The sequence below is a fragment of the Myotis yumanensis genome, unplaced genomic scaffold (genome assembly GCF_028538775.1).
Source record: "Myotis yumanensis isolate MYYU_CA2020_CCGP unplaced genomic scaffold, mMyoYum1.0.hap1 SCAF_4, whole genome shotgun sequence".
NCBI classification, from domain to species: Eukaryota; Metazoa; Chordata; class Mammalia; order Chiroptera; family Vespertilionidae; genus Myotis; species Myotis yumanensis.
The window spans coordinates 87,032,052-87,103,731 of record NW_027223755.1 but is presented as its reverse complement, the minus strand read 5'-3'; the positions used below and the strand labels follow the sequence as shown (position 1 = coordinate 87,103,731).

Sequence of the window (71,680 nt, the reverse complement as noted above, 5' to 3'; positions counted from 1 at the left end):
CAGAACTTCTGCTATTGGCCAAGGTGGCATCCAGAGTTTGAATCAGCTCTGATGTACCAGTGATAATGATATAATCCTGGTAACGTCTCAGTTTACCGGCACTGTTCTAAATGCTGGGCACGTACTGACAGCGACGCTCTGAAGTGGGCACCAATCTATCCGGTACGGAGAGGGGGAAACTGAAGCCCAGAACAGTTATGTATCTTTTGCCCTCGCCGGGGGTGGCAGAGCCAGGACTGCCGTCCGGCAGTGTGAAGGCAGCCCGCGTACACTCTGAACCCATGTTCCGCCAGGACCTCTGCTGGCTCTGCTATTCTGAACGTCTGCTGCAAGGACAGGCAAGGAGGCACCGAGGGACCCATCAGGCTCAAGTTACCTGCATTTCCCTCCCATCGCTCGGGGCAGGACCGAAGGTCCCATCCCCAAAACTTCTTTGGAGAGCACCTCCGACACACCTGTTATCACTGGCCTTCTAGGAGGTCACTAGCTGCCCCTCTGCCCCCAGGAGCCAAGGGCAGAGAGATGGGATAGAGACATCTGTTTTGAAAGAGGGCATAGGCCAGGGCATGGGACAGATGGGGGAGGGGTGCAGAACACCTTTGAAGCAGTATGAGCACTCAGAGTGCCAAGGATTTGGAAGAGAGTGTGCCACGGTGGAGGTGTGGGTGGTACTTCTCTGGCATCTTTCCCCTGGAGTGGGGTTTAAATGGCCACTGGGGACATGTCCTCCTCTGTCCCTCTGTTAGCCACCTGACCATGACCACGTTATATAACCTCTCAAAGCCTCAGGATTGCCCCTCTATCGATTTGATAAAATTTGCCAAGTGCATACACAGCACAGTGCCTGCCACTCGATAAGGACTCAGTAAATTCTAGGTATTACTAAGGGAGCAGCCGAGGCCTGCGTGGGCCAGGGTGTGCCTTCGCTTGGTTCCTGTGTGCACCATGGGGCCTCCGCCACCCTCAGGCCCAGGCTGTGAGCTGACCCCTCAGTGCCCAGCAGCCTTGGCCACCCTGCAGCAGCTGCCTCCGCCCCCTCAGCCTTTTGAACTGGGCCTGCCCCTTATTCTCTCTGCCCCAGCAAACCTTGATCTCTATCAAAACATGGGGTCCCGCCCTAACCGGTTTGGCTCAGTGGATAGAGCGTCGGCCTGCGGACTGAAAGGTCCCAGGTTCGATTCCGGTCAAGGGCATGTACCTTGGTTGCGGGCACATCCCCAGTAGGAGATGTGCAGGAGGCAGCTGATGGATGTTTCTCTCTCACCGATGTTTCTAACTCTCTATCCCTCCCCCTTCCTCTCTGTAAAAAAAAATCCATAAAAAATATATATTAAAAAAATTAAAGAAGTAAAAAAAACCCATGGGGTCCCAGGCCTAACTATTGGGGCCAGAGGGCCAGGGCAAGCCAGTAAGGATGGGGAGCCAGCCTGCCCCTCAGCCAGAGGCACCACCTCTCCCAGCAGGTCCCTGGACTCCCTGCCTGGGTTGTTAGTAATAACAACTACTTAACAAGTGGGGCTGCCGCCAAACCAATTAGTGCAAACCCACAGGACAGCCTGGGGCAAGCAGAGGTCACCTGGCACCCTGGTCTCCTGAAAGCAGCCTTTTCTGCTTTGGGGCCAAGCTCCCACCCCACTGGCAGGCTTAAAAGGACCCCAGGAAAGTGTCAGAATGAGGTGCCACAGCCTGGGCACCGGGAAAGCCCAATGTGGTGGAGAGGGAACTGCTAAGGCAGCGAACATCTGGGCCAGAATGATCCCGTTAGGGCAAGGGGCAGGGGCACTGGGTTGGGCTGAGATGTTACTGTGAGTACACTCTGCCACCACTTACTGAGCACCTACTGTTACCTGGCCCTGTCTAGGCGCTCTATATGTGCTGTCGCACCCTCCTACGAGGGGGGCACTGTCACTCCTATTTTATAAACGAGAAGAGAGGTTCCGGGAGGTCCAGTGACTGTTCAGAAACCAAGTCTGTTGGGCTCCAAAGTCCAGGCCCTGCCCCCAGCCCTCCACCGGGACCTCGAGGCTGGCAGGGCAGGCATTCTTATCCCATTTATTCAGATGCACAAACAGGTCCAGAGGAGGAAGTGAGTTGCCAGCTAATGAGGGCCAGGAGGGACTGAAACGCAGACCGCCTGCTTCCCAGGTCCCAGGACATCAAGCAAACAGTCCCTTTTACCTGAAGGGTTCCAAGCAATGACCTCATAAATCTAGTACCTTACAGAGGGAGGCAGACGACTATCATTCCCCCCATTTGCCAGATAAATCAGCGGGGGCACAGGAAAGGAGCTGTGCCTCAGACTCCTGCCACTCTGGTCAGGAAGACAAGCCAGGAGTCCTCTGGCTCTAGGGCAGGGAGGAAGCTTCAGGGCACTGGGGCCATTGGGGCCACTGGGGCCACTGGGGCCGCAGGGCAAGGTCCCCTACTGCCTGGCTCTTTCCACCGCCTGTCATGTGGATTCTGCCACTCGGGGACACCTGCTTCGGCAGCAGGTGGGGTCAGGGCCGCCTTCCCGAGCAGTGTGCTTCGGTGGGTTTGCCACACAGACTCTGGGAAGGGGTGCGGGAGGGGCGCAGGTCTCTGCCAGGCTCTGGCAGGTGCCCGCTGCCTGGAGCCGGTCAGGACCATCACCAGGAGGGCGGCCAGCGGCCGGTGTGGCACCAGGAGATGCCGCGCGCAGGTCGCAGGGCGCCCCTCCCCCTCGCCCGGAGTCTGGCAGGACCCGCGTCCCCGAGGTGCCACTCACCTCCGATGCCATGTTGGGTGGTTCCTCGTCGTCCGGGAGCCTCGATCCTCCGGGTCTGGAAGACAAGACGCGACTGACGACCTCCTCGGCCCCGGGCGGGGTCCCCAGGGAGGAGCTGCCCCGGGCTCCCGCACAGCGCTTGGCGGAGCGCGGCACGTGGGGCGGCGGACGCGAGCAGCGCCTCGGTCCTGGGCGTCCCCGCTGCCGCCCGTCCCGCCCGCCCCGCCCCACGTCCGGCCGCCACGCACTCACCACCGCCTGGCCGCGCCGTCTGTCCCCCGCCTGCCAGCCCGCGGGGCTTTTCTGGCGGAGACGGCGTCAGCAGCAGCCGGGACCTGTCCCCGCCTCCTGGCGGCGGTGGCACCAATCCCCGAAGGACCGATGTGGGCGGGGCGGGGCGGCCCCAGGGTGTGGGCAGGGGTCGGTGCCTGCGCCGCGGAGGCGCTCCGGGCAGCAAGTCCTCCCGGCGCTGGGGACAGGAGCTGGGGGTCGAGGCGAAGACGCGGGCGGGGCCTGGTGGACGATACATATAATGTGAAACGGCCTGCCGATCATTTATTCATTCAACAAACACGTGCTGGGAACCTCCTGTGTGGCAGGTACAGAGTTAGACACGGAAGAAAGAGCATAAGAAATGACGCCTGCCTCCAGAAGCTTTAACAAAGCATGGGCAAAGGTGTGCGGAGGGCGGGGGCGTGTCGCCAGTCACAGGGAATATTTCCTTGGCATGATTAAATGATTATTCAACAAAAATAACGGGCTGGTGTCTAAGGGGTAGCCCGGGACTCCTACTCCTACTGGAAGGGCTTCTAGTGGAGATGTCTCCTGAGTCCGGTTTTGGAAGAGGAGAGGGAGTGAGCTCAGTGAAGATTAGGACATTCCCTGCAGAGGGAGCAGCCTGGGCAAAGGCCTGGAGGCCAACGAGAATGGCCCGTGTGGAGAACAGGAAACCATCAGAGTGGCTGTAATAAAGGGTCGGGGTTTGAGGGTGGGGGTGGGAGGAGAGAGGGGAAGGAAGGTGGGGCAAGATTGTGAAGGGCTTTGCATTCAAGGGAGAGAGTTTGGTGTTGGATGCCTTGTGGGTTGAAGGTTTTTAGCCCTCACTCAGGAGTGGACTTCCAGTAATGTATCGGGCTTTTTCGAGCTGCCTTAAATGCTCTTCCCTATGCCTGGATGTCCTTCCCTCACTGTGTGTCTTGCTACCTCCCATTCGTCCATCAGTGTTCTAGCCAGGCTTCATCGATGTCGGGGAGACTCTGGATGCTGGATCCAGGTGCTCCCCAGGGATCCTGAGACTAGGCACATCTGGCAGTCTTTCCCTGAACCCGAAGCGCTGTAGTTGTGGCTTCTGGGTCTTCTCCCCCACGCAGATGTGAGCTCCTTGGAAGCAAGGCCTCACCCATCTTACCTCTCTGACCCCAGTAGGCCAGGGGTCCTGAAAACTGAGAGAGCATGTGGCAAGTCCCTAGGATCTACCTGCTAGTGTCTGAGGCCTGACATCCCTTCCTGGGAGGCCAAATGTGAAAGCCAGTGGCACTCTGCAAAATGAGGTCACATTCCTGAATATCCATCAGCATACAGGAGCCAAACCCCTCGGCAAATGAATTGAGGCTGGAAAGGGAGTTGGGAAAAATGTTGGAGGGCAGGGCTGTAACCACAATACCTAACTTGGGCAACTCATCAGCTTCCAGATTCTGTACTAGAGACTTCACATGATTAATCTCATTTCATTTTCACAACAGTCCTGTTAACAGGTGAATAAACTAAAGCTGCAAGGGCTTCGGGCTTATAGGATGTGCCCATGGGCACCCAGTCAGTGGGGGACAGTCTGGCTGCCCACACTGTACCACATGACATAAGAGAGGCCATCATCTTAGGTTTGCTTGCTGCACATAGCAAATGTGGCCTGTGTGGAGGCCACTGCAGGGTTGGGAAAAGGAACTCAGGAGAAGGAGAAAGACAAGGAGGCAGCATAAAGGCTTGTGGATAAATACCCAGTCAATGGAGTCGGCAGCTAAGGCCCTGACAGTACACACTAAAGTGGACATGACCTTAATCCTGAAGAGATGTCCTTAGCATCCATAAAAGACTCATGAGCAGCCAAGTTCCCTCTGAAAAAGCTGAGACCCCTGAGCAAAACCTCTGGGAGGCTAAGAGAGGCTCAGGGAAGTGTAAGTGTCAGGGGCCAGTCTGTTACTAGAGCAGGGAAGAGGACAGGAGGGACAGGTCATCTCTAACCACCAGGAGGCCACCCTCTGCTGTCTGCAGTCCATAAAGAGATCAAAGAAAGGGCTCTGAGGAATGACATTCTTAGGCCTTGAAGAGACAACACTCAGCCCGTACAATAGCCTCACTGCTCCTGCTCTAAGTGGGAGGTTTAGGTGGACCCTAAGTTTGTTGCGGGAACATGACTGGAAGGAAGACTGGGCTGTGGGAAGCCATTGCAGGTGTCTCATTCTCTGGGACCTCTTTGATCACCATCAGACCCAGCTCCTTTTCAGACTGCCAGGATGAGGTTGCTGGGGTTTGAGGATTGGGGTGAGTCTATTCCAGTGATGGCGAACCTATGACACGCGTGTCAGAGGTGACACACGAACTCATTTTTTTGGTTGATTTTTCTTTGTTAAATGGCATTTAAATATATAAAATAAATATCAAAAATATACATCTTTGTTTTACTATGGTTGCAAATATAAAAAAATTTTTATATGTGACACAGTACCAGAGTTAAGTTAGGGTTTTTCAAAATGCTGACACGCCGAGCTCAAAAGGTTCGCCATCACCCAGGGAATTTCTAGTATTGTCTGAATCCTATAATGCAACAGACATGGTAGCAAGCCTTATTAAATGACAGGTACCCAATTTCATTGCCAGGAGACCCAGACTTTAAGAAAAGCTAAGGAAGTTTTTAAGCTGAAGGGAAATGACATCAAGTGGAAGCTTGAGTCTACAGAAGGAATAAAGAGCACCAGACAAGGCAACTATACATAGAAGACTTTTTAAAATCCTTAAAAAAATTTAAATACAAATAACTATTTAAAAATAATAATATATTGTTAGTTTTATAACAAGTGGAGAGGGATACCAATGGAATTATACTGTTGTAAGATTCTTACATTATACTAGTACATGAAGAGGTATAATTTTAATTCAGGGAACATTGGGATAAGTTAGGGATTCATATTGTAATCCTTAGAGCAACCACCAAAAAATGTGGATATAAAAACCCAATAGAGGAGATAAAATGGACTTTTAAAATATCCTCAATCCAAAAGAAGTCAGAAATAAATGACATAAGTACAGATAGAAAAAATAACAAGATGATAGACAAACAACTACAGTTCACCTTTGAACAATGTGGAAATTAGAGGCGTCCAACCCCACACAGCTGAAAATCCATGTATAACTTTTGACTCCCAAAAACTTAACTGCTATTGACTGGGAGCCTTACTGATAACATAAACAGCCAATTAACACTTATTTTGCATGTTATATGTCAGAATATTTAGAGAACATGCCACCCAACAACTGCAAAATAAATTATTGGTGCCCTTTGCAAGCAGCAGGTAATGATAATAATTTTGTATTTTAAAATGACCCATAAAAATAAATTACAGTATAAATATATACCATGGAATATAACTCAACAATAAAAATAAATGAACAATTTATACATGCCACAACTTGGCTGAATCTCCTGGAAATTTTATGCTTTGTGAAAAAAAAAAAAAAAAAAAAAAAAAAGCCGATCCCAAAGGAATACATCAATATTGATTCTACAAATACAACATTTTTGAAATGACAAAATTTTAGACATGGAGGACAGAATAGTGGTTGCCAGGGATTAGGGATGGGGGGGCAGTTATTATAAATAAACATTATGCACAAGTCTTTCTATGGACATATGCTTTCATTTCTCTTAGGTAAATACCTAGAAGTAGAATGGCTGGATCATATGTTTAATTTTTTTAGGACATTAACAAATAGTATTACAAAGTGGTACAATTTTACTTTTCCCACCAGAAGTCTATGAGTTCCGGTTCTGTCCATCCTAGTCAACACTTAGAATGGTCAGTCTTTTTAACTTATTCACTCTTATAGGTGCATAATGGCATCTCATTATCATTTTAATTTGCATTTCCCTAGTGACTAATGCTGAGCATTTTCCCATGTGGTTATTTGCCATCCATAAGCCTTTTTTAGTGAAGTGTCTGTTCAGATTTTTTGCCCTTTTTAAATTGGGTTGTTTGCTTATTGTTGGGTTTTAAGAATTCTTTTCAAAAAAAATATATATATATTTTTTAAAAAATATATATTTTATTGATTTTTTACAGAGAAGAAGGGAGAGGAATAGAGAGTTAGAAACATCGATGAGAGAGATTGACCAGCTGCCTCCTGCATGCCCCCCAAGTGGGGATGTGCCCGCAACCAAGGTACATGCCCTTGACTGGAATCGAACCTGGGACCCTTGAGTCCGCAGGCCGACGCTCTATCCACTGAGCCAAACCGTTTCGGCTAAAAATATATTTTTATTGATTTCAGAGAGAAAGGGAGAGGGAGAGAGAGAGATAGAAACATCAATGATGAGAGAGAATCATCGATTGGCCACTCCTGCATGCCTCCAGTGGGGATCAAGCCCGAAACCCGGGCATGTGCCCTGACCGGGAATCCAACCGTGACCTCCTGGTTCATAGGTCGGTGCTCACTGAGCCATGCCAGCTGGGCATGGTTGCTTCTTGTATGTGCCCTGATAGGGATGGAACCTGCAACCTTGGCATATCCAGACAATGCTCTAAGCAACTAAGCTATGTGGCCAGGTCTCATTTATACCATTTTATTTATTTACTAGAGGCCCGATGCACTAAATTTGTGCAAGGGCCTTGGCCTGGCCCTGCCTGCTGCGGCAGGGGGCCTCTGCCGCTTCTGCCTCAGCCACACCAGCTTGCTGCGGCTTTGTCCGGAAGATACGTCCAGTCTAATTAGCATGTTACACTTTTATTATTATAGATTTATCCATTGAGTTTTAGAGAGAGTGGAAGAGGGGGAGGGAGTGGGCAGGGAGAGGGAGAGAAACACCCTAGGATATTTTTCCATTGAGAGTGGTAAGGAGGTGGGGAGGGGAGAGAGAGAGGAGAAAGAGAGAGAAACATTGGTTGCCTCCCATTTGTGCCCAGATACAGGCTGGGGATCAAACCTGCAACCCAGGTACGTGCCCTTGACTGATAATCGAACTCGAGACCCTATATGAGGGCCTATGCTGTAACCACTGAGCCATGCTGGCCAGGGCTGTCTGTTTTATTTTTTAATGTCTTCCAAATAACGAGAACACTGAAATAATACAATAAGTATTTGTGAAATGAAAAAAGAAATGAATCAATGATAAAAAATACCTAGCTTGTATGATTTGTTCTGAGAATTTGAGTTAATAATACAGATATAAAATTTCAAGATGGTCTGGCAGCTACATAATCAGCCTCATTAAGTGTCCTGCCATTGCCATTATTTTTCGTAACAAATGTGCTCTCAGGAAAAGGGGGAGACAGGGACAAAAGGAAGAGGCTCTCACCTGATTATACCTCCTGAGCATCATCCTGGGAAATCCCACGCTCTGGCGCCTGCCTGAGAAAAGGAGAAAAGGTGAAGGAAGAGATTTAGAGGTGGGCTGAGGTGTTCTCTCTCTATCAATAGGACAATAAATAAAACGACAATAATAGCTATTAACAATTTCTTTAAAAAAAATTTTTTTTTTATTGATTTCAGAGAGGAAGGAAGAGGGAGAGAGAGATAGAAACATCAATGATGAGAGAGAATCATTGATCAGCTGCCTCCTGCACACCCCCTCCTGGGGATGGAGCCCACAACCCGGGCATGTGCCCTTGGCCGGAATGGAACCTGGGACCCTTCAGTCCACAGGCCGATGCTCTATCCACTGAGCCAAACCGGCTAGGGCGCTATTAACAACTTCAACAACAATTTCTTGAGCTCTAACTGTGCCAGGCACTATGCCAAACATCTTATACTGTATACAAGGTGATTATCTCCTTAAATCCTCACAACTACCCCTTGTGGCCAATACTATCATTTCTCCCATTCTATTGATGAGAATACTGAGTCTGGGAGAGATTAAGTGACTCGCCAAACAACACCCAGCTAGAAAGTGACCAAACTGGGAGCTGAACCCCAGCAGTCTGGCCACAAAGCTGTCCTTCTGTGCAGGGCAGCAATAGTGTCCATGTTGGGAGCATGCCAAGAGGTTGATTTATCAGAAATGAATTACCTGAGGGTTCGAGTTAAGAACAACTGGCTAATATGATCCTTACTGACTCTCACATGACAACTGTCCTTCCAGTCGTTGTGGTGAAAACAAAAGTTGGTCAACGAATCTCGAGGCCTGTGGGCTGCTGTACTCTTCAAATGCTGAATTAGGATCGACCCTACATAGTGTCGAGAGTGCAGAACCTGAATGACTGCTGCAGAGGATGGCGAGAGCCCCATCCTGTGTGTGATTAATGGAGACAGTTGGTGACCCAGCGTGGGCAGTGGCCTCACCATGGGCAGCACTTCGGAAGGGCTCAAGCGGCAGTTACCGGACTAGAGTGTGTTTCATGACAGGCTCTGAGAGTCAGAGGAGCCGGGGGGTGAATCTCAGCCACCTCACTCTGTGGGTGTGATCTCAGGTAATGACTTAACCTTTTGGGGGTACATTAAAAAGAGGATAATGATACCTGGGTACTGGGCATTGAGTGAAGAAGAAGGTGTATATGTACTATGTCTCCTATTGCTGCTGTAACAAATTATAACACAAAACCCCACAAATTTATTATCTCACAATTCTCTGTGTTAATAGTCCTGCATGGCTTTTACTGGGATAAAATCACGGTGTTGGCAGGGCTGCAGTCCTTTCTGGAGGTTCCAGTGGAGAATTCATTTCTTTGCCTTTTCTGGTTTCTGGAGACCGCCTGCATCCCTTGGCTCATGGCCCCCTTCCTCCATCTTTAGAGCTGACAACATAGCATCTTTCTGAGCATGCTTCCACAGTCACACCTGACTCTGAAATCAGCTGGGAAAGATTTTCCTCTTGTAAGGACCCAGGTGATTAGATTGGGCCCGTCCAAATGACACAGGATACTCTGCCCATCTCAAGGTTCATAACCTTCATCACATCTGCAGAATTCAGGGTGTGGACATCTTTGAGGAACCATGATTCTGCTTACCATATGGAGAGACTCCAGGAAAATGCTCCCGAATGGGGCTGACCACTTGTTCCCCACCCCGCCACCCCCCCACCCTGCACTGCCAGGTAACACATTTTTGTACTCATTGGAAGCCTCTAACTTAACTCATGTCAACTGTTCCGAGGTAAGGGTGGGTAATGAAGGACTCCATGATTTCCCCAAGAAGATGGACAGTATATCTGCAATGAGGACTAGATGACAGGCACATATCACCTTATACTTAGAGCTTTCTTTATTAAAAATCTTATTTCCTTGCTTTGGATACATAGGAGAATAATAGTTAACATCCCCCCCCCCCACCCCCCATGCTTCCCACTTGCCAAGTGCTATTCTGAGCACAACAACTCTATATTGTTTTATAGATGAATTAACCAAGACACAGAAAGGTTGTTAAGAAACTTGCCTAAGGCCACACAGTGAGTGAGTGATAGAGCCTGCATTTAGCTCAGGTGTCTGGCTACAGAGCCCACACCTATAACCACAACACTTGGCTGCCTCATTCCTGTGTGTCCCAGGCATATAACCCATAAGCAGATGTCACTTAGGGTCTACAATTCCTGCTCCTGGGGCGATAAAAAAGGATCACAACTCCATTCTAACTCTGCTGATGTTTCCTTCCAGGCCTTGATCAGAGGCAAACTTTCTGTGTCCGTCCTCATTTTCAGCATGGGGGTCCAGGACTGTTCAACAATGGATGGTGCCTATTCTCAGCTGAGGGCTAAGTGCTATCCAGGATTTATCTGCCTCAGAAGTGTGAAAACCTTGCCTGGCCTCTCTCCTCTGAAATTTCCGCCTTGGCGCATCAAAATGACTGAGGAAGGGTGTAATACAAAAAAGGGAGGTCCCCTTAATGTTGGCAGGCCCTAAAACTGAAAGGGGTAAAGTTGGGGTGGTGCTGGTGCACATGGGTGTTGGAGTTGGCCAGAGAAGAGTGAGAACCCTGGCTTGGCCACTTCTTAATTCCTCTCTGAGCTGCACTGTTTCCTCTCTAAATTCCTCTCTGCCACTTCCCAATTCCTCTCTGTGAAATGGGCTGATCATAGTACTTTAAAAATATATATATTTTTATTGATTTCAGAGGGGAAGGGAGAGGAGAAAGAGAGAGAAACACCAATGATGAGAGAGAATCATTGATCCGCTGCCTACTGCATGCCCCCTATTGGGGATTGAGCCTATAACCCGTGCATGTGCCCTAGACTGGAATCGAACCCAGGACCCTCCAGTCCATAGGCCAACATTCTATCCACTGAGCCAAACTGGCTAGGGCTGATTGTAGTTCTTTTAACTTCAAGAACTCCTGAGAGAAGTAAATGAGACTGCTAGTGCCGTGCCTGGCACACATCCTCATGGGAACTTCGTTAGGATTAAATGAGTACACACATGTGAAAAGCTAACAACCAAATCAGTCTCATTCTTCTAGACTCTTCCTGGGTTACTTAACTTTAAGAACTTTATTTCTACTTCAAAAGCTCTATTTGCTGATTTTCTGCTGAGCCCTAGACCTAATGGCTTCAATGTTCAACAGAACTTTCCACTTGGAAGACTTAGAAGGTTTGCTCATGTTCTGTACCTTTGTGTATATTTGATAGCTCTGCCTAAAAAGGCTGTTATGAAAAAAAAAAAAAAAAAAAAGCCTTTTACTTGTTTTGTGTGCTTTGGGTGGCAAAGAATAGAGACTCATTAGGCCAGCGGTTCTCAACCTGTGGGTCGCGACCCCTTTGGGGGTCGAACGACCCTTTCACAGGGGTCGCTTAAGACCATCGGAAAACACATATATAATTACATTATGTTTTTGTGATTAATTACTATGCTTTTATTATGTTCAATTTGTAACAATGAAATTGGGGGTCACCACAACATGAGGAACTGTATTAAAGGGTCGAGGCATTAGGAAGGTTGAGAACCACTGCATTAGGCAGCCTCAAGTTAGAAAAGCTGCAGGAGGCCCTGAACGGGGCCAGGCCAGGCTGGAGTTTCAGCCCGTGACTAGCCCAGCTCTGTTGGCTGGGTTCTCTCTTCCTGCAGGCTCCTGGGCAGCCGCCCCCTGGGAGCAGGCCCCACTCCCGACTACCCAGATGCCTCTCGGGGATAAGTTGGGTGACTGCATATGAACCCCAAAGACTTAGGGTGGCTTCCCTTGGAGCACCTGGAGCTCAGCCATTTTATGGTGGGGCCCTCAGTGGCACTAGCCTCTCTTCCGTGGAAGCTCATTCCGGAAGCTTTGGCTTTGTGTGCTCCTCCCCGCACCAGCTCAAACACCCTGGGCTTTGTGACGCCTCTCCACCTCATTAGTCATTTCCCTTTTGCTCCGTCGCGTCTAAACACAACATACTGTAGTTATTGATGTCCAGAGCTGGTTCTCCAACTAGGCTGTCCGCTGGCCGGGCAGGGAGTGTGTATTATTCACATTTGTGTCACCACCACCAAATGGGCCATCACTACGTTTGCTGAGTGAATGACACACGAGCATCTTCAGCACTTCTTTGTGGGGGTCATTCTCCTCAAGGGAGGTACAGGGGACTCTCACATGAACCAGGCCAGCAGGGTCTGGGGTGGCATTTTATTTTAAAATTTTTAAAGTAAATTAGTTGCTTTTATTTATTTATTATTTTTTAAAATTAGTTGTTTTTAAAATAATATTTTTAGCCCAGCCAGTGTGGTTCAGTGGTTGTTGATCCATGAACCAGGAGTTCTGGATTCGATTCCTGGTCAGGACACATGCCAAAATCAAACAGCCCCTATGAAAATGATGGAGGTAAACAGAATCACAGGCTGACCAACTGCATAGCCTCCACAATATTCTGGAATAATGAAGTGCTTAGCAAGAACCTTGCAAAGAGAATGAGTTTAGTAAATAACGGATAGAACTATAACAAAGGAGAAAAAATTAGCAATTAACTCATCTAAAGACACCCACCACTTAATATTTTGACACATTTCCTTCCAGACTTTTTTTTTCTTAAACAGGCACTAGTCTTATTTTTTAAAAGATACATTTTTATTGATTTCAGAGAGGAAGGGAGAGGGAGAGAGATAGAAACATCAATGATGAGAGTGTTACAGAAAACCAGAGAAGAACCAAGCAACGCTTAGAGAGATGGAGTTACATTTATTATTATTACTACACATGGGCCCAGAGGAAAATGTCTCTCAAATTCTGGGCCCCGTCACACAGGAAGTTTCCTGTATTTATACCATTTTACCCTCTTTGTCTCCCAAATATGGGCTTTTCCCCCGGTTCCCTTTGCAAGTTCTTAAAGGGCCCTATGTGCTGGGGCTTTGAGACCTCAACCAAAGGCTTGGCCTGGTGACAGCACTGATAACTTCGTCTGGGGAAGGTTTAATGGCCTCTCTGAAATGGGAGTAGTCTTATTTTCCTTATTATTTAAGCCAGCAAGCATTACAGAAGCCAAAATGCGGGGTTAAAATTTCAAACAGCAGTTTTTATATAAAATGGATGCTTCAAGAGAATCGTTGATTGGCTGCCTCCTGCACGCCCCCCACTGGGGATCAAGCCCACAACCTGGGCATGTGCCCTTGACCGGAATCAAACCCAGGACCCTTCAGTCCCCAGGTTGATGCTTTATCCACTGAGCCAAACCAGCTAGGGCTTCCTTCTAGTCTTTAGGAAATATTTCCAATACACCAAAAAAAAAAAATCCAGAAGATAACAGATATCAAACTTCCACCCCTGCTTTTAAAAAATACATAAAATGTTAAAGATTAGGTAGCTCTACCTCCCAAACCCTTAGATATTTTATTCCCTATGTGTTATTTTTCTTTACACTATTAGGGTCACACCACATCATTTTCTGTCTTTAAAAACCCCATCTTGAGCATTTCCTTAATATACAAATATGCCACATGGCTTTTCATGGCCGCATATGACATTACATGACTGAAACATTACTTATTCCCTACTGTTGGGCATTTAGGCTATTTCCCAGCAAAAACCTATCCGTACACGTCATCTTTCAAAGCACCTGATAATTCCCTTTGGATAAAGTCCTAGAAAGGCCAGAAGGTCAGAGACTGCCTGATGTTGAAGCTCTTTACGCCTACTTTTTGTTTTTCCCCCCAAATAGCTCTCAAGGAAGGATGGGAACAGGGAGAAGGTAGGTTAGGATTATTTTTATTTTTTACCTTTGAAAACGTTTTATTAAATTGTAACACACACGCATAAAAGTGGACGTAAGCGTGCAGCTCACAGAATCTGCAGCAGCGAACACACCGAGTACCCAGCACTCAGGTCCTGAAACGGAACATCCCCAGCAGCCCTGGGCCGCCTCACCGCCGGGGCATCACTGCTCTCGGAGGGCAAAGGACCATGAAGGAGATGGCGCCTTTGGAACCGCAGTTTATGAATATTTTGGCATAACCTAGACCACGGGAACATAAGCTAAGTCCTGTCTGCAGACGCTGGTCACGCTGAAGTCCAGAGGGGCGAAGAGCAAGCACCGGGCACAGACGGCGAGGGGAACGAGCACCACCGCGATCCCGGGGGGCGGGGGCCTCCAGACTCCCGGCGTGCAGCGCGCGGCCCCGGCGTGCACCGCGGCGCTTGAAGGCGGCGGCGCGGTGTGTGGCGCGGTCGGCGGGAGCGAGGCGCTTGGCTTGCTGACGGCCGGAGGCGGCGAGGCGGGGCCGGCATGGAAGTGTAAGTCACCCAGGGCGCGTTCCGGCTGTCCGCCGAGGCCCACGGCGGGGGGACGGCTGGGTGCTGGGAGCTGACAGGCGAGGGCTGGGCGACCTCGCGTACGGCCGGGCGGGGAGGGCCACGAGCCGGGAGGCGGGGCAGAAGGAGACTGGCTCTGCTCCTCTGAAGCGCCGCCGCACTCCCATCCGGCGGGCGCCCGGCGCCCGGGCCGCGTGCCTTTCAGCGCGCCTGCTTCCCCCGCATTCCTCTGCTAGCGTCCCCGAGGTCCAGTGGTGATCCCGGCCCGGGGTCCGGGCCTGGAGTCCGCCCTGCAGGTTCCTGGGGGAGAGAAGGATACGCTTTGCCGGGGCAGCGCTGGCTCTGGAAGTGCCCTCCCGGGTGGGGAGGAGCGGGGAGCTCTTCACCGGAAGGGGCGGGTTTCTGGGAAGGAGACTCGGAGGCTGAGTGTGTGCAGGGGGAGCAGCAGTCCTTCCAACGGTTGAACCCCACATGGCCTTTCCCGTGTTGGCTCGTTGTCCCGCATGCAAATGGAAGTTTTTACGTGGCTGCTATTAAGCCATAGGCATAACTGACAGTGGGTTTGTCTTTGGCACCGATCATCGAACACACACACTCTACCTTCTTTCGCCTCGTATTTAATGGTTATATGTACTGTTTTTCACACTTAAAAAATACACGTACAACATGTGCACGTGCCTGAAGTGAAAGCTTCATGAAACCGTACTTTACACTCTGATACTGTCGGGTCAAACCTACTCAAAGAGAGGAGGCTTTGGCTAGAAATAGGTTTTTAGAGGTTGCTAACTGGAAAACCTAGCAGTTTTCCCAAGAAGGAAGAAAAGTTGAATGCTAATAGTAAAAGTCATATCCTTGAGAAGAGTCAGTCCTGCATTCTTAGCCCTGGGATGGGTCCTGCACTGTTACCCAGATGCCACGTGGTCCGCGGACGGTCGCCAGGGGGGCTGGTCCTGAGACTTGGGGGTAGTCGGAGGGTTATCTGCCGGTTTGATATATGTCCCAGCACTGATGTTCAAAAACGGGTGTCTCTCAAAGTATTGATGCAATACTGGAAAGTTCCAAAGTTTAAGTTCTCAGTCTAGTTAAGACAAGAAAAAAGAATCGTTTCTTCATGCCTCAGCCTTCATAATGTTAATAATTAAGCAGTTTGGTTAAAATTACGTCATTTTATTTTTTCCCTATCTTCACTCTTTCCTCAGTCTCTTCTCATATTTATTTAAACTCACTGAATGTTGACCCACTGAATTGATTTTGCAATCCTCTGATGGAATTTAATCTGCCACTTGAAAAATATTCATATTACTCCAGCCAGAGAGAGCCATTGTGATCAGTTTCCCTTCTTTTTTTTTTTTTTTGTTGTTGTTAATTCTCACCGGGGGGTATTTTTCCATTGATGTTTTTTTTTTTTTTTTTAAGAGAGAGTGGAAAAGTGAGGGGAAGACAGAGAAACATCAATATGAGAGAAACACATGGATTGGTTGCCTCCTGCACATGTCCTGGTTGGGGCCTAGGGTAGGGAGGAACCTGCAACCAAGGTACATGCCCTTGACCAGAATCGAACCTGAGACCCTTTGTTCCGCAGGCCACGCACGTTCTGTTCACAGAGCCAAACTGGCTCGGGCAGTTTTCCCCTCATGACTAACGCATTTCCTGTCGGCATACAAACCTGCTTTAATTTATTGATATTAAAAACTTCCTTGTCCCCGCATTCGTGTCCACCTACTGCTTCATTTCTGCTTCCTGTCACAACAAAACTTCTTAGAAATGTTGTTTATCCCCTCATTCCCTCAGTCATTCTGTTGGGCTTTCATCCTCACTAATCTACAGAAAGGGGTTTGGAAGATTCCCTGAGCGCTCCATCTTGTCACTGAGACTACTTCTCAGTCTCCTTTCCTAGCTCCCCTTACTTTCTTTGCTTCTAAATGTTAATGTCTTTTGGGCACAGTACTGGGACTCCTTTTCTCCACACTCTCATTACCCATCTATATGCTGATGATTCCTTTTTCTTTCCTTATCCATCCACTAGCCTTCTTCCCTCACCCCTAAAGCCAGTCCATCAGCCAGTCCTGTCATTTCCACCTTCAGAATTTATTTGAAATGCGGTTACTTTTCACCATCTCCACTGTTAAATTTTCTAGTCCACCATCTCTTGTCTGGATTAAGCAATAGCCTTTAGCTTTCACTCTTGCCCGTCCCACTTTTATTCTGTTCTCCACATAGCAGCCACAGTGATCCTGTATAACCTCACATACTCACTAACCATATCTCTTGCCACTGTCCTCACCCCCCAAACACACACACCTTCCATTGGCAGTCACGTAGTTTCTGTAACCTTCCAAGCCCTTTCCTACCTCAGGACCTTTACATTGCTGTTTCCTTGGCCTGGTGTACTTTCCCCCTTGTCCCGCTTTCTTCTTATCCCTTTGATAGCTGACGTTGAATGTCCCTTTTTGATGTTGTGTTTCCTTTCATTCAATCCAAAATAATCCTCTTTTTTGTCTCTCATACCACTTGGTTTACTTTTCCCTTAAATAGTTACCAGTTATAATAATCCTATATAATAAATCCTATATAACAAAAGGGTAATAATGCAAATAGACCAAACAGCAGAACGACCGGAATGCCTGTGGCCCCTCGCCCTGGCTGGCCCCGCCCCCCAGTGGTCACCCCCACTCCTATTGGGGGCAGGGCCGGCCAGCAAACTGCCCATGGACCCTCCCCCCAGCCGGCCCCACCCCCAATTGGCCCTCCACCCCTCCGCCCCAGCCAACCCTTCCCCAATGGCCCCCATTGAGGCTGGCTGGCTGGACCCTGCCAGTGCATGAATTTGTGCACTGGGCCTCTAGTGTCTGTCTCTCTCTCTCTCTCTCTCTCTATATCCTATATAATAAAACCCTAATATGCAAATCAAACGACCAGCGGAACCACCCGTTGCTATGATGCACACTGACCACCAGGGGGCAGACGCTCAATGCAGGAGCTACCCCCTGGTGGTCAGTGCGCTCCCATAGGGGGAACACTGCTCAGCCAGAAGCTGGGCTAATGCTGGCGAGCACAGCAGCGGTGGTGGGAGCCTCTCCCAACTCTGCTGAAGATGGGCAGTACCCCCTCCCCCCCATTGGGCCTAAGCCGGCAGGTGGACATCCCCTGAGGGATCCTGGACTGAGAGAGGGTGCAGGCCGGGCTGAGGGACTTCCCCCCAAGTGCATGAATTTCATGCACCAGGCCTCTAGTATTTATATAAAAGCCTAATATGCAAAGTGTTCCCTCGGGAGTTTGACCAACTGGGAGTTTGATCGCTTGCTATGATGTGCGCTGACCACCAGGGGGTGGTGAGGAACAAAGGAAGGTCCTGGCTGTCAGCCGGCAGCTGCTAGGGGACCTTACCTGTGCACAAATATCGTGTACTAGGCCTCTAGTAGTTTTATGTTTGTTGACTTGTTTAATGCTGTGTCTCCCTCATGAGAGTGCAAGTCTATGAAGGCAAGGGCCAATGTCTATTCACTTAATGCTTAGCATGGCATCTGGCACAGAGTAGGCATTCAGCAAATTCTAGTTGACTGAAGTAATATGATAATACTTCATTATTTTAATAAATATAAATTAATTAGCTAGCTTCCTAATTGCTAGGCATATCAATTTTCTGATTTTTCTAAGTGAAATTGTTTGACTCAAGGGTTTTTTCTCTTATAGCATCCTCTCTTCCCAAGGAGTCTTTCACTTATGAGGCTAATCAAGAATTTTGAAGCTAGCAGTTTATGGGAAAGCTGAGTTTTTCTGAGGTAGACATGTGATTTGGGAATAGAAGGGCCCCTGAAATGGAAAAGTCTGAGGGCCTAGCTTCTAGTTCCTGTCTGGCCTCCAGCATGAGGTATGCTTCTGGCAGTGTGGTCTTTGGGATCTTCAGTAGAACCCTGAGTCTCTGAGAGGGCAAACATACTATACTTCTAGGACCTGGAGCAAGAAGACACGAATGGAAAACTCTGAGTTATTACTAATATTTTTTTCTTCAGTCACTGAGTAAATACCTACTGAGTGAATAATACATAATAGACAGACACTACAAATTTTTTTAAAGGTGAGGAATATTTATGCTTTTATTTGGTTGAATGACAGATGTTTTTCATTGTTAGAGAATTTAATATCTCTCTCATACTTGATAGAATTAATGGACAAAAATATAGATTTGTGTTACAGTGTAAATCATTTGACCTGGTTGAGGTCACTATATCCAGTTGCTACATGGGACACTATATCCAGTTACTACACAATACACATTCTTTTTAGTGCACAGGGAATAGTCACAAAGATCTACAATTTTCTGGAACATCAAATAATTCCCAGTACATTTCAAAGAATTGAAATAATATACACTATGTTCTCTGATAACAAAGGAATTAAATAAGACATCAGTAACGATTAAATATCCATAAAATTGCTAACTACTTTTTTATTTTTATTGAATTTATTGGGGTGATATTGGTTAATAAAATTATATAGGTTTCAGGTGTACAATTCTATAATACATCATTTGTGTATTCTGTGTTCACCACCCCAAGTCAAGTCTCCTATCATCAGTTTGAATGATAGAATTTAAAAATAAAATCTTGAGCATCATTTGGAAACTTATTTTCCTCAGGTAAAAGGATACAGAAATTTCATAGCAAAATAAGTATTTATATACTATATATAAGTTATTTGCTCTTTGTTTAAGGCCTTGGGGTTATTTATATACCTGGAAAGCTTTGTGTTCACTCTTTTATTATTGAATTTATTATACATAGTTACGAAAATGAATGGTATTTATTTCTGTACCACCTTTTTGAGATAGTGTCAGAATTTCCTTCATTTTACAGCTGGAAATACTGAGGTTTAAAGAAGTTAGCTAATAATGTAGGTCCTATAACACTTCAGTAACAGGACTGGAAAGAGGATATTTGTTTGTTAGCTCCCAAGGGAATGCTACAGGTGAAATTGTTCATGGACTGCCACCCAGTTTTCTTGGACCAGACTTTAGTTTTCCAGAACATGGACTTACATTGATGACATAGGTTGAACATAAGAGAATTTGAGCAATTCCATTCGTCATTGCTTTCATAAGAGTTAACGATGTGGCAATCAGTAGCATTGTTTGCATGGGCTTTTTGTGTGTGTTTCTAAGGAAAGTCTGCTAATAGATCATTTTGTTCTGTTTTTCAGAATTTGGTTTTACAAAGTAGTTGTTTACATTCATTAAATTGACTCAGCAAGTTAAGCAAATTGTACAGGTTAAATTTCAAACAGCAAGTCAACTTCAGTCAGTTAATTCATTACTTAAGGAAATTAAGTGACTGCCTGTCTATAAGTATAGATTTAGACAGTCTTTAAAATTCATTTGGAATATTTGCTTTAAACACCTGTAAATAAATTCAATAATATTCTAAGTCTGATAAGAGAGTATGAAGTTTTCTGTAGATGGGCAGTTTCTAGAAGTCTGTATGCTTGTGAACATATTACATAATACTGAAATGTTAACTATGGAGTAGACAATTCCTTCTCAGTAGGGATGAACAGCTTATAAATATGATTGACAGGTGTGCCAATTGATGGATTCTAGTTACCCTAAAAAACATTGGGGCAAAATGCATTTTATGTCCTCAGTTACAACTTATATTAATGTCTTTTTTTAACCTTATGACATTCTTTAATTTTACATTTCCACTTTTCTCAACATGTTAACTTGAAAAATTTCAAACCCATAGAACAGTTGCAAAAAGAGCACCATAATCACCTTTATATTCTTTACATAGTCAGCATTTGTTAACATTTTGATACATTTACTTTATCTCTGTTATGTGAGCACTAGAGGCCCAGTGCACGAAATTCGTGCACTGGGTTGGGGTGTGTGTGTGTGTGTGTGTGTGTGTGTGTGTGTGTATGTCCCTTAGCCTGGCCTGTACTCTCTTGCAGTCCGGGACCACTTGCTCCTTACCACCCGCCTGCTCGTTGCTCCTTACTGCTTGGCTCGCTTCTCTTTAGCACTACTGTGGAGGCGGGAGAGGCTCCTGCTACCACCGCTGTGCTCGCCAGCCGTGAGCCCGGCTCTGGCTGAGTGGTGCTTCCCCTGTGGGAGCGCGCTGATCACCAGGGGGCAGTTCCTGCATTGAGTGTCTGTCTCCTAGTGGTCAATGTGCGTCATAGCGACCGATTCTGCCGTCCACCATTCAGTCATTTTGCATATTAGGCTTTTATTATATAGGATGTTTTCTCTTTTCCTCCCTCTCTCCCTCCTCATTCTCCTATGTAAATATAATACCATTATCATATGCAGGGAATTGAGCACTGATATAATTACTATTATTAAAGTACAACCTATATGCCTGGCTGCAGTGGCTCAGTGGTTCAGTGTTGACTTATGAAGCAGGAGGTCATGACTCGATTCCCAGTCAGGGCACATGCCTGGATTGTGGGTTCGATCCCCAGTGTGGGGTGTGCAGGAGGCAACCGATCAATGATTCTCATCATTGATGTTTCTATCTCTGTCTCCCTCTCCCTTCCTCTCTGAAATCAATAAAAATATATTTAAAAATATATATAGTCTCTATTCACATTTCTCTAGTTGTCCCAATAATGTTTGTTTTAGCTGTATATATTTTTAAATCAAACCTGGGACCCTTCAGTCCGCAGGCTGATGCTCTATCCACTAAGCCAAACCAGCTAGGGCTAGCTGTTTTTTAAAAACCAATTTAGTATCCAGTCAAGAATCACACATTGTGTTTTGTTGTCATGTTTCTTTAATCTTCTTTACTCTAAAAATAGTTTTCTAGCCTTTTTTTGTGTGATATTGGTATTGTGACAAATGATACTGATGTTTAAAACTTTTAGAAATATATATATTTTTATTGATTTTAGAGAGGAAGCGAGAGAGGGAGAGAGAAACAGAAACATCAATGATGAGAGAGAATCATTAATCATTGATTGGCTGCCTCCTGCATGCCCCACACTGGCGATGAAGCCTGCACCCCAGGCATGTGCCCTAACTGGAAATTGAACTGTGACCTCCTGGTTTATAGGTTGCTGCTCAACCACTGAGCCACACCTGCCTATTGTTTTGAAGTCTATTCCTCAGTTTGGATTTGTTTAAATATATCTTCATGGCTAGATTCAACTTAAACAATTTTTGACAGGATTGCTATAGGGATGTGTCTTTCTCAGTGTATCACATCATCGTTATTGGTGCTGTTAAATAGGACAGCTTGGTTAAGTTGATGTTTGTTAAATCTCACTATATCCTCTTCCCTACAACTTGCCACTTAGTGGTGGTTACAATAACTTCTTCAGAAAAAAAAAGCCTTAAAAATTTTTCTCGGTACATAGTTCATTTAGGACTTCATAAAGTAGATATTATACACTCATTGACAATTTATTGAATAAAGGAATGCTTAACATATATTAGCATTTACTCTGTTAGTTGAGTTTAAAAACATTATCTTGCTAGTAAAAGAATTGAGTAAATCAGCTTCTGCCAGCCAGAGTCTGCAGGATACAGTATCTGTTTAAGCATCCATTGTGCTACTGGTACCAAAACCAGAGGTTTGTTAAAAAAACATGAGAGAGGGTTTCTGTCCTTTGGATATTGGTTCTAGAATAGGCTGATGATGTTTTTGGATTCTTGCATTACAATATTGATTTGGGTAATGAGGCAATAACTTGAAAGAGCCAGGAGCAGATTTCCCAGGGCATAGACTATTTTGCATAACAGGAGGGGCCATGATTTGGAAATGAAGTTGTAACAGTGGCACCTGGGATGGATCCATTACCCTTGAGGGAAAATAACAGTGGTATTTTCCCCCAGTCCAGTTTGTTCCAGGCAGGGATGTCTCAGTTGCTGTGTATTTTAGGGCACACAGGGATTAGTAACTCAATTTCAAGCAAAGATAGGGCTGACTTCCTGACTAAGTAGGCAATGATGACATATGATTTGATTTGTCATTTTCAATTTTAAAAGAACCATATCACATATACTGATTATGCATTATCCTTCCTGTGTTCCATTTCTTTTAAATCTGATATTCTTTATGACCTCAGTGCAGTAGTGGTCATTTGGGCCAAGCAACACTTTGTGAAATCTCAGCTATTTGTTGGATGACTAGTAGCATTTGGTAAGCTTCACATGCTCATTTGATTACAGTGCTGACATCACTGTGCCGATGACCAAGGCCTAAGTCAGATCCTTGTGTTAACTGCCGACTAGTTTTACTTATTGACGGGAAATCACCCATTTGTTTGACCCATGTTTTTGAAATTTTGTTTCATCATTTTCATTATATAGCCTCACTCCTGGCTTAAGAACTTACAGTAGTTTTTGTTGCACATTATATTATGTCAAGCCCAAACTCCTTCCTGAAATTTTAGGATTCTGCATGACTGGTTTTCATTTGTACAGTCCAGTCATACTTTTCACAATTCCGTAATTATTGTCCACTTCAGTTAAGCTTACTACTGTGTGACCTTAAGCAAGTTTTAAAATCTTTGAGCCTCAGTTGAACCTATAAAGAAGAAATAATAGCTTCTACATCACAGGGTTTTTAATGAGAATTAAGTGAAATAACATTTGTATTTTTAAAATAATAGCCTCCATTTAGGGAGATCTTAATAAGTACCAGAAGTATGCTATACTTCTAAAATTTGTTGTCTCTTTGCATCCTTATCATAGCTTTATGGGGTAGGATGAAGTTGTGGTGGTGGTGGTGGTAGTAGCACAGGTAGCGGTGATAATAGATGGCATAAGGTACCTCTGTTCCCGGTACTTTACATATTTCTATTTAGTCCTGTTAAACAATCTTATGAGGTTGGCACTATAATTGCTATTTTATAGATGAGGAAATTTAAGCACAGAGAGGTTCAATAACGTGCCTAAGTTTGTAATGTACATAGTAAATGTACAGTGGAACTGCACTTTTAGGTATCAGTTTATCCCCCCCCCCTTTTTTTTTTGGTCTGTTTTAGATGAGGAGGCTTAGAGGGGTTGATTAACTCACTAAAACTCATATACCTTATAAGTAGCTGGGCCATAATATGAACCCAGATTTGTCTGATTTTAAAACTGTGTTTATAATTATTATACTAGACTTTCTTTAGATTATCAAAAACAATAAATACTTTCTATTGTATCATAGAATGGATCAATTCAATGCAAGTCACATTGCTGTGCTCATTCATAAATGAAAGATTACTTTTTGCCTTGACTGTTACACAAGGATGCCAGGCTTTTGACCTCTGCTTGACACATGAACTGTAGAAATTGAACATCTTTGTTGTAGTTTTGTCGATATCTGTCAAGATTTCTGACATTGCTGGAATTCCCAGTGGTGATGCTAGTGTTAAGGATCCCATTTCTGGTGATTCAGCAGGAGGACTTGGGCTGCCCAGGATGTCAATAGCTGATGGAAGGCAGATGGTACTGGGAAGAGGCTGTGGCTGTGGGATGAGAAGCACTGTTTCTCCAGATGATCTTAGCACCCTCATACTGTTTATTGATCCCACCCCCAGTGTTCTTCCTGTAACTAACTTCCCCCTGATGTTTGATTTCTCTTAACTTTTGCCTACATAGACTAGGGATAAGAGTATTTTAATCACCTACCTAGTGATGGATGTGTGGTATACAGTGGCTGTAAAAAGGAAAGTATGCTCTAAAATTATCCATTATCAGCTAAACCAGGGCATTTCTCCAAAAAGTTGTAGTCCCTAAATTCCTGAACTGGACTACTGAATTTTTTAAAAAATAATTAATTTTTTAAATCCTTACCGTAGGATATTTTTTCCTTTGATTTTTTTTTTTTTTTAGAGTGAAAGGGAGGAGGGAATGGGAAGGGAGGGAGGGAGGAAGGGAGGAACATCAGTGTGAGAGAGATACATCTACTGGTTGCCTCCTGCACCCAACTGAGGCTGGGGATCCAACCTGCAACTGAGATACATACCCTTGACCGGGAATTGAACCTGCGACCCTTTGGTCCTTGGGCCAATGCTCTAACCACTGAGTCATACCAGCCAGGGCTGGACTACTGAATTTTGACAGAGGAATTATTACATATTTATTTAATTCACACAAAATGATTTGAACCAACACTATGATAATTAACTTTTCTTTTGCAGGAAGGATGCCAATTCTGCGCTGCTCAGTAACTATGAGGTAAATAGCTTTGAAGTATTTTCCTCTTTGATAGTTTTGTTCTTTGCTTTTGAAGATTATTGAATTAACTGTAGTTAGAAATGACTGAATTAATTTGGATTTTCCACTTTAAAATATGACAGATGGCACTATCTGGTGGACCTTGTAATATCCCAAGCTTGGTAAATTACATTAATTCAGGAAAACTGGGAAGACTTTAGTGTACAGTAGGCAATCTTCCCCAAATCTGAAAATTTTAGATCTTTATATGGAAGGCTTCATGAAGAGTGGAAGCATCTATTTTGGAACTCTTTCTATCAGCAAAAGCTTCTATTAAAATATGTATGCTCTTTCTTAATTATCACTCTTTACTTATAAAATACTTCTATGTCATTATTTTGATCCTCACAATAGTCTCATAAATATTAAAATCTTCATTTTGAAAGTGAGAGCTTAGTTGACTCACCATTATCATTAATGCTTTAGTAAGAACCAACAGATTGGGGATTTGGGGGCTGAAGGGTTTGGTTGTTGGGGAAAGGGAGGAAAGAAGGAAAGAGGTTGGTGGTGGGGGCGGGATATAACATTATTTTGCCTACCTTCCATTTGCCTGGATCTTGTTTAGCACTAATAAAATCATCTGATACATTAATTCCTGGTGTAGAAAGAGCCCTTCATACATACATTCATTGTCTATTTTTCATATATCAGAGTCTAAACTCATAAAGACTTGTAGGAGACTTGGATCTCCACTTTGTGATATACTAGTATATAGAAGGTAGTTGAATTAAGACAGTTGGCCATATTCCTCTCTTCCCAAAGATTCATCTTAAATGGTTGCTGCTCATAACAGGAAGAAATGGTTGTTGGTTAAGCCATTGGCTTTTAGGAATTTCCTTTTCCAGTTTGGACTGGTAAGTGTTTGGGTGTTTTATCCATTGGAGAAATATTGATTGCTTTAATTGGGTCTCATGGCACTATTTCTGAAAATGACAGGCAGGCAAGGAGTTGCATTGTATCTAGTAATGGTCTATGAATCTGTGAACCTGTAATACTTCCCTGAATTTTCTGTATAATCTCTAAAACAGGAGAGAGATATACGCCCCACACCCTTCTTAACACTAATACACATGTTTTTCCCCTTATGGGGAAAGTTTACTTATTAAGTCCTATAGCATTTTTCCCTCCCTGCCCCCCCCCCCCCTTTGTTAATCCTCATCTGAGGATATTTTCCCCATTGATTTTTACAAAGAGTGGAATGGGAGGAAGGGAGGGAGGAAGAGAGGAAGAGAGAGAGAGAAACTGAGGGAGAGAGTTAGAGGGAGGGAGAAAGGGAGAGAGAAAAAGGCAGGGAGAGAAGAAGATGGAGGGAGGGAGGGAGGGAGAGGGAAGAGAGAAAAACAGCGACGTGAGAGAGACACATCAATTTGGTTGCCTCCCACATGGGGCCAGGGATCAAATCTGTAACCCAAGCCACGTGCCCTTGACCAGAAATCGAACTTAAGACCCCTCAGTGTGCAGGCTCACACTCTAACCACTGAGCAACACCAGCCAGGGCCCCCTCTCCCCCCCTTTTTTGTAAACTATATTTTGGCACTTGCCCAAAATAAAGTATACTAGATTTTCATATTAGAGAGGTAGGATCCATTTATTTTTTAAAAAATTGATTTTAGAGAGGAAGGGAGAAGGAGCGAGAGAGAGAAACATCAATGATGAGAGAGAATCATTGATTGACTGTCTCCTGCATGTCCCACACTGGGGATCAAGCCCGCAACCAGGGCATGTGCCCTGACTGGGAATTAAACCGTGACCTCCTGGTTCATAGGTTGACGCTCAACCACTGAGCCACGCTGGCTGGGCTAGAATCTGTTTTTTTTTTTTTTTAAAAAATTATTTATTTTAGCCCTAACTGGTTTGGCTCAGTGGATAGAGCGTCAGCCTGCGGACTGAAGAGTCCCAGGTTCGATTCCGGTCAAGGGAATATACCTTGGTTGCAGGTACATCCCCAGTGGGGGGTGTGCAGGAGGCAGCTGATCGATGTTTCTCTCTCATCGATGTTTCTAGCTCTCTATCCCTCTCCCTTTCTGTGAAAAATCAATAAAATATATTTTTAAAAAATTATTTATTTTAGTAAAATTTACTTTTATTTTTATTTTTTTAAAATATATTTTATTGATTTTTTACAGAGAGGAAGGGAGCGGAATAGAGAGTTAGAAACATCGATGAGAGAAAATCATCGATCAGCTGCCTCCCACACACCCCCTACTGGGGATGTGCCCGCAACCAAGGTACATGCCCTTGACTGGAATCGAACCTGGGACCCTTCAGTCCGCAGGCCGACGCTCTAGCCACTGAGCCAAACCGGATGGGCGTAAAATTTACTTTTAAATACTGAAAATATTTTTGAGATCAGAAGTATGGTATATATTGGTAGGAAACATTTGAAATATTTTAAGTAAACTAATGAATTTGAATTATTTGACTTAGATAAAAATATTTTTAAAAGGTCACATATTTCTTGGATTCATATTTGCTCTAATGTAAGAGTTGGGGTGTACTATTTTATCTTTAAAATCAATGACCTTGGAATAGATATCTTTCTCAAACTCTCATTTAAAAATCTTTTGTATATCTCTTCCTAGGTGTTCCAGTTACTAACTGATCTGAAAGAACAGCGTAAAGAGAGTGGAAAGAATAAACACAGTACTGGACAACAGAACTTGAATACTATCACCTATGAAGTAAGCCTAAGCTTCTGGAGGGTCTACCTGAACTGTCTTTGAGGAGGGTTTGTTTATTCTTCTAATGACTAGCCACCAAATCAAGTTTGTCTATTATCTGATTTGAATAGTTGTACTATAATCCTGTTGTTACTCTGTTTATAAAAGTGCAAAGAGTTTGGCCAATTGCCAGGGTTAGCCAACTATAAAATTAGAGGAATAGTCTATAAGACCGCACTCACTTTTAATACCAATTTCAATTCAGGGATCCCAAGACCACCCTCAGATTCAGTAATTGTCTAGAAGTATTCACAACTCACTGAATGCTATCATATTCTAGGTTACTGTTTATTACAGGGAAAGGGTGCAGAGTAAAATTGGTCAAGGGAAGAAGCAAGTAAGGCAGATTCCAAGGGAAATATCTAATACAGAATGTTGTTCTCTTAATGTGGTTAAGTGACAGTATGCACAGAACATTGTACCAATAAACCAGGGAAGCTCAGCTGAGCTTCAGTGTCTGAAGATTTTATTGGGGCTCTATTACATAGGCATGATTGAATAATTAATTGCCCATGTAGCTCATCTCAGCCTTCAGGCTGAGTGATACTGTATGACCCAAAGCTCCTATCCTAAGTCACATTGTTGAGACTATCCAATATGATTTAAGGCCTGAGACAAAGATACTTCTATAAACTATAACATTCCAAAGAGTCTGGAGATTACCTCCCAGAAGCTGAGGTCAAAGGCCAGATTTGGGCAATGTCAAATTCTTTATTATACACAAAGTAATACTTACTATTCTAGAAAATTTAGAATGTACCGAAAAGTATAAAGAAGACAGAAAAAGTAATTCATAATCTTGATCTAGTGGACATTTTGCTACATTCTCTCCCAGCCTTATGCTTTGTCTTTAAAAAGGAAAGTTTAAGCCATTGTATTTGTTGTAGGTGATGTTTGATTTTTTTTTTTTTTAATTCTCACCTGAGGATATTTTTCCATTGATTTTTAGAGAGTGGAAGAGAGAGGGAAAGACAGAGAAACATCGATGTGAGAGAAGAAACACATCGATTGGTTGCCTCCTGTACAAGCGCCAACCACTGCCCAGGGTGGGGAGGAACATGCAACTGAGGTACATGCCCTAGACCGGAATCGAACCTGGGACCCTTTGGTCCGTAGGCCAATGCTGTAGCCACTGAGCAAAACTGGCTAGGGCGGTGATGTTTGAATCTGTCATTTTAGTTTGTTTTCTTGCTATTTCCTTCCAGTTCTGATTTTGTCTATAAAGGATTTAATTTAATTTTTCTTTTCAAAGATACGAAATTTGAATTAAGCTTATCATAATCCCTTTTAAGGAAAATAAGGAGTTTAGCACTTTTGTCACTATTCCTCCTTATTCACTTTTGTTCATCTAATCATGTATTTAAAATCCTATCATTCATTCATGTTCTTTTACATTATATAGTTCATACCTTTATTTTCTTCTTTTTAAAAAAAAATATTTTATATTGATTTCAGAGAGGAAGGGAGAGGGAGAGGGAGTTAGAAACATCAATGATGAGAGAGAATCATTGATTGGCTGCCTCCTGCTCACCGCCCCCACCGGGGATTGAGTCTGCAACTGGGGCATGTGCCCTGGACCGGAATCGAACCTGGGATCCTTGAGTCCACAGGCTGACACTCTATCCAGTGAGCCAAACCAGCTAGGGCTAGTTCATACCTTTCAAAGAAGAAAAAATACATGTTGGCAATTTTTTTATAAACTAATTTAAAAAAACTACTAAGTACATTTTTTTTTTAATCCTCACCCGTGGATATTTTTCCATTGATTTTGAGAGAGAGTGGAAGAGAAAGGGAAAGACAGAAACATCAATGTGAGAGAAACACATGGATAGGTTGCCTCCTACACACACCTTGACCAGGGCCCGGGCCTGGGAGGAGCCTGCAACCGAGGTACATGCCCTTGACCAGAATGGACCTGGGACCCTTTGGTCCTCAGGCTGACGCTCTATCCACTGAGCCAAACTGGCAAGGGCAACTACTATGTACTTTTAACTACACATTTAAGCAGTTTAAGCTCATTGCCACTCCTTAAGTTCTTGCTTTTAATATGTGGTGCCTTAAGAAAACTTTCTGTGGGACTAAATGTTTTGAGATGTTTTATACCTGAGAATATATTTCTAGTGTGTTTTTATTTTTATTTTTTTTATTTAAATGATTTTTAAAAAAATATATTTTATTGATTTTTTACAGAGAGGAAAGGAGAGAGATAGAGAGTTAGAGACATCGATGAGAGAGAAACATCGATCAGCTGCCTCCTGCACATCTCCTACTGGGGATGTGCGCGTAACCCAGGTACATGCCCCTGACTGGAATCGATCCCGGGACCCTTCAGTCCGCAGGCTAACGCTCTATCCACTGAGCCAAACCGGTTTCGGCTCTAGTGTGTTTTTAAAAAATATTTTATTTTGAGAGTATGTTTATTAAAACTGGGAATAGTGAAACACAAGAAGGGCTCAGGATAGAAGAAGCAATAGGAGAAAAGCCTAGGTGGGGCTACTTCGGCTAACTGAAAATTCATAGAAAAAGAGGCCTTGGAGACAGGGTCAGGGAGTTAGCTCAGGACAGCTGCCCTTTCACATTGCTACACTGGTTGCAAATCTCATGGGGGCTCTTAGAGTTTTGCCTGAGAGGGAAGAAAGGCATGGATGGGTGTGCTCCCAGGAGGGAGTTCTTAATGTGTATGACAGTTCATTTAAATATGGAGCTCTTGGGTTCAACTATTATTTTGTAGGTCTCTATACAAAGTACTTGATCTATTAGTATTCGTTGTTATGGAGGAGTGTGTGACTAACCTGATGTTTGCACTTTTTGTTGTTGTTAATCCTCACCTGATATTTTTTTCCATTGGTTTTTAGAGAGAGTGGAAGGGAAGGAGGGAGGGGGAGAGAGAGAAACATTGATGTGAGAGACACACATTGATTGGTTGCCTCTTGCAAGCCCAACAGGGGCCAGGGATTGAACCTGCAACCCAGGTATGTACCCTTGACCAGGCATCGAACCTGAGACCCTTTAGTGCACAGACTGACACACTAACCACTGAGCGACATGGGCCAGGACTCTCCTTAATCTTTTGCCCATTAATTTTAGCATTCATTGGTGGGTCTTTGCTGCAGTAATTATTACTATGGTGGAGCTGCCTAGTAGTGATTTGTTTACCTCATTTCTTTTATGTTTAATGGTTAGAATTCTTGTATAAGAAATGGTTGATATTTCTCATCAATTTATTTATTCAGTCATTTATATCCATATGGATTATTGGCTATTTATTTTATTCTTTGAGTTTCCTGTATTTAAAAAATTGTCTGAAATATAATGCAACTGACAGATTGAATTTTTTCTTGTTTTTAGGATCAGAAAAGTTTTCTTCTGAAATTTCATTATTCTTTCTGTTTTAGCTACTGGTTTACTTTTTGAGGAATTCCTATTATATGAAGATGGACTCTCCTGAAGGCATTTGTTTTATAGAAGATTTTTGAAACAGAATTGTGGAATACTTAATTATTTCTCATTCAGATTGGCTTTTTCCTTTTTTTTTTGTAGACATTAAAATACATATCAAAAACACCATGCAGTCATCAGAGTCCTGAGATTGTCAGGGAATTTCTCACAGCAATGAAGAGCCACAAGTTGACCAAGTAAGTAAAAATTATCTTAAGGAGGAAGAATGACTCACAATGAGAATAACTTACAAAAGCCCCCTCAGAAACTGTGTATTTATATTTAGTTGGGCCTTGAATTCTAATTAACACTCAGTGTGTTCTTTTTATTTTATTTTTATACTAGAGGCCCGGTGCACAAAAATCTGTACACTCGGGGGGCGGGGGAGGGGAGGGTCCCTCAGCCCGGCCTGTGCCCTCTCGCAGTCTGGGACCCCTCGGGAGATAACGACCTGCTGGCTTAGGCCTGCTCCCGGGTGGCAGAGGACAGGCCCAATCCCTAGGTGCAGCCCCTGGTCGGGCTCAGAGCAGGGCTGATTGGGGAGTTGGGGCGCCGCCCCTTGTCATGCACAGAGCAGGGCGGATCAGGAGGTTGCGATGCCACCCCTAGTCACACTCAGGGTAGGGCCGATTGGGGGGTTGGGGCACCGCCCCCTGTCACACTCAAGGCAGGGTCGATAGGGAGGTTGCGGCGCCACCCCCTGTCACACACAGAGCAGGGCCAATTGGGGTTGAGGAGCTCCCCCTTGTCACTCACAGTAGGGCCGATAGGGGAGTTGGGGCACTGCCCCCTATCACACACAGAGCAGGGCAGATCAGGGGGTTGGGGCGCCGCCCTCTATCACCCACAGAGCAGGACCGATCAGGGGGTTGGTGCGCCGCCACTGTCACACTCAGGGCAGGGCCGATGGGGAGGTTATGGCTCTACCCCGTCACACAGCAGGGCCTGTGGAGGGGGGTGTTGGGGTGCTGCACCCTGTCACACACAGAGCAGGGCCGATCAGGGGGTTGGGGCGCCGCACCCTGTCACACACACAGCCGCTGGGCGATCAGGGGGTTGGGGAGCTACCCCCTGTCAGGCACAGAGCAGGGCTGATCAGGGGGTTGGGGTGCCTTTCCGTCACGAACAGAGCAGGGCGGATAGGGAGGTTGTGGCCCTGCCCCCTGTCACACACAGCACCGCAGGGCAATCAGGGGGTTTGGTCGCTGCCCCCTGTCACGCTGATCCCGGTGCTGGGAGGCCTCGCGTCTCCGCTGATCCCGGTGCTGGGAGGCCTCGCGTCTCCGCTGATCCTGGTGCTGGGAGGCATATTATCCTTTTACTATATAGGATAGAGGCCTGGTGCACGGGTTGGGGCCGGCTGGTTTGCCCTGAAGGGTGTCCTGGATCAGGGTGGGGGTCCCCACTGGGGTGCCTGGCCAGTCTGGGTGAGGGGCTGAGGGCCGTTTTCAGGCTGGCGGGTGACTGAAGCTCCCAACCTGTCCTTTTTTTCTTTTTTTTTAATTCTGGGCTAGCTTTAGCTCTGAGGCTTGGCTCCAGCTCTGAGGCCTCGGCTGCTGAAAGCAGGTATCTGGTTTGTTTGGGTTCTATAATTGTAACACTGTTGCGGTCCTGCTCACTCCAGCTCTGAGATCCTGGCTGGCTGAAAGCAGGGATCTGCGTTTGTTCTATAATTGAAACAATGTTGCCGTCTTGCTGGCTGAAGACCGGCTGGCTGAAAGCAGGTTTCTGGGGTTTTGTTTAGCTTCTATATTTGTAACAATGTTTCAAACTGCAAGCTCAGAGGCCGGCAGCGGCAGGCAGGGAATGTTGGCTTCCTCCATCACTGAAGCAAGCAAGCCTCCTGTTCGCTTCAAGCTGCCTGGATGCCGGCCGCCATCTTGGTTGGCAGTTAATTTGCATATCGCCCTGATTAGCCAATGGGAAGGGTAGCAGAGGTACGGCTAATTACCATGTTTCTCTATTATTAGATAGGATATTTATTGATTTTATTAATTTTTTACAGAGAGGAAGGGAGAAGGATAGAGAGTTAGAAACATCCATCAGCTGCCTCCTGCACACCCCCTACTGGGGATGTGCCCACAGCCAAGCTACATGCCCTTGACCGGAATTGAACCTGGGACTCTTCATTCCACAGGCTGACCTTCTGTCCACTGAGCCAAACCAGTTAGGGCAGTATATTCTTTTTTTAAAAAATTGATTTGAGAGAGAGAGAAACATTGATTTATTGTACCACTTATTTATGCGTTCATTGGTTGATTCTTTTGTGTGTGTGTGTGTGGGTGAGTGTGTGTATGTGTGTTAATCCTCACCTGAGGATATTTTTCCATTGATTTCTAGAGAGGGTGGAAGGGCGGGAGACAGAGAGAAACATCAGTGTGAGAGAGATAAATTAATTGGTTGCCTCTTGCACATGCCCTGACTGGGGCTGGGTTTCAAGCAACTGGATAGGGCTCATTGGTTGATTTTTATATGTGCCCTGACCAGAGATCAAAACTGCAACCTTGGCATATCGGGATGACGTCCTAACCAACTGAGCTACTCAGTCAGGGCCTCAATATGCTCTTTTAAAGTAGTATTATGGTATTGGAGATGAGACAACTGAGAATTCAATATAGGGATCCTTCTAGAGCCAGCAATAGAACATAGTGGGGTTTTTTAATCTCAAAAAAGTTTTTTGGAGTCCTAGTTCTATGATCTGGCCCATTACCCCTATTAGTATTCATACCAAATTGATTGAAAAATGGGGTTCACAAATTAAACTGCTTTCTAGAAAATTTATCAATTAAGGCATTTGACATTTGTTTTTTGGCTTGGGGCAAAAATGGCTTGATAATATTCTGTCTGCTCTTCTAGTGACCAGTTATTTTTCTTGGTGGCTTTCTTGAATAAGATAGGCTTGTAGGACTTAAAAACAATAATTAGGCCCTAGCTGGTTTGGCTCAGTGGATAGAGCATTAGCCTGTGGACTAAAGGGTTCCAGGGTCCCAGGTTCCATCCCAGTCAAGGGCACATGCCTGGGTTGTGGGCTCAATCCCCAGTAGGGGGCGTGCAGGAGGCAGTGATCAATAATTCTCTCTCATCATTGATGTTTCTATCTCTCCCTCTTCCTTCCTCTCTGAAATCAATAAAAATATATTTAAAAAATAACAATTAGATCAAGCCTGACTGGTGTGGCTCAGTGGTTTAGCATCAACCTATGAACCAGGAGGTCATGGCTCAATTACTGATTGAGGCACATGGCCGGGTTGTGGGCTTGATTCCTAGTTGGGGGTGTGCAGTAGGCAGCTGATCGATGATGTTTCTATCTCTCTCTCCCTCTCCTTTCCTCTCTGAAATAAATAAAAACATATTTAAAAAACATTAAAAAGGAATTAGATCAAGATTTTACATGAGAAGAAAACTACCCTTAGTCTTTTAGAATTAATACCAGAGCTGATACATTTCAAAAGTGTTTGTCATTTCATTTAGGATAATAAAAAATTTTCTTTTGGAGGAACCATTTGGCTCACAGCACAGTTGATAAACTATCAATAAACTAAGTACACTTTTCCTCTTGCCTCTCTTTTCCAAATGAACTCTGAAGACAAATATATTTCAAATGTGTGTACATATATGTGTGTGTATGAGTGCGTATGTATAGTTTGTCTTGTTTTCAGTTGTAAAATATATAGAATATTAAGTTTATCATCTCAGCCCTGGCCGGGTAGCTCATACATTGAAATAGTATTTAGTGGTTTTTTAACATTTACTTTCTATATTTCAAAGAATTTAAGAGTACAAAAATAGTCTTTTATGTTTCCCCAGAATTTTACCATTTCTTTTGCTCTTCATTTATTCCTGAAGTTTCATGTTTACTCTTTACTATGTACTTCATTCAGCCTGAAGAACTTCTTTTAGAACATGGCTGCAAATTTTCTTTCAACAGAGAATGTTGTTATTTTCTTTAATTACTGAAGGATAATTTCGGTGTGTTGAGGACCTTTCTTTCAGTGCTTTAATGATGTTATAAAGTGGCTTCTGACTGCCATGGTTTCTGATGAGTAATCTGTAATCATGCAAATCTGTAATATGTTGTTTTCCTGACTGCTTTTAATATTTTTTCCTGTCTTTGGTCTTCTGAAATTTTATTTTTTAAAAATTTTATTTTTGCTGAACTTCTTAAGTATATAAATTTCTATTTCTTACCAAATTTGTGAAGTCTAGGTCCATTATTTCTTGAAATATTTATTCTGCTTTAATCCCATTCTCCTTTCTCTCCAAGCTCCAAAGGTACAACTGTTAGAACTTTGACAATTGTTCTACAGGTCCCCAAGGGTCTGTTCTCTCTCTCTCCCTTTTTTTTTGTTTAAATGTATATTTTTATTGATTTCAGAGAGGAGAGGAGAGGGAGAGAGATAGAAACATCAATGATGAGAGAGAATCATTGATTGGCCTCCTCCTGCATGCCCCATACTGGGGATCGAGCCTGCAACCTGGGCATATGCCCCGACCGGGAATTGAACCGGTGCCCTCCTGGTTCCTGGGTCGACGCTCAACTGCTGAGCCACACCCAACCGGGTTCTCTCTTTCTTTTTTATAGACAAGGAAACTTTTTTTTTTATGATTAAAGCTTTATTTAACTTTGAAGTCAAGAAATAGACTATTTTTAAAAATACATTGTTAAGGAGAAAGAAAATATCTATGTTGAATTAAGAAATACTTAAGCAAAGTTACACATGACTAATAACTATGCACAACAATCTTCTTTAGTATCAAAATTTTTTCTTTGCAAAGTCATTTACAGAAGAAGTTCAACAAGTTAATCTTGTTATAAATGTTGGCTATATTTTCCAACCTGCTTCTTTTTAGTTCTAGCACTTCAATAAGTTTTGATTTTATTTTCTAAATGTTTAAAAATGTGTCATTTAAAAAGGAAAAAAGGTGGTATTTACTGGTCTCAAGATAAATGGGGATCAACAAGCCGATATTACATTCCATTTATAGTTTCTGATTGCTATAACATTGCAGCAATTTGCAGATGGAATGGAACTTATTTTCGAAAGGGTAAAAACGTAAAAGGTCCTGCTGATAAGTACTAGATCACTGATTCAGCTATTTCAAATGAAAACTTCCTATTAGAGATTCTAAGTAATATAAACATTGAAAAATATATGCCAGTAGCCTCCTACCCAAAATATGTAGGAGTCTCATTTCTGGAACCTATCATGTATAAAGATTCATACTGAATTAAAGATTTATTTTGGTGGCTTCCAGATTCAAAATTTGAAAATTTTCATGGGACTATTTTTAATCATAATGAACAAAAAGACAATATCCAATCACTTCCACTCTGCCTCTCACATGTAAGAGCAAAAATTCAAAAAATAATGCAACAGAACTTTTCATCTCCTCCTGTCTGCATTACAGAGATTAGTATTTTTTTTTTTTTTTTACCATAGAGACCACATAGCAAAGGTACTATATACACTAGTCCCACCCATCAAAGTCTTTTCCACACTATGGCAATAAAAGCAAGATTTAAATCTAATGAGCTAAAACTAATTCTTCAGATGAGACTTCACTGCATGGCCATTTTCATGGAAGGAGGCAGGAGGTTGCTATCCATTTGGACTAGCAGAACACACAACCACGCAGAACCTTGTTTCAAAAATTTCCAGAACAACTTCAGAAGTTCTTGTTTAGTTTTTTATGCCATATACAAACACAACACACATTTATAGTCTCAATATTAAGAAAATTGAGAATTGAGCAGTAAAGTGCTAACATAGAAGGGGAATGTTTAAGGTATACTAGGGTATGCTAATAACTCCAGTTATTTTGAAAAAACATTCAGACTGCTTCAAATTCTGTTCTGGAAACTATCTCTCCAGGCTTTTTTTGCCCCTTTTAAATGAGCTGATAGCTAACTATATAAACAGATACTTGGGGGTGGGACTTCTCAATCTCTACAAACTTTCAGAATAATTTGCTTCTAAAAATTATCAACAAATAATCCAGCTAAACTACCTTCAGATGACGTGTCACATAAAATTTCTTAATTTGTTTTATAGGTCTTCTGAAAGCCCTACCCCTTAATCCAAACCAAAACTTTGATATTTCAAAGGAGTTCAATAAGATTCTGGTATTATAAATTCAAACTCAGTACTGCCATCTATTACATTCTGTTTAAAAATTGAATTATTTTCCTGCTGAATAAAAATATCTTCCCAGGTCATTGGCTTGTTCTGAGGAGTGGATGTGGTTCCTATGGGAGGTTTTTTCCCAGCATCAACCTTATACCCAATTCCATCATCCTTCATTATAGGCACAGTGCCTGACCTATCAGGGAGGTATGCATATTGTCTGATCTGTAAAGACCTGCATGGATGTAAATGATAAAGCTTTGAGTCTCCAGAAGGAACTTGACTATGAACTGACTTTATGTGTGAAGACGTAAATTGATAGTTGATGAAAGATTTGCCACAAACCAAACATTGATATCTTCGCTCCCCTGTGTGATGAATTTCATGCTTTGTGCGATATTCTGCAAGAGGAAATACCTTCTCACAGTAACGGCAAGGATACTTCTTTTTCCAAGAATGAATGTTAAAATGTCTCCGGAAGCTTGTCAGACAGGCATATGACTTTTTGCACACAATACAGATATAATAGACCCTTCCATCTACTATTAACTCATAGTGATCATCATATTTTACTTTCATACGTTTGTTGGCCGGCTCACTGCTAATTGTTTTTGGTATCTCATTCTCAAGTCTGGCCTCCCCTTCATCAGGGTCATCTTTGACAGGGATCACTATGTCATAAATATTTTCACCAATATTTGCATAAACCTTGCCAACAGCTGACAAGCCTTCAATTTCAGTAGCTGTACCTAAAGTAATGATCTTCTGACCCTCCATTAGATGTTTTGATTCTAAACCTGGATCATCAGTGTTTCTAGTAATTATATCTGAAACTTTTAAAGAATTGGAAAGTGGCACTTACAGAAGTGTAGGGATCTGCATCTTCTGTACCAGTGATCCATCAAAAGTGGTATTTTTGGGAGTATCAGCCTGTGGGACCAAAGATGTATTACTGACAGCCGAATCTGGACTGGAGCTAATAGTGTCGTCATCATCTATAATTTCCTTCTCCTCGTTGTCATTGGCCTTGTTTCCTTTCAAAACAGTACTGTTTGGTGTCTGCTGATTCTGCACAAGTAAATTGATTGAAGGAGGCATATGATTTGGAAGTGAAGGACTGACATTTGGTGGCGTAGTATGTGGTGCCTGATTTAACAAAATGATGTTAGGAGTCAGATGTGTCTGGGCGGAAGATACCAGCACTTTTTCACTTCCTTGTGTTTGGCTCAGAGTTGCCTGGTTCACAGGAGTAGGAAGTTTCTGCGGAGTTGTGTTATTTGTTAAAGCAGGGGAGTTATTGCTAGCACAAGGTGCAACATCTGAAATAGCAACAGAGCCTGAGTTAGGCGGGGCCTGTGCCACTGCACTGGTACTTGGCAAAGTCTCCTTTGCAGGCAGAATCTCAGGGCAGAAAATAACATCATCATCATCATCATCTGAATCAGTAACAATAATCTTTTTTGCCTCATAATCTTCAGCAGATAAGGAAAAAGACTCTGTTATAATAGGCATTATAGTTGCCCCATTATCTTGGGTTTTGTCTTTTGATTTTTGTACTTCAAGGTTCCTGTCACTAGAACCAGAAGGTAAGGTTTCTGAATTACCATCCTGAGCTGTATGTGAGGTGCTTTTAACCTGTGACAACGGGACACCAAGCTCTGCTATAAACTTAACTCCTAACAACTGCCCTGATTTAATTAACTCGTCAAGTAAATCTGATCTAACTCGAACAATTTTAGAACTATAGATATAATTGAGAATTTCTGCAAAGATCTCTGCTCTTAGAAAGCTTAGTTCAACTACTTGCCCAGCAACTGAGAAGAGCTGATGGAAGTAAGTACTAGAAGCAGAAAGAATACTCCTGTGGGCCCGGAATTTTCGGTCTTCCACAATAACGGTAACATCACAGAAGAGTCCATGGCCACGTTGCTCATTCAAGGAGTTCAGCAGACTGCCAGAGTATTGAATGTCTATAGCAGAAATCAGTTTTCTACTCTCCATGCCTGCTTTTCCGCGTCGCCGCTTCTCCTCCTCAGGCCACACTGAAGGGTGGGAGTTCTCCAACAGCAAGAGGCCGGACTCCCGTGGTGATTCGGCTCCTCCTTTAAACGTCTCTCCAGTCTTGGGCAACGTCAACGCGGCTGCCGCCTCCTGCCGCCTCCTGCCGCCTCCGCTGCAACCACTGCCCCACGCCCGCAGACAGAGGGCACAGCGCGTGGGCGAAGCGCTGGAATCGGAGGCGCCTTCCACCTCCGAGCGCACTCGGTTCTTCCAAGGAAACTTTATTAACGTTTTCCAAACAATTTGTATGCTCATCACTCTCATTTCTTAGTTGGAGCATGTGTGACCACATTGACACAAAAAGCTTTGGATTATCGAAACACAAGGAGGGGATCAGGACTTGGGGAAGGGAGCAGGGAGGAAGAAAACGATGCATCACCTTTCTTCTAGATTTACTTTGTCACAAAGATACAGATCTCAGACTAGAGGTTGCAGGTAGTTTCAACTGGACTGAGTCTTCTCATGTGACAGTATTTTCTTTCAATCTGCAGTTCTTCTGTTGACTATCAATAGAGACTACAGAGCAGTCCTGTCCAGTAGAACTTTCTGTGATAATGGCAATATTTCTCTGCCCTATCCTACACAGTAGCTTCTAGCCACATGTAACTGTTGATCATTTTATTTTTATTTTTAAAAAATATGTGGGGGTTTTTTTGTGTGTGTTTTTTTAGAGAGGAAGGAAGAGGGATGAAGAGATAGAAGCATCGATGAGAAAAACATCATTGATTGGCTGCCTCCTGCATGTCCCCTTCTGGGGATTGAGCCTACAACCCAGGCATGTGCCCTGACCTGGAATCCAACCAGGATCTCTTGGTTCCCAGGTGGATGTTCAACCACTGTGCCACACCAGCTGGGCAAATTTAAGTATTAATAGCCATATATAATCAGTTGCTGACATGAACAGTGCCATTTATAATACCTCCTTTGATTGACTTCATCTCACAGCCATATGCAGAATTCAAGTGCCTTTTACAAATCCTTTGATGAATGATTCTAAAGTTTGTTGGCAGCCTGCGCCCCAAAACCAGACAATTCAGTTCCTTCCTGTATGTTCATGTTGCCTTTGAGGTGATGTCCCAGCACGGGAGCTCAGAGCAAGTGAGTCTCTGTGGGCCCTTTAAGAGGAACCCCTGGGACTCCAGCAGCTCCCTATCTCACTCAGCCATAATCCCTGCTGGTTTTCACAGCCAGAAGTTATGGGGACTTCTCTTTCTGGCTCTGGAATCCTGGGCTGGAGGGCATGGTTTGGAGCTGGGATTCCTCATTCTTCAAAGGGGACCTCCACAGCTGAGATGCCCTTCCCCATTTTTAACTGCACAGGTAGGTGTGGGACCAGCTTGCTTGTTCCATGTCTCTGTGCTTCTTACCAGTCTTTGCATGGCTGCTTTTTTATATCCTTAGTTATAGGACTTCTGGTCAGCTAGACTTCAGATGGTTCTCAATGATGGTTCTGTAGTTTAATTGTAATTTTGATGTCATCATGGGAGAAGGCAAGTACAGCATTTATCTACACTGCAGTCTTGACCAGAAGCCTTTCCTAATTCTTCCATTGCTGCCCTTCCAAGTTTCAACCTTCTCTTGATTTCATGGCTGTAGTCTCCATTTGGAAGGCAGCTATGCTCACCACTATACCACCAACGCTGTAGTCTCCATTTCAGTTGATGACTGAACCAAAGTAAGCAAAGTCTTTAATAGTTTTCATGTCTGCTTTTAATTAAATGGTTGATTCCTGGATCAGATTAACATGTATATAAGTTATTCATGACTGTCGAAAGCAAAAGCTACAGGCAGTGTTTTTCTAAAACCAATCACTAGAGGGGGCATGCAGGCTTCTTTCACTATGGCTGGGGCCTGGCTCCTTTAGGAGGTAGCCAACCATTGCAGTCCATTGGAATTAATTGGCCTCAGTGCCTGGTGATCCAGGTGGCTGCTTGCCATATACCATCAAGACCTGAACCATCTTTTTTTTTTTTTTTTTTTAATATATTTTATTGATTTTTTACAGAGAGGAAGGGAAAGGGATAGAGAGGTAGAAACATCGATGAGAGAGAAACATCCATCAGCTGCCTCCTGCACACCCCCTACTGGGGATGTGCCCACAACCAAGGTACATGCCCTTGACTGGAATTGAATCTGGGACCCTTCAATCTGCAGGCCGACGCTCTATCCACTGAGCCAAACCGGCCAGGGCCTGAATCATCTTTTGCTAGCTAGTGCAGTTCAAGGCAGGAATCACATTTATAATAGAAACTGTTGAAGTGCTCTTTAATCCTTAGATCTGAATATCTCAATAGAGTTTTTCTCTACCATTCTTTCATAGAAAGGAGATGAAAGATACTAGCCCTTAACTGACCCAGATCTAGTAGTGCAAACGAGTGTCATTAATTTGGTTAAGTACCTCCGTTACTAGAGTCCCTGAGGGTATTGTAGGAACCATTCTTTATTTCACATCACAACTTTATTCAGCAAAATGGTAGTATTGAGATTCAACTTGAATTCACTTTGACACTAAGTCTCGTGTCATATTTTCTTTAGCATGTTAATTCTCCAAAGCATTTGGTTCTTTAATCGTTTTAATTTTTTGCTTAAGGCATTTAATTCTCAAGAACTACACTCTGGCTTACAGCCTGGGTCTCTTCCTTAGGTCTCTCTAAGACAGCGGTACTCAACCTGTGGGTCGCGACCTTTTTGGGGGTCGAATGACCCTTTCACAGGGGTCGCCTAAGACCATCGGAAAACACATATATAATTACATACTGTTTTTGTGATTAATCACTATGCTTTAATTATGTTCAATTTGTAACAATGAAATTGGGGGTCACCGCAACATGAGGAACTGTATTAAAGGGTCGTGTCATTAGGAAGGTTGAGATCCACTGCTCTAAGATGTACAGCTATGACTACCATGCATAGAGGAAGGACTTGCCTTCAAGACCCAGCCTGGGCAGGTCTGTAAATATCTTGGGGTCCCTAAAAGGGACTTTTCTGTGCTCAGATTACTCTTGGGATTTGCCACCATATTTGGGACATGACCTCTGAGACCAGCAAAACTCAGAGTGGAAGGGTTGTCAGGTTTCCCTAATATCTGGAGTGTGGTTACCGTGACTGCTTTCAGAGCATGGAATCCTGACTCATGTCTCCCAGTGTTCAATAGCTGTCTCTCCCTTGAACTTCTTCTGTAAGTCAGTGCTACCCTATCCTTTTCTTTAATTTATCCTTATACTAGAGGCCCAGTATAAGAAATTTGAGCACGGGTTAGGGGGTGGTCCCTCAGCCTGGCCTGCAACCTCTCATAGTCCAGGACCCCTAGCTCCTTACTGCCTGCCTGCTCGCTGCTACTTAGTGCTACCGCCGCTGTGCTTGCCAGCCAGATGTGAGCCTGGCTTCTGGCTGAGCGGTGCTCCCCCTGTGGGAGCACACTGACCAACTGGGGAAGCTCCTGCATTGAGCGTCTGCCCCCGGTGGTCAGTGCGCATCATAGCGACCAGTCATTCTGGTCGTTCTGCCTTAATGGTCGCTTAGGCTTTTATTATATAGATTAATTTTATGCTTGCTTTGTCTCAGTGGTTGGGGATACACAGGTATGAATACAGTGTAACTGCTATGGTAGTGGGGACATAGTAGAGAGATACTGAAGTGTCAGAATTTGAGAATTTGTCTATAGGAGATTACAGTGGGTTTAATGTAAAGGAAGAGTTGGCCAGATGCAGGTGAGTTAATGCTAAGTAGAAGGATCATGTGCTGAGGCATGGAATAGGACAGCCGTGGGCAAACTACGGCCCGAGGGCCGAATCCGGCCCGTTTGAAATGAATAAAACTAAAAAAAAAAAAAGACCATACCCTTTTATGTAATGATGTTTACTTTGAATTTATATTAGTTCACACAAACACTCCATCCATGCTTTTGTTCCGGCCCTCCGGTCCAGTTTAAGAACCCATTGTGGCCCTCGAGTCAAAAAGTTTGCCCACCCCCGGAATAGGAGGTAGCCTGATGCTTTCCTATGTAGTGTTTGCAGTGGTGTTTACAGTAGTCCCCCCTTATCCGTGGGGCATATGTTTCAAGACTCCCAGTGGATGACTGAAACCGTGGATAGTACCGAACTTTGTATATGCTATGCTTCTTCCTCCTCATTCTCCTTTGCCGCCTTCTCTCCTGGCACCTTAAATGGAGGTGCTTTATGGCATTGTCCTGGGTTCTTCACTTACCCTGCACTTGGTCTCTGGGCTATGCTAGCCACTGTGATGGTTTCATCTAACTCCTTAGAATAAATCCAGCTCTGGTCTTTTTCTTTAGTTTTAGACCAAATTAAGACTAAAATTACACAGTCTACTTGATAGAATTTGTTGTTTTTTCAAAGTACCACAAACTTGGCCCTGGCCAGGTAGCTCAGTTGGTTAGAGTATCATCCCGATACTCCAGGGTTTTGGTTTTGAACCCCAGTCAGGGCACATATAAGAATCAGTCAGTGAATGCATAAATAAGTAGAACAATAAATTGATGTTTCTCTCTCTTTTTCCCTTCCTCAAACCAATCAATGAGTAAAAGTACCACAAACTTAAATTTCAGTTAATATATGTTTTCCAAACAGGCTAAAAATGTGACAACAAAGTTTAACTCTTCCCTTGCCTTCCCCCATCCTCAGCAAACCTAGGCAGTTGTCAGGTTTGTTGACTGCTAGACCTGGGGGTGACCAAGAGCATTTCACATGTCCAGACTCTCTTTGCCATCCCTGCTGCTGCTGCCTAATTTCACGACTTTGTTTTCTTTCACCTGGGAGTATTACAGTGTCTTTGCCTCCATTTTTCTCGGGTCTCCCAGCATTGCTTCAGTATCAGCCTGAGCATGATGGTCCTTTCTTTGGTTGCTCTCCAGTGAGTACAGAGTAACATCCAGCTCTTGGTAGACGGGACCCTTAGCAGTCTTGTCCGAGAAGACTCTGAACCTTGTGTCCCACAACCGCTCTAGGAGCCATTTCCTAAAGCTCCATGAATGTTTGTACTTCTGGGCATTTACTTGTGTGTTCCTGCCTTGGCTGCCCATTCTGTTTATCCTTTCTGCCTAGAAAGTCCTGCAGAGTCCAGTGCAAGGGTCTGCTCTGTGAAGTCTTCTTCAAGTTGAGAGTAAATATTTGGGGAATTATGAGGAATAGAACTGGACTACAACTTCAATAGTAATGACTACTATTTATGGAGAAACTACTGCGTGACAGTCACCATTATGAACACTGCGAACACTAAAAGCAGATGATTAAGAACATGAGCTTTGGTGGTAGAGTCCCAGCTCTGCTGTTTACTAGCTGTGTAACCTTGGACAAGTTATTTCCAATCTCAGCGTCAGTTAAGTCTGACAGTTAAATGTGCTTCTCTAATGGAAAGTAAGCAATAAATGGTTGTTGCTGCCACCTCCTCACCCCTTGTGAGATAGTAAATATATCATCATGCATGTTTTACAAATGATGAAACTGAGACTTAGGGAGTCTGGGTAACTTGTACTGCTTCCCGAAACACATGTCTCTGGGATTTGTGGCTTACTCGTCTTTTTATTCTATAGTGTCTTTAAACTCAGTAAGTATTTATTGCATTTAAAAATGTATTTGGAGCTCCAGGGTCGGATTGAAAGAAACATTTAGAAATTGTTACCTGCATAGAGTGGTAATTGAAGTTGTTCTCTTAAGTCCTGTCATCTTTGAGAGTCCACGCATTTCAACCACCCCTTCAGCAGTGAGCTACATAGTGCCATGTGGCAGATGGCAGTGATCTTCAACTGTTACTTAAATCTTTTTAAAATTTGTTTGTATTTGTCTTTTTTTTTTTTTAAAATCTTTATTGTTCAGATTATTACATTTGTTCCTCTTTTTTCCCCCCATAACTCCCCTCCTTCCAGCTCCCACCCCACCCTCCACCCTCACTCCCCACCCACTGTGTTCATCCATAGGTGCATGATTTTTGTCCAGTCACTTCCCGCATCTCCCACACCCCCTTTTCCCCCAAGAATAGTCAGTCCATTCCCTTTCTATGTCCCTGATTCTATTATAATCACCAGTTCATTCTGTACATCAGGTTATTTATTCACTTGATTCTTAGATTCATTTGTTGATAGATGCATATTTGTTGTTCATAATTTGTATCTTTACCTTTTTCTTCTTCTTCCTCTTCTTAAAGGATACCTTTCAGCATTTCATATAATACTAGTTTGGCGGTGGTGAACTCCTTTAGCTTTTCCTTTTGGCGGTGGTGAACTCCTTTAGCTTTTCCTTGTCTGTGAAGCTCATTATCTGACCTTCAATTCTGAATGATAGCTTTGCTGGATAAAGTAATCTTGGTTGTAGGTTCTTGGTATTCAGCACTTTGAATATTTCTTGCCATTCCCTTCTGGCCTGCAAAGTTTCTGTTGAGAAATCAGCTGACAGTCGTATGGGTATTCCCTTGTAGGTAATTGAGCCTCTTTCTCTTGCTGCTTTTAAGATTTTCTCTTTGTCTTTTGCTCTTGGCATTTTAATGATGATGTGTCTTGGTGTGGTCCTCTTTGGATTCCTTTTGTTTGGGGTTCTCTGCGCTTCTTGAACCTGTAAGTCCATTTCTTTCTCCAGGTGGGGGAAGTTTTCTGCCATTATTTCTTGAAATAGGTTTTCAATATCTTGCTGTCTCTCATCTTCTGGCACTCCAATAATTCTGATATTAGTCCGCTTAAAGCTGTCCCAGAGGCTCCTTACACTATCTTCACACTTTCGGATTCTTTTTTCATTTTGCTTTTCCAATTGGGTGTTTTTTGTCGAATCTTTGGTTTGATTCTTGAGCTCCTCTGGTCTGCTATTGGGTATAATATTCTTTATTTCAGTCCGTGTATGCTTACTTTCTAATTTCTTTATCGTAGCATCGAGGGTCTCATTAGTTTTCGTGAGGCTCTGTACAAATTTATGGCAAGCCCTCAAAATTGCGATTCTTAGCTCCATATCCTCCATTTCTGTCATGTTTTTTTGTCTCCGCATCTTTTATGCTTTCTTGGTGCACCCCCTTGTGGTCTCTGTGCGCAGTCTTGTTCTAGCCAAGCCTTAATTGTTGTAGTTAACACTAGAGGGATTTGACCACCAGGCCGACTGGCTGTAGGAATCAGCTGAGCGGAAAACGTCTGTCTTCTGGGGAGGTGCTAATCCAGCCTTTGCCTGAGGCAATTGGCAAATGGCTGTGCGCAGGGCCTGGGCGGGGCGGGCTCAACAGGGCGGGGGGAGGGAGCCGCTATGGCCGCTCTCAGTCCGTCCCCAGGGGCTCTGCCTCTCTGTCCCCACAACCGCTGCAAACCTCGGAGGGGCCGTAGCCAGACAGTCCCGCTTCTCCCGTTTGAGTCTGGGTCCCTAGAGACTCGCCCGGATCTGTAGCCCAGAGTCTGAGACTCACTCCTGATTGAAAACGACAACCGCGCCCTCAGCCGCCAGCCCGCTTTGCGCGCGCACCACCTCACCACCGCACCACCGTACCTTTAAATTTTCCACACTACGCCTCCTCTGAGAGTTGGAATGCTGTTGTTTTTGCTTCTAGTTGAAGAGTCTCTCCTCAGCCAGCCTTCCTGTGGTTCTGGTTGATGTCCGTTCCGACTTTTAGTTGTATTTTTGAAGTGGTTGTTTACGGCGGCAATCTCCGGTGTTTACCTATGCCGCCATCCTGTATTTGTCTTCTTTCCCCAACTGGTTTGTAAGCTCTTTGAGGGCAGAAGACCGTACTGTGTACTACTATGTATATTAACTCCTGCTCCCTTAAAGTCGTTTTGTTTACTAAGATAATAGGTCAAACTTCAGTAAAAGTTAATCTCAAAAAGGAATTCTTAAGCAGTGACCAACCAAGATTATTTTGTTAATCTTTACTTTCTATTATCTGAATTAAGAAAACTTTGCTTACATTTTCCAAATAAAATTTATTAAACTTTCATCTCTAATATTTGTTACATTTATTACAATCTAAGCCTCTATGATCTGTAGGATTCTAATACACATTTGTACCCTTGAGTTTCATTTTACAGTTGAGGAAGCTGAGGGCCATGTTCCAAGTGGTTCTCCCACTTGTTGTCTTGCAAACTGTTCTCTAAACAACTTGGTAAAGAATCAAGATCCTTAGGGGTATGAGAGTTTTAAGTGCTTTGTAATTTATTTTTATTTATTTTTTGACAGAGCTGAAAAACTTCAGCTGCTGAATCACAGGCCTATGACTGCTGTTGAGATCCAGCTGGTGAGTGAAGGAGGCTGGTGTGTGTGTGTCGGGAATGGGGGTGGGTGGGTTGATTTATGGGTATGAGATATAGAAAGGGCGATATAAAGGCTGACAACAGACAAGCCAGGAACTGACATAACTTGAAAAGACAGGTCACTCCATTTTATAAGTGAAATTTGATCCTAGTTAGTATGGACTTAGGTAAAGTAGAAGACGAAATTTAATTCCTTCTACATGGTTTAGGCCTATGATTTGGTAGCTCTTCGTCTCACCTGATGTCCTACGTGATTCTGGCCATTGCTCCCCTGTAGGATTATTGCCAACCCAGATGGTGCATACAAACATTAGACTCGACATGATTCTGCTGGAATTCATCTCTCCCACTCCTACCCTTTGACCTGCTCTTCCTGAATTTCTTTTCTTGGTTAATGGAGCATATGTGCACTTTCCCACATGCTCTCTTTCTTACCCTCCTGGCCCAGTCTCCTAAGCCAGAAACCTCGAAGTCATTCTTTTCTTTTTATCACATTCAGTTAGTCCTCAGGTTCTGTTGCTTCTATCTCTTATTCTTCCTTTCACTACTGCACTGCATCACTCTCTGTCATCATATCTCAGTTATCCCCTCACCATTCTCCCTGTTCCAATCTGGCCCCTTCAGTCTATCTTCCACAGCACTATATAGTTCATTTTCTAAAACCACAAATTTGATGATCTTATTTCCCTGCATAAAACCATTCAGAGGAGCCTCATCACTTGAAAAGTCTAAATTGCAGTCACAGCATAAAGTTTCAGAATTGTGGGAGGCAACTGGAGTAGAAAGCTGAGGTGGTTTAAGGAGAATGAAAATGAGGTCCAGTGTTACAGATGAGTGTCTGCTGTATTGGCTTGCTGTTTCCTTCAGTTGTAAAGAGCAAAGAGCATCATTAAGCTACAAATATTAGGCAGGCCATTCAACTGACAGTGAAAAACTTTGGCTGGAGAATTAATAAAATGAGAATAAAACTGTTTCCAAAGTCAGTTTTAGAAGTATTTAGCACTTTGTCAAATTTCCTTCAGAGAAGTGTGGAAGAAAATGGCCAATAATACCCATGATCTCTAGAATTGTTTAAAAAACAAAACAAAAAAACTCTTTCCTTAAAGGGTCATGGGGTATTTAATTTTTGACTAAAACTTATTGTATTTGTAGTGTTACTTCTGCCCTTCAGAATGTACTCAAAATTTAGAAAAGTTCCTTCCACAAAGGGTGCCTTTCTGGGTAACTGGTCTTCAGGATACACAAAGACTCCATTTTAAACCCTCATTATTCTTATGCTTTCGACTGTGTGTATGTTGGAGATTCAACTTGGAAAAGAGAAAAAACAAACAAAACAGCAAGAAACTAATTCCTTTCCCTCTGGGTTAAAGATCACATGGCATGTCTCCTCCAGCTTTAATCAGCAACATATGTTATTCATGGCTTAAGGACAGATGGAGAAGAGATGAGGAGGATTAATGTGACCTCATCCCAGAGCCTGTACAAAGCTCTATCATTACTTGTAAAATTAGCTGCTATTAAGAATACCTATTGTATGCCAGACGTGGTGCTAGGGGCTTTGTATATGTTACCTTTAATGCCTCCATCATAATCTTGGCTAGTGAGTGGCTGATTCGGGTCTAATTCACAAGTCTTACTGTGTTCCTCCAAGCCATGTACTTTTGCATCCCCTCAGACTGTTCGTTCTCTTCGCCTTTCCTTGGTGAAAATTATGTGTGTTGTTTCCCAGTAGTTGGGCCATTTTATATCCAGAGTTTTCCCAGTCTGGGATTTGGCTGTAAAAGATAGCAAATCATTTACCAAGGCTTGTAGCAGTATCTCTTCTCACCAGAGTGGAATAAGAAGTTGGGTTTCACAGAGAGTGGAAACTGCAGAGGACTTGAGACTTTCCTCATCTAAAGCTTACAATTTAGAAGTAATCTCAGCATCTAACATTTGTTAGTATTCAGTTTTAGGGGCTGAAATTTCTCTTTTTTAATTACACCTCAGCCATGATTTGTTGCAATCCTCAGATCTGTCTGAAGAAGAGGAAGCCACCCAGCTTCTGTGACTCTTCTTCCCTTTTGAGCCCTCTGGTCTGAAGATAGGACAGTGAACCCATGACCTCACCGGCCATGGTCCTGAACAGCACTGCCATCTATGCCTGTTATAATGTAGTGACTATAAAATGTCTTGAATTATATAGAGTTTTATGGCTTACAAAAGACTATAGTATTTGTTCTTGTTTGGTCCTGACTATACACATTACTTTCATTTTATATTAGAGAAAATGGAAATTTACAGAGGTTGGGTGAACTGTTCCTGGGTCAAGTAGCTAAAAGTGTCAGTAACTATTAGATTTTGAGATATTTGAGGAAAGTAGGAGGTTAGGCCTGACAGCTTAAAATGAGAAACAGTTCATCAGCTCAGTTTGACAGCTCCTGGGTATTGATATAATCTCTGTATATGATTAAAGACATTTGTCATTTATGTTGACCCATCTGCAAATACTTTGGATTTTAAAATTTCATTTGCCTTTATATTCTGAGTAACTTGAAACCTTTGGTATCAGAATGTTGAGATGGTGCTTTGCACTTCTTTATTTGGGCCTGAGAATCTTGGATTGAAAAGAAAACTTCCTGACTATAATTATCTCTGAGGATCATGTGCGAATCAAAGCTGCTCCTGGCAAATTTGGCTAAATGGGAAGCTCATCAGCCCTTTTGCCAAAAACACACCTCGCTGACACCTGATCTTAGTGTTGCATCTGCCAAACCCAGAGATTGGGATGCAAGAAGGTGGCCTATTGAGGTTCTCTTGTTTGGTTTTCTGAAAGGGAAGGCCTCTTAGAGGTCGCATAACCAAACTCTTAACCAGTGGACTTTATAGTAGTCTGCCGTACAGCATAGCATCTCTGAGAGAGGAAATGATAGAACCTCCTAGTGGAAGGCATGGTGTTCTAGAAAGAGCTGGGATGCAAAGTCAAAAACCTTGCCCCCACTTGCTTTGAGACCCAGGTCAAGTTTCCTTGTAATGCTAAGCATCCACTTACCAGTAAATTTGTCCTGCCTTGATGTGCAGTGTTCTTGAGAAGCTCTGGGGGCAGTGATTCGGTGACAGCCCCTCACAATCTGTGGGGCACTACACAGATATTCGTGGAGACTGTCACTCTTCTAACAGTAGTTCAGAGCTCCTTCACCCTCTCACCTGAGGCAGGAAGTAGTTTACCATCAACTGCATTATGCCAGTTATTCATAAACTTGGAGACATTCTTTTCAAATGGAGATCATCATTTTTCAGGATTAAATCAGATTGGATATATCCCTCCTTCCTCTTCCTTCATTCTTTGGAGGCAGTCTGTGTTAGTCCTTTCATGGACCCGTTTTGCATGTCTGATTTTAAAAATGGGCTTTGGGGATTGTTTCTTGTTCAGTTAAGAAGTTATTTTATTGAGCCTTTGAATCATTAGACAGTGGACATTTTATTTCACAGTGTGATAGGATTTAACTTCATTGGTTCACTTGGTATTTTCCCTACCCTAGACCTCCCGGGGTTATTCTCTAGTTGTGGAAACATTTTTGGACTAAGATGAATGAAGAGACTAATGTTTTTTCAGGAGTTTGCAGTATGATCTTGGATGTGTCACTGGGCTTCTTTTGTTTCTATACTGTTATTTGTAAAGTGAGGCAGTGGACTGATTTCAGGATTGTAAGTCTAGCTTGCCATCTTTCTTTACTTAAATCTACTGGATTTCTTTCTAGAATTCCTTTTGGTCTTACTTGCCAGATGTCAGAGATTGCTGTGGGAAATGCCATAGAATAGGACCCTGGACACCTTCAGCTGAAAAGGTTGTTTGCAATAGACAGCTAATGCCACCAAGTGAATGTGCTTAAACAATGTGACTGCCTGCATATTTTTAAAAGGGGGCTGACTATACATTATGTTTGTATTCGATAACATATTGAGAATCAGAGGTGAGGCTTAGACACTGGCTCATGATTGTGGGTATCGGCTGTGTGTTCAGATTTCCAGGACTGTGTCGGAAGCCAGGCTTTAAGTAGACCTTTGATGAGGCAGTGTGGGGTTGTTTTCCAGCGTCACTCATCACACTCCTGTTCTGCATTCTCAGGAGGAGACTAAGGCCCAGTGGTGTGTGTTCGAGTTGGATAAGCCTGGCTTGGATTTCTAGTTTGCCCTTTGCCAGGATTGTTGTGAGGGTTAAAAGAAATAATGGACATACTAGTAAAGTGTAAGGTGCAGCACCAGGCACATAGCTCCCTAAAGAGCTGTTCTTAGGTGGTGGGGTTAATGAGGATTAGAAAAAATATATAAACCACTTGGCACCATTGATGAGGCAGTATGGGATTGTTTTCCAGTGACACTCATCAGACTCCTGATGAATCATCAGATGAGTTGTTGCTACAGTTTGTAAGTTATAGTTGAACTTGCAAAATACAAAAATATATAAAGCACCATGCACTCCCCAGAGGTGAGTTTTTCTTTGCATATACAACATATTCACATGTGTATATAGGGATAGAACTGTTAGGGTTTTCTTTTTCTTTCAAGAAAAATACTAATATGCAATTCTCCTTTTTCACTGACCCATTTTGAGCACTAGCACTGGCTTACCCTGAAATTTGATCAAGCTTCTCCCTCCTGTGGAGCCAAGGTGGAGAGGACCGAGAGACCGGAGGCTCTGGACCTGCCCTGAGCTCTGTGCTAAGAGGCTGGGCTGGGACTGGGAATGACATGGGGTGGCCCAGCCTAGAAGGCTCATTTGTAACCCTAGAGGCTTTCTTCCTTCTGCAGATGGTGGAAGAGAGTGAAGAACGGCTCACAGAGGAGCAGATCGAAGCACTCCTCCACACGGTCACAAGCATTCTGCCTGCAGGGCCAGAGGCTGAGCAGAAGAAAACTACCGGCTATGACGTGACAATGGATGAAGAGGACCCGGCATAGAAGAGCACAGCTGGGCCAGGCATCTCATGAAGTTGAAAGGCCAGCAGCTGTTTTTCAGACATAGAGGATTGTTTGTTTAGTTTTACCCTCTATTCCAACAGACCTGATTTCATGGTTAGTTAGTTGGGTAAATCACAAAAATAAGCCTTTCTCAAAAATAAGCTGAAGAGAAATATCTTTGCATCCAGGAGAAGAAACATGGTGAAGACAGGCTGAGGTTGTCAGGGCAGAGAGCTAAAGAAAGGAGGGCCTAGTCAAAGAGGACAATGACTGGGGAACCCTCTGTGGGAAAAATATTTCTTTTGTGGCCTTTGCCACAGTTGTGGGAAAGTCCTTTATATGCCGCTAGTACAATACTTGCGTCGCCTTTGTGGGCTGTCCTACAAATTAGCTCCATCTGCTTCCTCAGGGACTTCCCAAGCAGGGGCCAGAGTGCTGTTGGGATGAGAACTGAGTTAGCAGAATCCAGTTAGATGGCTAATCACTCCTAGACCAGCTCTAGGTTAAAGTGAGCTGCTGAACTTGGCTCACCTTAGAGCAGCGGTTCTCAACCTGTGGGTCACGACCCCTTTGGGGGTCGAATGACCCTTTCACAGGGGTCACCTAAGACCATTGGAAAACACATATATAATTACATATTGTTTTTGTGATTAATCACTATGCTTTAATTATGTTCAATTTGTAACAATGAAATTGGGGTCACCACAACATGAGGAACTGTATTAAAGGGTCGCGGCATTAGGAAGGTTGAGAACCACTGCCTTAGAGGAATCTTTTCTTCAAGAACGGCAGAGATAAAGAATTGGTCTGCCAACCCTTCATCAGGTCTAAAGGCCCTTTTCCTCTATGGCATGGGCTTTGTTTACCAGCCCACTATTTAGTCTTAAATGTTCAGGCACAGCTCATTCCAACTGAAAAGGCACTTCAAACTCATTGACTGGCAACAAATGCAGTGTTGGTTGCCTTTCTGACTGCCCTGGGCAGGTGCCTCCTTGGAGACTAGGTGAGCTTCATTTGCACAACAGGCAAATTATTTGCATCTTTAAAAAGGGTACAATTATGCACTCTTTTCATAGAATATGTAAGAAATAGAGGTTGATTAATGAGAATTTGAATTTATTGGCTATTGCAGGGTTTCAGTTTTTAAATTTTTTAAATATTTTGATAATTATGTGAAGAGCTTGTTAATAATATTTAAGCATTAGAGAGTTTAGTAGCTCCCAGATATGTGATTGCTTTTGGTCCTAGGAATATTGAAAGCAAATCTAATTTCCCACATTCATTCTTCTCCCTATTTGGGGAAGAAAATGGCCATAGACATTAATTTTCCAAATTGGCACTCATTTATTGTAAGATTACATATTTTCAATGCTGCTGTTAATTGGATTACTTCCCATTCCCTGTGATTTCTAGGTTTTTATTTTTTTACCTCCTTCCCTCTCCCAGTTGTAATTGTGTCAGTCTTAACCTTATCGTCTAAGGATCAGGGAGATCTGCTTACAGGCAACATTAAATGAACAGGACATTTATTTTTAAATCTTTCTTGAGTATTGGGAATTTTACCAGGGGCTGTTTTTGTTAGTCAAGGCATACATGTGCTTATGTATTGTTTCATCTTAACCATGAGTGTGTTAGATTCTTTTGCTTGATGGATTTAAGGCTTAATCCATTTAATAATAAATTGTTTCCAGGTGACTGCCAACTTGTTTTTTTTTTAATATATATTTTTATTGATTTCAGAGAGGAAGCGAGAGGGAGAGAGCATTATTGGTTGACTGCCTCCTGCATGCCCCCCACTGGGGATTGAGCCTGCAACCTGGGCATGTACCCTGACCAGAATCGAACCTGGGATCCTTCTGTCCACAGACCAACGCTCTATCCACTGAACCAAACTGTCTAGGGTCAACTTGTGTTATTTTTATAGATCTTGAAGAGTTTGTTTTGCCATGGATAGAAAGAAATCAAGTGAAATATGACTTGGAGTTTAAAATGTATGATTAAGAAAACAATTGAATCTACTTAGATCTAACTTCTATGTTGGATTTCAGGAAAATTTTTAGTTTCTACATTTGGGATCTGAATGTAGCCTCAGTTTCTGATTAAACCACACAGACTCTGAAATACTTACCTTTTATCAGAACCATATTCTGTGTAATATTCCTGTCACATTAATAATGAACATTTTAGAAAGAAAAAGTCATAATTTACACAAACATTTGGGAAGGGAACTGGGGAGTCTGGGAGAATCACTTCTCATTTTATATTCTATACTACTAGCCCATCCTGTGATATTGTACTCAGTAGGCCGGCCACTGCTTCCACAGGAGCCGGTGGGAACTGCAGCGCGCCCCCGTGTTCATTCTGCGGGAGCCGGGAAGGACCCGCGCCGATTCCGAGGGAGGTGGGAGGCAGGCCCACCGTCTCCTCTCCAGGCCCATGCTTGGCCAGAGGCTGCGGGCCAGCTCACCCGTCCCTGTCCATGTCCGCTCTGGCTCCAGGGGGCCGGCCTGAGCCAGGTGCGGCGACAAAGCAAGCATTCTGCCAGGCCGTTCATGCTGCCCACTCTCAGTGGCTCCCCCTCCCCCCAGGACTGGGGGACTCCGGTGGGGCTGAGAGGACTGGGCGCCACCATATTTGTGACAGAGTGATGGTTAATTTGCATATAACCTTTGTTTTAGATAGGATGGTTTCAGTTTTTGACCATGTGACCAGTTTTGTTCTTTAAAAAGAAAGAAGTATGCCCATTTGTGTGTAAAAGTTGTTGAATGTGTAGTTGACAGTTAAATCTTTTTTTTTTTTTAAATATATATATATATATATATATATATATATATATATATATTTTTTTTTTTTTTTAAGTTTCTTTATTGGTTAAGGTATTACAAATGTGTTCTCATTTCCCATTAACCCCCAACCTCCCCCCCCCCCACTCATGCTCTCATCCCCCTGTTGTCTGTGTCCTTAAATATATTTTTTTATTGATTTTTTACAGAGAGGAAGGGAGAGAGATAGAGAGTTAGAAACATCGATGAGAGAGAAACATCGATCAGCTGCCTCCTGCACATCCCCCACTGGGGATGTGCCCGCAACCAAGGTACATGCCCTTGACCGGAATCGAACCTGGGACCTTTCAGTCCGCAGGCTGACGCTCTATCCACTGAGCCAAACCGGTTTCGGCGACAGTTAAATCTTGTCCCAAACATGGAGGCTGAAGCCCAGCTCGGTCACTAGGAGAGACGGCACTCAGGGAAGCTGGTACAGGCCCTGCAGCCTGGCAGGAGAAACATTCTGAAATGTCCTAATTAATTGCAGCAGGCCAGAGAATGGGAGAGAGAGAGCAGGGAGGTTAATCAGTTAACAGAGCCGAGGGCCAGAACAAACAAATGTCTGTTCATATTCCTGAATGTATGTTGAAATTTTGAATCAATTTCCAGGCTACACTTTCTGCTTTTAGAGAATAGACAACCACCACATGCTACCACATCTTGTTTCTGGGCTGTTGCCCACAACCAATCCAAAAGTAGCAAGTACTTCTTTTTAGGGACTATGCACCTATTCCAGAACTTCTCTGATTTACCTCCCAATTCCTTTATCTATAGCCATGTAAATTCTTTCAAAACAACCTAATCTTTCTTCCCCAAACTGTATAAAAGAGCCCTGTCATCTCCAGGATGGTGGACATGCTTGTCTCCATCTACCCCTGCTGCTGGTGGTTTAGGCTACATGCACCAGGAACTGGTGCTTTTTCTTGCTAGCATTTGGCTCAGTAAACCCTTTCAGAAAGACTTTTGGCCTCAAAGGTTACTGTTTAACAAGCATATGAAGAAGGTAAGGTTTTTTGAGAACTAATGCAGGTCTCTGGCCCAATGACTAGATTTTTAGGTCTACCAGCCTTTGTTATTTGACTTTTGTAGGCTCTCAGAAATTTTTTTCTTAAAAAGATATGTCTTTTTTTGTTTGTCTTTAAAAAATTGATTTTAGAGAAGAAGGGAGAGAGAAAAAAACCACTGATCTGTTCCACTTATTTATACATTCGTTGGTTTATTCTTGTATGTGTCCTGACTGGGATTGAACTCAAAACCTTGGTGTATCTGAATGATTCTCTAACCAACTGAGCTACTCAGCCAGGGCTCTATTTTTCTTTTAAGGTAAAGTTCTTGTTTTTAACACTTGGATTGCGGGAAACGAGTTAAGTCAGCTCGCGTGAATTGCGCGTACTCCGCGGGAGCCGTCTTAACTCGGTTCATATAGATTTGCGGTGGAGTGCGGGAAACGTGTAAACTCGGGCCGATTGTAACTGCGTATTACCAAATATTTGTTTGTTTGCCGTTCACAAAGATACCTACCTGCGTATGCGAACCGCCATCTTATATTTTGGCGGGAAATTCACCCGACACCGTAGTGTTAACATGGAGAGATTTTTTAGTTATCTGTCAGGAGGGTGCTACTGAGCTGTTTAAAAATTAAGTTGACTCCCAGTTAGATTTTACCCAAATATTTAACTTGTCTCTTTGCTTAAATTATAGTATGACCCACTGCCACCTCAGATGACTTCCCAGTTATTCAGGGCTCATTTATAAAATAATGGGTTCCATTTCTCGAATCAATCATTATGTAACCATACCAGCTCTCAAGAGCTTGTACCCTTGTCAGAGTGGAATAAATTAATGCTCCAGTATATTCTTTGCTAAATCATTTTCTCCCCTGAAACCAAATTAACACTGTAAATTGATTATTTCTCAGTAAACTATAAACTGGATCACATACCCTGAAAGGAATCAGCAACCTTATTTAATCACACAATGGACAAAGGAGATAAAAGAAAGCAAAACTGCCTGGGGATCCTTTTGTATCTTTTTAAAATTAAGATATATCTCATATACCTACCATAAAATTTACCCTTTTAAAATGTACCATTCAATACTTTTGAGTATAGTCACATAAGGCTGTACAACCATCATCATTATCTAATTCCAGAATGTTTCCAATCAATCCCAAAATGTAAGAGCTTAAACTGTAAAATGGGAAAAGCTGCAAAACATGGGATTTGGCAATGATTTCCTGGATGTGCACAGGCAACAAAAGAAAAATAGGTAAATTGGCCATCATCAAAATTTAACACTTTTCATGCCCAAAAGACACTCAAGAGAATGAAAAGGAACCAACAGAATGGGAAAAAATGTTTGCAAATTATACTAGTACATCTGATAAGTAATTATTTTTTCTTTTTTTAGAGCTCCTACAATGGTCTATAATAAAAGGGTAATATGCTAATTAGACCGGACATCCTTCCTGATGAAGCCAGGGCAGAGGGAAGCCAGCCCGGGTCCCTGGTGCCTGTGGGTGGCTGGAGGAGGGAAGCAGCCTGGGTTGCAGGTGCCTGCCGGCGGCCGAAGGTGGAAAGCAGCCTGGATGCCTGGTGCCTGCCTGCGGCTGGAGGAGGGAAGCCCGGGTCCCGGGTGCTGGAGGGAAGCTGGTTCTGGCAGCTGGGGGAAGGAAGGCCTACTCTTGCATGAATTTTTGTGCATTGGGCCTCTAGTTTTATTATACTAGTAAATATGTTTTTTTGGAATAAACAAGTTTTGTATCAAAACTATCTTCAAACTTATTCTAAAGTAATAAAAGGAAAAGAACCAGGAACCATTTTTTTTTACCTCAGTTTACCTTTTTATTTAGAGGGACATGAGCAATCCCCAGAATTACCCTGACTTATTTCCATAGTCATGGGCAGTGATACAGGGGCAAGTATCCTGTCATAGGGTGTATGCATGTGAATAGTGGGATTTATGTATGTGTTGGGATGGTGAGAAGTAATAGAACAGGAGACTGGAAAAGGAAACTAGGAATAGACAGCTCTTTGGTAAAGGGATGTGCTTGTATCATACATGAGATCACTCTAGTTGCAATATGAAGCCTGCATTGACGGGAGGGGACATAAGGCAGGCAGCAAGGTCAGCTCCCCATTTACTGAACCAATCTAGGAGTGTAATTACTAGTTTATGAACCAAGACAATGGAAAGAGTGAACTCTAGGAGTTCTTTATACATTACGAACACCTATAACTCAATAAGAAAAAAATCTACATAATTATCATTTTACTTTCCCACAAGCAATGCACAAGGATTCTAATTTCTCCATGTTCTAAGCAACACTTGTACTTTCTGTTTTATAATAGCCATCCTAGTGGGTGTGGATCTTAATGGTTTTGATTTGCATTTCCCTAATGACTAGTGTGGTTCAGCATCCTTTCACAAGCAAATGGAACATCTGTATAACTTCTTTGAAAGAAGCCCTTAGAGCAGTGGTTCTCAACCTCTGGGTCACGAACCCTTTGGGGGTCGAATGACCCTTTCACAGGGGTCACCTAAGACCATCGGAAAACACATATATAATTACATATTGTTTTTGTGATTAATCACTATGCTTTAATTATGTTCAATTTGTAACAATGAAATTGGGGGTCACCACAACATGAGGAATTGTATTAAAGGGTTGCGGCATTAGGAAGGTTGAGAACCACTGCCTTAGAGAGAAATGGGGAGTTACTGCTTTATGGGTATAGAATTTCAGTTTGGGAAGATGAAAAAGTTCTAAAGATGATGGTAGTGATGGTTGCACAATGGTGTGAATGTACTTATTGCCACTGGACTGTACACTTAAAAATGATTAAAATGGTAAATTATGCATACTTTACCCCACTAAAGATTTTTTGAAAACCGTGCTTTGGAAGGCAGAGGGGTAGATACAGTAACCCAGATTATTGGTGTAGTTAAAACTCAACACCAATTTGGCTCTGAGCCTCCTAGAACAGAAGAGTTTCTCTTATCACAATGCCAAGAATGTGTTGATTGATTCTAATAGTTTAATGGAAGCTATTGCATTGGTTTAAATTGTGGCAGCTGAAATTCTGAACTGTATACATACAATATTAGATTATGACAGTAGAAAGTTAAATGTAGAATACAAAGATACATAGACTAAAATTCAGAGATTATGATTTGTTTGGTTCATAGAGCAAACAAGGATTTTTAGAAAGCAATATACATGGGTTCCGACTTCCTTGCGTTACGTTGCACCGTAGGAACGGATCCCCAACGTATCCCGAGGACCTCCTGTATATTTAATGTCTTTACTTTCTGTGCTATTGATTAGTAATTTTTGCACTGCATTCTATTCAACCTTTAAACAGTATACTAAGAGAGAACTTGAGAAGCCTACTCCTGGGTCTCAAGAGCAGGAAAAGGGGTAGGGCTACAGGCACCCATTCCAATAGTCAATCCAATTATGCTTTAGATTGACTTTCTTTGATTGTAGGATCATGTACTTTGAAAACCACTTATCATACATAGAATATACCTTTGAATTAAGAATTGGAATCTTGCCCTAGCCGGTTTGGCTCAGTGGATAGAGCATCAGCCTGCGGACCCAGAGGTTCCAGTCAGGGGCACATGCCTGGGTTGCGGGCTTGATCCCCAGTAGGGGGCGTGCAGGAGGCAGCCAATCAATGATTCTCTCTGATTGATGTTTCTAGCTCTCCCTCTCCCTTCTTCTCTGAAAAAAAAAAAAAAAAAGAATTGGAATCTTATTACATAAGAATATGAGGTTCAATATTCTGATTAATTTGGTTTTATTTTATTTTTAAAAATATTTTTATTGATTTCAGAGAGAAAGGGAGAGGAAGAGAGAGATAGAAACATCATTGATGAAAGAGAATCATTGATTGGCTGCCTCTTGCACGCCTCCTATTGGGGATCCAGCCCGCAACCTGGGCATATGCCCTTGACTGGAACCAAACTTGGGGCCCTTCAGTCTGCAGGACAACGCTGTATCCATTGAGCCAAACCAGGTAGGGTTGATTAATTTGATTTTAGAATATAAGCTGTACTATTTGCCTAAGCAATATTCAAAAGTGAAGTAATTTAAAAAATTAAAAAGTAAAAGATTTGTATATTTAATATGAAATACATTTATTTGAAAAATATTAAAGGTATTTTATTTTGCTATTTTGACCAAGGTAAATTAAGATTTAGAAAAGTATAGATTGTTGTAGATTTTATTTTAAAAGTGGTTCTAGGCATATGGAATACAAAGATAATGTAGAATATCTCTGCTTTTAAAGGCACTTATGAGTCCTCTTAGGGACAATATGCAGTTCCTTATTAATACTGCTTAATAAATACCAAGAGAGAGGGAAGCAAACATATGCAAACACATTTGGAGGGGCATGTAACAAAGAGACTGCTCAGGAAGAAAGGAGGGAGTTTCACAGAAATCTATGTTAAGTAAAACCTCTGAATGTTAAATGTTGAGTGTGAATTAGCTATGCTTTATGAATTGATTTGTTTCCTCCAGAAAAAAAGATGTGTTAGAGTTCTAACCCCCAGTACCTCAGAATGTGGCCTGATTTTGGACACAGTATTCTTTTTACAGAGGAAACAAAGTAAAAATGGGGCTAGGGGGGTGCAGGATGGAGGGGGTCACTGGAGAAAAAAATGGGACGCCTGTAATACTTTCAAAAATAAAGATATAAAAAATGGGGTCGTTTGGGTGGGTCCTAATCAATATGACTGGTGTCCTGATAAAAAGGGGACATTTGGCTCTGGCCAGCTTTGCTCAGTGGTTAGAGTGTAGGCCTGTGGATAGAAGGATCTCAGGTTTGATTCCTGGTCAAGGGCACGTACCTGGGTTGCAGGTTCAATCCCTGGCCCTGGTTGGAGTGCGTGCGGGAGGCAACCAATTGATGTGTTTCTCTCACATCAATGTTTCCCTCTCTCTCCCCCTCCCTCCCTTCCACTCATTCTGGAAATCAGTGGAAAAAATATCCTCTGGTGAGGATTAACAACAACAACAAAAAGGGGTGAGGGGTGTTTGGACACAGATATAGAGGGAAGACAATGTGAAGAGAGACATGCAGGAGATGGCCATGGACAGCCAAGGGGAGAGACCTAAAAAAAGCTCTCGAGCCGAAACCGGTTTGGCTGAATGGATGGAGCGTCGGCCTGCGGACTGAAAGGTCCCAGGTTCGATTCTGGTCAAGGGCATGTACCTGGGTTGCGGGCACATCCCCAGTAGGAGATGTGCAGGAGGCGGCTGATTGATGTTTCTCATCGATGTTTCTGACTCTCTATACTCTCTATCTCTCTCCCTTCCTCTCTGTAAAAAATCAATAAAATATATTTAAAAAAAAAAAAAAAAAAAAAAAGCTCTCGGAAGGAGCCAGCTCTGTTGACACCTGTAATTGGTGAATATAATTGATTTTGGACTTCTAGCCTCCAGAACTGTGAGATAATATATTTATGTTGTTCAAGTAAAAAAAGAAAACAATGAAAATCTAAGTATTCTAGGACGGTCATTCACATTCTGGCCCCCTATAAAATTTCCAACTTTATTAGTCTTTTGCAAAACCCTCCATTCCAGCCAAATGGGTTCCCTCATTCATTAATCAACAAATTTTTATTGAGTGTCTACCATGCAAGGCCAAGGACTGGGCAGTGGGGATAAGATATGACTGTCATCCAGTGTCCCTGCTTTCAGAAAGCTTCATATTCTAGGGGGAGAGATGCTAAATGACCAGTTTCATAGTTCATTATTTAATTACAACTACAGTTAGAGTTAGAAATGAGAATGAGCTAAGAGAGTACTAGTTCTATCTAATAAGGAGAGAATATGCTAATTGGCTGCCATGCCCTCAAAGATGACAAATCACAGTATTTGTCCTTTAGTGTCTGCCTTATTTCATCTTGTGCCACAGCCACAAGATGGCGGTGCCCAGTCCCCTCAGCCCTGCCGGGACGCCTGCCTCCAGAGTCCCAGTCCTCTCAATCTCCCAGCCATCCAGGGCCGCCAAAGGCTCAGGTAACCAGGGCCGGCCGAGGCTTGCGCTGCTGGCAGTGGCAGCAGCAGAAGTGTGATGGGGCGTCACCTTCCCCTGATCACCGGGTCGACTCCCACCCCTGAGGGCTTTCAGACTGTGAGAGGGGGCAGGGCAGGCTGAGGGACACCCCCCCCCAGTGCATGAATTTTCATGCACCGGGCCTCTAGTATATAATAAAAAACTTGACCTAGTCTGGGAGAATGAGTAGAAGGATGAGGAGAAGTTAGTGAATGAAAGAACATTCCTTGAAGATATTTTTGTATTTTCCCATCTCTGTGCTTTTGTGTATACTGTGCCATCTGCTTGTACTCTATGCCTTTTTCAAGTATCCAAATTTTAACTCAAGATTTGGCTCATATCCTCCCTTCTGTAGAAAGCCCTTCCTAGTAATCTTCTTCTGAAGTATTCTCTCCTCACTATAAACTAGACACATGTGTTGGTTTTTAGCTGCCATCTCTGCGTGGACTTACATTTTTGCAATCCTTACCTTGCCCTATTACATAAATCTAGAAGTCACCCTTGACTCCAACCTCCATCCAATCCATTAGCAAGTCACATCTCTTTTACTTCCATGCAGAGTGTTTTGAGAAAGCAATGATTAAAGGACTAAATAATCTTAACTTTTTTACCTTTTTTAAATTGTAAAATAGATATAAAAAACCCCCACATCAAACATAAATTACAGGAGCTGGATTATAAAGAGAATTTATATTATGATTCATAGCTTAATGAGTTATAAGGAGAATATCCTTATAACCGCTACTCGGGTCAAGAAATAGAACTACCCAGCAATACCACTTCTGGGTATTCAAAGAAAACCAAATTGGAGCATTATTTACCATAGCCAAGATATGGAAGCAACCTAGGTGTTCATTGATAGACTAATGGATTTTAAAAATATCCTATATAATAAAAGGGTAATATGCAAATTGACCCCAACGGCAGAATGACCAGAATGACCTCTGGACCAGTCACTATGAGGTGCACTGACCACCTCTTGTTTTTTTCCCGGCCGGCAGGCTCCAATCGCCCGATGGTGAACGGGGAGCCAGGGGTGGGTGGCAGGGTATGCGGGCAGCTCCAGGCCAAGGTCTCTGCCCCGCCAGTCATGCCACACACAGAGGGTGACCTGTGGCAGGGGTGGGGCCAGTGAGCGGGCAGGAACAGCCGACCTCTTGGTCCCTTCCCTTAGCCGTCAGGCTCTGATCACTCAATGGCAAATGGGGAACCGGGGGGTGGGTGGCGGCAAGGGGCGGGGCCGGCTGCATGCAGCTGGGGAAGATGGCCCTGATTGCAGGCCAGGCCTAGGGACCATACCTGTGCAAGAATTTCGTGTGCCAGGCCTCTAGTCTATATAATAAAAGGGTAATATGCAAATTGACCCTAACAGCAGAACAACTGGGAATGACTGGTCACTATGACACACACTGACCACCAGGGGGAAGACGCTCAATGCAGGAGCTGCCCCCTGGTGGTCAGTGTGCTCCCACAGGGGGAGTTCTGCTCAGCCACAAGCCAGGCTGACGGCTGCCAGTACAGCGGTGGTGGTGGGAACCTCTCCTGCCTCCTCAGCAGTGCTAAGGATGTCCGACTGCAGCTTAGGCCTGCTCCCCGCTGGCAAGTGGACATCCCCGAGGACTGCCGGGCTGCCAGAGGGATGTCTGACTGCCAGCTTGGGCCTGATCCCCCAGGGAGCGGGCCTAAGCCAGCAGGTGGACATCCTCCGAGGGTTCCCAGACTGCAAGAGGGCATAGGCCGGGCTGAGGGACCCCGCCCCCCCCCCCCCCCCCCCAGTGCACAAATTTTTGTGCACCGGGCCTCTAGTGTATGTATGTATGTGTGTATTTGTATGTATGTATGGAATATTACTCAGCAATAAAAATGAATGAAATCTTGCCATTTGGGACAATATAAATAGCCCTAGAGGGTATTATGCTAAGTGAAATAAGTCAGAGAAAGACAAATGCCATATGATTTCACTTATATTTGGAATTTGAACAACAAAACAAATGAACAAATAGAAAAAGACCCATAGATAAAGAGAACCCACTGAAGGTTGCCAAAGGGGAGGAAGGAGAGTGGGTGAAAGGGAAAATAATAAATTAGGAAAGAAAAAAATTTTTTTTAGATGAAAACATGCTCCAAGGTAGAAGTATTGAGTCACAAATTTATATTTCTAACACTTTAAATAGCTGTCAGATTTTTATTAGATCATAGTGTGGAAACTTGTCCACTGGAAATTATTATTGAGTTTTCATAACTGTATATTAATACAGAAATGTTCTCTAATTAGGTAAGATCTAGGCTGATTTCATTCCTATTAAGTCCTAGTCCAATGGTAGTTTTTTAAAATGAAAGTGTGTAGTTAGCACTTATCATGTCATTCTAATTAATTACAGTGGAACTTTGTTTCTCGAACGTCTCCCATCTCGAACAATTCGCTTCTCAACCTGACAACCCTTTCATGCTGATACCTGTATCATCAGTCACGCATCTCTCAGGTGACAAAGGAGAGAATGCGAGATTCTGAGTCAGTTTACCACTGTTAAAATCTCAGGCTATTGTGCTGTGAATATTTTTGTGTTTTTTTTTTGTTTTTTTTTTTGCTTTTGTTGCTGATTTTAATTATGGTTACATTTTCATTTTTTACTGTACATTTCCTTTTTGTTAAATTTTCATTTACATTTCATGTACTGTTTGTTTTTAAAGTGTTTATAGATTAAACAGTATAATAGACATGTACTGTATATAAGAAAGGTTAAAACAGGGACTCATTTGGGGGTCTGGAACAGATTAATTCAATTTACATTATTTCTAATGGGAAAAAATGATTCGGTTTTCAAATGGCCTTCCGGAATGAATTAAGTTTGAGAAACAAGGTTCCACTGTATTGTGAAACAGTTTAGAATTTATAGCACAGTTTAAGTACTGTTGCTAAAAAAAAAGAAAAAAGAAATAGAACTTTGCCAGCCACTCCAGAAACTCTCCTTTTGCCCTTTCCCAGATATAGTCACATTCCTTCCACTTAAAATATCCTCAATTGTGACTTTTATGGTAACCACTTCTTTGGGTTTCTTATGGTTTTATTAAGCTTTACCACAATAGTTCACATTTCAAGGAGATGGCTCCTAGGCCTTAGGAAAGACATTTCTGGCATGGAAAACTGGCAAGAAGTCAATTTAACTTTTTAACAGATTTACATACATCTCAAAGAGACAGAAAGTATTTGTAATTTCAAGTTTTCTAAAGGAAAGCCTGGGCAGAAGGAACGTATGGGGAAAACTAATAGTTCTCCAGAGGTGACCAATAAATTTTGTTTGTTTGTTTTAAGTACCATTATTAACTCAGGTGCTTAACCCATTATAGATGTGCTTTGCGCTATGCAGTTATCCTTAATGCAGTTCAAATTGTCCTCTGGCCAGTGGGAGCCTCTTCAAAGCTGGCTCCTGTGTCCTTTTGACTAACTGTAGAGGCTTTGAGAGCTACTTTGTGCTCTGGTATGAGAAGAGGTACAGGCCATCTTGTACCTTTCCTACCCCGAAATCATCCATTTTTTCAAAAAGCCCTGGTTTCAGGACCACATCTGCATTGCTACTGATGTATCATTGTTTCTAGGCCTTTTCAGTCAACCGAGGTCATATATATATATAAATTTATTCATATCTCTCTAGTTTGGCTTATGTTATGTTCTTATTTCTCATTTTGGTTACCTGAAACTTGTTATTTAGTATTTAAAATATATATATATATTTTTATTGATTTCAGAGAGAAAGGGAGAGGAAGAGAGAGATAGACATGTCAATAATGAGAGAGAATCATTGATCGGCTGCTTCCCACACGCCCCATGCTGGGGATTGAGCCCACAACCTGGGCATATGCCCTGACCAGGAATTGAACCATGACCTCCCAGGTAGTAGGTTGATGCTCAACCACTGAGCCACGCTGGCCGGGCTGTTATTTAGTATTTTTCAGTAAGAGCTCATGGAAGGAATATTCTCTGAGCTCTTGCATGTTGATAATAGTATGTGCTCTTTATACTTGAAAGTCAGTTTTGCTGGATATACAGTCCTTGGGTCACATTTTCTTACCCTTGAATACCTTACATATATTACTCTAATTTCTTCTAGCATCAAGCATCGCTGTTAAAAAGTCTGGCGATATCCTCATTTTTTTGTCTCTTATAAGCCACTTGCTTTTTTTGGCCTAGGACAGTGGTCGGCAAACGACGGCTCGCGAGCCACATGCGGCTCTTTGGCCCCTTGAGTGTGGCTCTTCCACAAAACACCACGTGCGGGCGCGCCCATATAGTGCGATTGAAACTTCGTGGCCCATGCGCAGAAGTCGATTTTCGGAAAGGAGATAGACGAAACAAGTATACAAGACGAGTGTAGATGGGAGAGTTGGAAGGCGTCGACCTCAGCGAACGTACCTCAATCAGATTGAGGACGTTTTTAGCAAAGGCCAGTTTAGGAGTACCCTAATTAAGTTAATAACAATGTACCTACCTATATAGTTTAAGTTTAAAAAATTTGGCTCTCAAAAGAAATTTCAGTCGTTGTACTGTTGATATTTGGCTCTGTTGACTAATGAGTTTGCCGAACACTGGCCTAGGATACTCAAGGATTTCTCTTCTGATTGTCCACTAAACTTACTAGACTATGTCTTGGTGGTAATTATTTGGGTCCAGTATTCTTGGGCACCTGCTGTGTATGTAGTTTCAAATTTTTTTTTTTCTTAAATTCAGGAACATTTTCTTGAATTTTTTACTTTATATATTTTCTTGATATATTATATATTTTATATTAAGATATATACATTGATTTAAAATACACTTTCTTGATTTTTATATTTATTCTGTTTACTTGCTTCAAAGATTTGTAAATTCTGTATTGACTCTTCTTTGCTTGTCTTCCATATTTGTCATTTTTATTCAAATCATTTTGTTCTCTTTTAAGAGATCTGTACCATTAATTTTTCCCCTTCCTCCTATTTCCCTGAAGACATTTTACTGTGTGTCTTCTAATGTAGCCCTTGTTCTTTCCCTTTTATTTCTAATTCTTTACTCATTTCTGAGTTTTTCTAATGTCATTTACTGTGCATCTTTCATGTTTTGAATTATTTTTAGCTGATTTTACAAATAGTAATTTGAGCCAAAACCGGTTTGGCTCAGTGGATAGAGCGTCGGCCTGCGGACTGAAAGGTCCCAGGTTCGATTCCGGTCAAGGGCATGTACCTTGGTTGCGGGCACATCCCCAGTAGGAGATGTGCAGGAGGCAGCTGATCGATGTTTCTCTCTCATCGATGTTTCTAACTCTCTATCTCTCTCCCTTCCTCTCTGTAAAAAATCAATAAAATATATATTTAAAAAAAAATAGTAATTTGAGCTGTTCTGTGGGCATGTATGGTATATCTGGCGTGCTATCGTTATAGAAATATTATTCTGCTCTTTTTTTTCCTAATAACTTTATATAGAATTTGACCTCAATACTTTTCTAGTGTTTATTTTTATGTGAAATTAGCTTTCTGGAACTTTTAGAAGGAGTTTTGTAGTTAAGGATTGTTTCTCTAACTTCACAGAGCTCCCTCTTTTGTTGTTTTCATATAATGTTAAAAAAAATATGGTGGCTTAATGACTCTGGTCCCTCCCATACTTTTATTTAGACCAAGAATTAGACCAAAGGCTGCCTGTTTTTATAAAGTTTTACTGGAACACAGCATTACCCGTTCATTTACATATTACTTATAGCCTTTTTCAGGCCAAATCAGCAAGTTGAGAAATTGCAACATGTACTCTATAGTCTACAAGCCAAACATATTTACTGTCTAGCCCTTTAAGACCCCTGATTTAGACCTTTTTTCCTTTGTCTGTATTCTTCTCTTTGTCTCTATTTTCTATTCTGCTCAATTGTGATTTTACTTCTAGCAGTGTCTTCTCAGGGGGGGCACTATTGTAGAAGTGAACCCCCACCAGTGAGTTTGGAAAGTTCACAAGGAATTATATTGTTTCAGACCTTAGCACTCCTTGCTCACATTTTAAAAATTGTAGTAAAATATACATAACCTAAAATTTATCATTTCAAGCATTTTAAAATCAATAATTCAGTGGCATTAAGAATATTCAGAATGATGTGTAATCATCATCAGTATATATATCCAGAACTTTTAAAATATCTCAAACTGGAACTTGTACTCATTAAACAATTACTCCCTGTTTCCCCCCTACCCCATAACCCCTACTCTACTTTCTGTCTCTATAAATTTGCCTATTCTAGGACCTCACATAAGTGGAATCACAGTATTTGTCCTTCAGTGTCTGCCTTATTTCACTAAACATGTTTTCAAGATTATCCATGCTGTAGTATTATCAGAATTTCATTTCTTTTTATGGCAGAATAATATTCCACTGCATGTATATACCACATTTTTCTGATCCATTCATCTGTTGATGAACACTTGGGTTATTTCCATGTTTGGGCTACTATAATAATGCTGCTATGAACATTGGTATACAAATATCTGTTTGAGTCTCTGCTTTCAATTATTTTGAGTATATATCTCAGTGTGGAATTACTGGATTATATGGTAATTTTATTTTTAACTTTTTGAGGAACTGCTGCAGTGGCTTTTCCATTTTTTCACAATGGCTGTTCCATTTTGTATTCCCATCAGCAGTGCACGTGGGTTCCAATTTCTCCACACCCTTGTCAACATTTAAAAAAAATATATATTTTTATTGATTTCAGAGAGGAAGGGAGAAGGAGAGAGAGAGAGAAGCATCAATGATGAGAGAGAATTATTGATTGGCTGCCTCCTGCACGCCCCACACTGCGGATTGAGCCTGAAACCTGGGCATGTGCCCTGACCAGAATTGAACCGGTGACTTCTTGATTCACAAGTTCATGCTCAACCATTGGGCCACACTGGCTGGGCTGTTTTTTGTTTTATTTTCATAATAGCTGTCATAATGGATGTGTGGCAGTATCTCTTTGTGGTTTTGGTTTGCACCTCCCTAATGATTAATGATTAATAATGAGCATCCTTTCATGTGCCTATTGAGCATCTGTGTATCTTCTTTGGAGAAATGTCTATTCAGTTACTTTGAATTGCATTGTTTTTGTTGTTGTTTAGTTGCAGAAAGTCAGTTCTTTTTATATTTTGTATATTAATTCCTTATCAGATATACAATTTGAAAATATTTACTCCCATTTGTGGATTGTGTTTTCACTCACTAAAGGGTACCCTTTGGTTATTTCCCCCATCCCCCAATTAATTAGCAATTTATAGGGAGATTATAAAAATAATCTTTAAGGTTATATAAATATCCTCTTTCTCATCAAATTCTCACTTATTAGTTTAAGCATTTATTGATGATTCTTTCTCAAATCAACAGCTTCTATTTTTGAGCACCAACCATGTTCCAGGTACTGTGTAACATGTATCATTTCTATGTCACAGATTAGGAGACTGAAGCTGAAGAGGTGAAACAATGGCACAAGGACTCAAGCTAGCAAGCGTGGAAATGGGCATAGACTCCAGGACCATCTGCTCCAAGCTCACATGCTACAAGTTGGGAAGCAAGTGTTAGCCGGAAACTTGGGACTCCAAGCATCAGGTCTATGGAGCAAGCCTGTTTCTGATGTTCCTCCCTTGTGCTTCCCATACACTCCCTGACTTAGAGGGGGTAGGGCAGACGGACTTCAGGGCTGTGAGCTATGACTTGCTGGGTGTGTTCTGCAGTCGGTAGGCACTTCCCCAAATAGAGCACTAGCCATTCAGACCGATCCCCAGTTTGCAGCCTCATGTGTCACTGTATCTGCCGTGCCCTGCAGGCATGGCTGGGTTCACAGAACCAGAAGCCCCAAGCTGTCCTTTCACAGGACAGGGGATGGCAGGTCTTGGTAACCTGGCAAGTTCTGGGTTAAACATCCCTATTCTTCCCTCTTATGGGGCCTTAGCTGAGAGGACCAGAACATAGGCAGGGTGGGTCCTGGGGCTGGGAGCCAGAGCCCTGAGTCATAGGGAGACCAAAGAGTCAGGGCCAGGGCAAGACACGCGGAGCCAGAAAACCTGGAGGAAAGCCATGGTCTGAATGCTGGGAGGAGGGAGAAGTCACCAGATGCAGGCAAGGTCACAGGAGGGGACCGAGTCAGGACTGGAGCTAGGAACAAGCTCCAGCAGGTCAGGGTCACTCAGGGCTGCTACAGGAGATCCTGACCCTGTGCCTGGAGATCTCCAGTGCTAGAGGCCGGCTCTCCAGGGCTGACAGTGGCCTAAGTGTGGTAGACTGGCCCCGGCTGGGGATGTATGAAGCCAGGAGTGTGCACTAGTTGCAAAGCCCTCCTGGATCAGGCTTCGTGGTAGACATCCACCTCTTCAGTTACAATAGAACATCTCTAACAGGCCCCTCAGGCCTAGACCCACCTCTGCTACCTGGGGGTGCAGCTCTGCGTCCTAACAGCTGGAGTCACCCAGCTCCGTGCCTCATCTGCTGTGATTACTCAGTCAGGCCCCCACCCTCTCTTTGGATGAAAACTGCATTCTTCAAGAGCTTTACTCTCAGAGACTTTCCATATAGTGGCTCTTTGGTCTTTAAACTATCTGGAAATAATTTCAAACTTTCAAAAGTTGCACAAATAAAAGCAGCACAATATAAAAATACTCATTTCCCTCCTGAACCATCTTAAAGTGAGTTAAGTACATCATGGCCCTTTCTTTACCCTTTAATACTTCACTGTATAATAACCGCTGTTTTTTCTCTTCTTTGTAACTAATAAACAGTGTGGGGAGACCGTGCAAATATCATGTTTTTTATCAAAATTGCCTCCTAGATTGAGCATCCACTGACGATTCTTGTCTATGCCAGTCCTTACCATGATGGGTGCAAAATATTGATTTGCTAACTCCAACACTCCTTCCACGCTTTGCATTCTGCCCTCAGCATTCTCCTATGAATGAGAGATCTTCTCCCATTTATGTATTGATGGACTCATGGTATGGACTCATGAATTCAAATTTTTTCCATGGTTTACAATTTAATTATTAATTATTTTTGGTGTTCCTAATCTGTTTGGTTCAGTGGATAGAGCATCGCCTGTGGTCTGAAGGGTCCCAGGTTCGATTCCGGTCAAGGGCATGTACCTTGGTTGCGGGCACATCCCTAGTAGGGGGTGTGCAGGAGGCAGCTGATCGATGTTTCTAACCTTCTATCTCTCTCCCTTCCTCTCTGTAAAAAATCAATAAAATATATTTTAAAAAAATTATTTTTGGCATTCAAATTGTCCCAGATTTGCTAGTGGGAACTCCTTTGACCTTTCTTCTCCTTCTCCTTCTCCTTCTCCTTCTCCTTCTCCTTCTCCTTCTCCTTCTCCTTCTTATTTTGTTAATTCTTATTTTGTAAATACCCAAGGATATTTTTTCCA

General features: G+C 42.9%; 3 protein-coding genes across 7 annotated transcripts in view; 1 reads left to right on the top strand and 2 right to left on the bottom strand.

Moving 5' to 3' along the window:
* ASL (argininosuccinate lyase) overlaps positions 1–3,066 on the bottom strand; it is a 9,205-nt gene extending 6,139 nt beyond the window's left edge. Inside the window, exons 1-2 of one of the 2 annotated variants that reach the window (XM_070412864.1) lie at positions 2,999–3,066; positions 2,747–2,801 (exon numbers count right to left, since the gene is read on the bottom strand). In XM_070412864.1, the coding sequence (XP_070268965.1) occupies positions 2,747–2,758 (12 nt within the window). In that variant the 5' untranslated portion in view covers positions 2,759–2,801; positions 2,999–3,066. Of the gene's footprint in view, positions 1–2,746; positions 2,889–2,998 lie in introns of those variants that run through there. The other variant, XM_070412863.1, reaches the window with a different exon arrangement.
* An 11,458-nt stretch (positions 3,067–14,524) lies between these two features.
* CRCP (CGRP receptor component) lies at positions 14,525–71,468 on the top strand. 4 transcript variants are annotated; one of them, XR_011471236.1, is made up of 7 exons: positions 14,525–14,638; positions 24,791–24,827; positions 27,449–27,547; positions 31,127–31,221; positions 47,373–47,430; positions 52,238–52,501; positions 69,717–71,468. XR_011471236.1 is itself a non-coding variant. In XM_070412861.1 (7 exons), the coding sequence occupies exons 1-6, from the start codon at positions 14,631–14,633 to the stop codon at positions 52,385–52,387; spliced, it is 447 nt and encodes a 148-aa protein (XP_070268962.1). In that variant the 5' UTR covers positions 14,525–14,630; the 3' UTR covers positions 52,388–52,426; positions 69,717–71,468. The 4 variants fall into 4 exon arrangements, 3 of the variants coding, with proteins under 3 accessions (XP_070268962.1, XP_070268961.1, XP_070268963.1); XM_070412861.1 differs by having other exon boundaries at positions 52,238–52,426; XM_070412860.1 differs by lacking the exon at positions 69,717–71,468 and having other exon boundaries at positions 52,238–54,082.
* ZBTB33 (zinc finger and BTB domain containing 33) lies at positions 36,891–39,197 on the bottom strand. Its single transcript, XM_070412859.1, is given in 1 exon segment — positions 36,891–39,197. A coding segment is annotated over 1 exon segment (2,016 nt). The 5' UTR covers positions 39,151–39,197; the 3' UTR covers positions 36,891–37,134.
* Positions 71,469–71,680: the final 212 nt, after the last annotated feature.

Bases quoted from the DNA above. Each gene is read 5' to 3' on its own strand.
- CRCP (XM_070412861.1), top strand. The intron at 27,548-31,126 runs GTAAGCCTAAGC...TTTTTTTTGTAG, and splicing joins TGAATACTATCACCTATGAA to ACATTAAAATACATATCAAA. The intron at 47,431-52,237 runs GTGAGTGAAGGA...TTCCTTCTGCAG, and splicing joins CTGCTGTTGAGATCCAGCTG to ATGGTGGAAGAGAGTGAAGA.